The 70,409-nt window shown below is 38.6% G+C and overlaps 6 protein-coding genes across 6 annotated transcripts in view; all 6 read right to left on the reverse strand.

Annotated features, from left to right (window-relative positions):
• Positions 1 to 3,366, reverse strand: part of etnk1 (ethanolamine kinase 1) — a 17,318-nt gene extending 13,952 nt beyond the window's left edge. The window contains exons 1-2 of the mRNA XM_084710572.1: positions 3,048 to 3,366; positions 728 to 987 (exon numbers count right to left, since the gene is read on the reverse strand). Of these exons, the coding sequence (XP_084566698.1) occupies positions 728 to 987; positions 3,048 to 3,194 (407 nt within the window). The 5' untranslated portion in view covers positions 3,195 to 3,366. The remainder of the gene's footprint in view (positions 1 to 727; positions 988 to 3,047) is intronic.
• A 4,345-nt stretch (positions 3,367 to 7,711) lies between these two features.
• On the reverse strand, positions 7,712 to 17,480 carry pyroxd1 (pyridine nucleotide-disulphide oxidoreductase domain 1). Its single transcript, XM_084711284.1, has 13 exons — positions 17,156 to 17,480; positions 16,967 to 17,047; positions 16,569 to 16,688; positions 15,444 to 15,572; positions 14,931 to 15,004; positions 13,988 to 14,184; positions 13,765 to 13,862; positions 12,640 to 12,742; positions 12,414 to 12,529; positions 11,232 to 11,354; positions 9,996 to 10,133; positions 9,695 to 9,784; positions 7,712 to 8,034 (listed from the first exon to the last, which is right to left on the reverse strand). Exons 1-13 carry the CDS (start codon positions 17,231 to 17,233, stop codon positions 7,876 to 7,878), a joined length of 1,506 nt encoding a protein of 501 aa, XP_084567410.1. The 5' UTR covers positions 17,234 to 17,480; the 3' UTR covers positions 7,712 to 7,875.
• A 3,567-nt stretch (positions 17,481 to 21,047) lies between these two features.
• On the reverse strand, positions 21,048 to 24,896 carry iapp (islet amyloid polypeptide). The gene is made up of 3 exons (XM_084711508.1): positions 24,817 to 24,896; positions 23,393 to 23,533; positions 21,048 to 22,264 (listed from the first exon to the last, which is right to left on the reverse strand). Exons 1-3 carry the CDS (start codon positions 24,894 to 24,896, stop codon positions 22,090 to 22,092), a joined length of 396 nt encoding a protein of 131 aa, XP_084567634.1. The 3' UTR covers positions 21,048 to 22,089.
• Positions 24,897 to 29,968: 5,072 nt separating this feature from the next.
• slco1e1 (solute carrier organic anion transporter family, member 1E1) lies at positions 29,969 to 43,162 on the reverse strand. Its single transcript, XM_084711493.1, has 16 exons — positions 42,694 to 43,162; positions 41,171 to 41,320; positions 39,647 to 39,788; positions 39,362 to 39,494; positions 39,143 to 39,270; positions 36,259 to 36,405; positions 35,834 to 35,932; positions 34,878 to 35,099; positions 34,549 to 34,713; positions 33,456 to 33,651; positions 33,168 to 33,333; positions 32,198 to 32,382; positions 31,840 to 31,904; positions 31,466 to 31,583; positions 30,798 to 31,364; positions 29,969 to 30,694 (listed from the first exon to the last, which is right to left on the reverse strand). Exons 2-15 carry the CDS (start codon positions 41,270 to 41,272, stop codon positions 30,815 to 30,817), a joined length of 2,418 nt encoding a protein of 805 aa, XP_084567619.1. The 5' UTR covers positions 41,273 to 41,320; positions 42,694 to 43,162; the 3' UTR covers positions 29,969 to 30,694; positions 30,798 to 30,814.
• A 5,112-nt stretch (positions 43,163 to 48,274) lies between these two features.
• On the reverse strand, positions 48,275 to 60,448 carry slco1d1 (solute carrier organic anion transporter family, member 1D1). Its single transcript, XM_084711494.1, has 15 exons — positions 60,291 to 60,448; positions 59,347 to 59,467; positions 57,417 to 57,558; positions 56,392 to 56,524; positions 55,479 to 55,606; positions 55,198 to 55,344; positions 54,387 to 54,485; positions 53,728 to 53,988; positions 52,031 to 52,195; positions 50,697 to 50,892; positions 50,383 to 50,548; positions 49,959 to 50,143; positions 49,674 to 49,738; positions 49,393 to 49,510; positions 48,275 to 48,940 (listed from the first exon to the last, which is right to left on the reverse strand). The coding sequence occupies exons 2-15, from the start codon at positions 59,395 to 59,397 to the stop codon at positions 48,727 to 48,729; spliced, it is 2,070 nt and encodes a 689-aa protein (XP_084567620.1). The 5' UTR covers positions 59,398 to 59,467; positions 60,291 to 60,448; the 3' UTR covers positions 48,275 to 48,726.
• Positions 60,449 to 62,359: 1,911 nt separating this feature from the next.
• muc5e (mucin 5e) overlaps positions 62,360 to 70,409 on the reverse strand; it is a 21,313-nt gene continuing 13,263 nt past the window's right edge. The window contains exons 27-44 of the mRNA XM_084711509.1: positions 70,211 to 70,352; positions 70,038 to 70,066; positions 69,242 to 69,901; positions 68,129 to 69,052; positions 67,790 to 67,990; positions 66,680 to 66,921; positions 66,350 to 66,536; positions 65,456 to 65,672; positions 64,938 to 65,104; positions 64,722 to 64,791; positions 64,491 to 64,600; positions 64,290 to 64,321; positions 64,048 to 64,201; positions 63,889 to 63,926; positions 63,636 to 63,743; positions 63,323 to 63,362; positions 63,014 to 63,122; positions 62,360 to 62,764 (exon numbers count right to left, since the gene is read on the reverse strand). Coding sequence (XP_084567635.1) covers positions 62,596 to 62,764; positions 63,014 to 63,122; positions 63,323 to 63,362; positions 63,636 to 63,743; positions 63,889 to 63,926; positions 64,048 to 64,201; positions 64,290 to 64,321; positions 64,491 to 64,600; positions 64,722 to 64,791; positions 64,938 to 65,104; positions 65,456 to 65,672; positions 66,350 to 66,536; positions 66,680 to 66,921; positions 67,790 to 67,990; positions 68,129 to 69,052; positions 69,242 to 69,901; positions 70,038 to 70,066; positions 70,211 to 70,352 — 3,599 coding nt within the window. The 3' untranslated portion in view covers positions 62,360 to 62,595. The remainder of the gene's footprint in view (positions 62,765 to 63,013; positions 63,123 to 63,322; positions 63,363 to 63,635; positions 63,744 to 63,888; positions 63,927 to 64,047; positions 64,202 to 64,289; positions 64,322 to 64,490; positions 64,601 to 64,721; positions 64,792 to 64,937; positions 65,105 to 65,455; positions 65,673 to 66,349; positions 66,537 to 66,679; positions 66,922 to 67,789; positions 67,991 to 68,128; positions 69,053 to 69,241; positions 69,902 to 70,037; positions 70,067 to 70,210; positions 70,353 to 70,409) is intronic.

Genomic DNA, 70,409 nt, shown 5'->3' on the forward strand with positions numbered 1-70,409 from the left:
TACTAAGCCATATACCAGACAGGAAAGGCAATTCTGAATATTACCACTAGGTGTTGCACGTGACTCAGCTGCTTAAAAATGCAACAAATGAATTAGAATGGAGTTGCAAATCATTAAGTTTGTCACAACACATTTCTGTAAATGTTTTACAATAAAAGAAATAAAGAGGTGTGTCCACTGAAACACCTGAGGGCTTTTAATTTGAAATGGATAGAGGAAGAGTTTTTCAGTCCCTCGAGGTTTTCTTACATGTTTGGACAGGAAGGGGAAGGCAAGGTGCTTGTGCAATCTGTAAACTCACTGTTAGATGCCACTAATTCTTACAGATTGGTCCTTTAAGGTAATGGGTATGAGTGATTTTTAAAGAGTTGTGAGAATTTTGACAGTTGCTACTGCAACACTACTGGGACAAGCATTCCATTCTGTGTATATGAAGGTTAGACTGGGTCAGACAACTGTGCAACTATGCACATTTTGTCAAGGAGGGAAAGAAAGAAAAAGAAGATAAAGAGGGTATGGGGGAAGAAATAAAAAAAGAAAAAGCAACAGAACTGGCATTTCAAGTCTGGATACTTAATCCATGCAAATAAATACAGTCTGTCAAACAGGCACACCAGGCCTTGGGGTGGTAGGCAGCCTTTGACAGGTGACAAACTCAACTTTAAGGTCTCATGACTCTATATAAACATCCTTAAAGTCTCTATGTTGCATAACAAAATTATTTTACCTGAAAACAGGCTGGCTGCGAATGTCCTCAGGCTCCAGAGCAGTTCCTTGCAGAAATTCATAACACAGGCCATTGTTGAAGGTACAGTACAGGCGTGGGGCACAGCGGTGTGTATGCAGGACCCTGAAACTTTTCACCTCGTTTTCTCGGTCAACCAACAGTTCAGTTTTGTTGCCATAAATACGGACCAGAACCACATCCTTCATGACTGCACCCACATAGCAGCCTAACAGCTTGTTAGTTATTCCATCTGTGAAGAACTGCAGAGACAATTGGAAGAAAGAGTGGAGAACAGGTGAATCATGGAAAGAAATCATAATTTGTCCTGTGCCCCAACTATCTAGTGTGACACCTACAGTTAGAAGACAATCCCCCACATTATACTATTTAAGTTCTGTGCTAAAACCTACATTGTTCTGAGCATTACATAAGGTCTGAGGGATTTGGCAAACCACACAAAAGAGAAGAGGGATGAATGTAGCCATGAGAAATTAGGGCTTGTCTGGTTTGATTTAAGCTGAACTGCCTCTGCTGTGAAGCTGGGAACATTTCTGGGGTGAAGTGGGGGGTGCCAACATACCAGCCCTAATTGTTCACTCTATAAGGGATTGACTGAGAACGACAGGACTGTCAGGAATTTTATTTTGCCTGAGGAAGCAATGACAGGCATTTGCTGAGTTTCCACTTTGTCCTCATTGATGAATATAGGCAATGGTGGCAGAGCATGTGACCAGCTCCCATCCTCACTGTGTTTACCAAGTGGGGCCACACCCCCAGTCTGTTATTGGAAAGGAAAATAAGTCATTTTCTGGGTATTTGCCCAGACTGTAATGGTGAGCACATGTCTCACCATGCTTCTCCAGGATAAAGTAATGTAATGTTAGGGCTGAAACCATTTAAGCCAGCAACTAATGATTAATTTCATTATCAATAAAATCTGTCAGACATTTTCTGTAGTAATCAATTAGTTGTTTGATCCACAAAAAATCAGAAAATGATGAAAAATCTGTTTCCAAAGCCCAAGGTGAAGTACTTAACTGTTTTGTTTTGTCCACAATCTAAAGATACTCAGTTTACTGTCAGAGGACTGAAGAAAATCTGAGAATCTGGGTATATTTCTTTAAAAAAAAATACTCAAAGTGATTAATTACCAGAATAGTTGCCAATGAATTTAACAGATCACTAATTACTGATTTTTCAACTAATCATTGCAGCTCTAGTCGATTAAAAGAAAATTAGGTGACGACTATTTTGATAAGTGATTAAAATGTCAAACATTTGCTGGCTCCAGCTTCTTCTAATCATTTATGATGGTAAATGCTCCTCATTTTTTGTTTTGGACTGTTGGGTGGATAAAGAAGCAATCTGAAGAAGTCACTCTGGGCTCTGAGAAATTGTAAAGAACATTTTTTTAAAACCTTTTTTTTTATATATATTTTATATTCAAGAAGTGGGAAAGTGGAAAAAGGCAGTAAATTTACCCACTACTGTATGTCTGCACTCTCTTTCACACACAGAATCACACACATTTAGACTATTCTATGTGAACCCCCCTTTTCTTTCTTCCAGAAGTTTACAAAACTAGAGAATCCTACTAATCTGTAGCCTATACTTAACAGAGAGTAGGTATTATCTGCACAAATCTCATAAACCCCAGAAGCTCAATGGGTCGCAGCGTGACGATGATTTCGGGCCAGGGTGGCAGACACACCTCTCCTGCATCTGTAAACCACCTTCGGACCAAATAGCTGCTTCGATCATTCATTATCTCTCTAATCTCTCTATGCATATGGTAATTAACTTCTATATAACCTGTCTGCAGTAACGCCGACGAACAGGTTTGCCTTCTGCGTTAGCAGGCTGCGCCAAGAGCGGCGAGAAACTCCCTGTGTTTGATCGTGACCTGAGCTGGCGCAGATGCTATTTGCAAAGGCAAAACATTAACCCTAACGAGGAAAAATACCGCAGTATCTCCGGAGCCGGAATAAATGGCTAGAGAATTACCTACCATCTGTCTGTCTATGTCAACAGCCTTTTTATAGTGACATTAACGTACATTGGGCCATTTTATTTGTCTGTGATGTCAATGAAGGCGCTATTTTAGTGTTATTTGCTCTTTATTCAAAGAATAAATTATGTTCATGTTAATGCTTACCAACCAGAGCTTTTTAATAAGGAAAGGGAGTGTTACAAGCTAGCAGCTCTTGCTATTTTTTAACTTAAGCGACAAATGAAATAATATGCAAGCTACGTGTAATGTGACTACATGTCATACAGAGCAGTCTAATGGTAAAATGTGTAAAAATAAAATAAACTGCACCTTCACTTTGACCTCGGACGGCTTCCAGTTGGGTCTCAGCTCCTTGATGAGCTTCAGTGCTCCGGACCTGTAGTCGCTCTCGTCAACTGTCACATCTATTTTGGGCACAGCGGGAGCCTCGTCGGGGACGTGAATGTAGTTGGCCATGGCTCAGTTTTTATCTCTTCAAATATTTTCAACTCTGACGATTACTATGTGTTGTACGCGGCGGTGAAATGCGCAATGTATGAAAATATGTGACTTGCGACGGATATATAATCATTGAGAAGTCGGTACGCGGCAACGCCTCTCAAAAAAACCCACCCACCTGAAAAAAAAAAGCTCTCCCGGTGCATGCTGGTCCTCGTATGACTCACTAGAAGCGCGTGCTCGGGGCGTTAGCGAGCACCGTGGGCGGAGCTTTTCCGTTAAAAATATCTTAATGCGCAAATAAATTTCTGGAATAATCTTAATTTAGTGCATAACACTAAAGCAACATGAAATGCATGAATTCGTTAGATATACATTAACACAAACTAAAGTTTTGGCTCAAAATTCTCAAAGGTAAGTCAAGTCGGTGGTTCTTGGTGGATACATGCAAGCGCACGCTTATTGCAGACGTAGGTCACTGGGCTGCCGACGTCATATCCGTAATCTTCTTGAATGAAATAAGCTTTGTCAAGTCTGAGCGTTTTAAATGTCAGACATGAGAGGGTAAATCCATTTGAACTCATGTTAATCCGGCTTTCTGGTCTCATGTACACCCACCTCTGTGTTAGTTGTAAAGGAGAAACTAGAAAGTTTGTAGTTTTGTGAACACAAAATGTATTTCTGTTTCTATTAGTGGGTTTTGGCTTCGTAATAACTCAGTTAAGACGCAGTTTTTATCCGTCACTGCATTGCTGACATGAGTGCCCAGTCTTATTTTTGTAGCAGAGAGTTAGTGAAAAAGTGACTCAACAAAAACTTACACTTTCATTTTATAGATATGAACTGAATGACAGTGTAAGTACATGTATCAAGAAGAGAAATCAAGCTGTTTGTGTCTTGATTTCTGCTGTCTGTAATACAGAAATAAACATGTAATGTTCCTTAAGAAACAACAACTTACCTCTTCTAATCTCAACTGGAACTGACTGAGTCATAGATGCTTGTCAGTCACTCCTTGATTTTTGTGATAATTACAGCTTTTTTTCACAGTAGTCATATTGATATGGAACAGTAGAGTAGGCGCAGACAGGTGTTACCAATGATATTAATTAAGGTCCCATTCCATTTAGTGTTTAGTGAACCGACATGCACAATAGCAGCACCCTGACCCTGAATGGAACGGAACCTTAATTGGTATCATTGATAATACCTGTGTTTACCCTGCTGGTTCATGTCAGAATGGCCGTGAAAAAGGTCTGTTCATTATAAAGGACAGAAATCAAGCTGTTTTTATGGTCTCACCATCATGACCACTGTGTCTTTGTTTCTGCTGTCTAACATAAAAACAAACACATAATGCTCCTTAAGAAACAAACGTCAAATTGAAACTGAGACTGACTGATGAGTCATGGATGTTTGCAGTCATTCCTTCAATTCCTACAGCCTTACATAGACCTTTTTCATGGCAGCCATGTTGATATGAAATGGTAAGATAAATACAGATGTTACCAATGATACTAATTAAGGGAAGAGCCTTTCCACCTTGCCAGTGCTGGTTGTAAATATACAATATACAATCCTGCCAAAGAACTAATATGGAGATGATTTAATATATATTATTACAAAATGGAGATAGAGTTACTGTATATCATGAACAATGCAAATCAATAGCCTTTGCAACAAGGATTTAGGCCCCTTACACCTTGTAAAACTTATGAGCAACAATAATTTTATGGTGGCTTTAAAAAAGTCCACCAGCTGCCCCTATCTTTTACAGAAATATAACACATGCTAAAAACTTACAATTTATTTCTATTTTTAAATACAACTGTATGTTATTGGAAGTATTACAGCTTCTTGAGCCATCAATTTGGCAACATTTATTATTTAGTCAATTATATACAATTCCAAGCAACACAGAACCGCTTGTCCCCAGTCATGTAAAAAGGGCAAGTTTTCAAAAAAAAAAAAAAAAAAACATTTTTAAACTTTAAAATGCAATAATGTATACACAACTATCAAATATATGATGCATATGACATAAAAAACAGAATGCCAAATAATTTACTATAAATATATAATGATACTAGTAGGCATCACACTGACACATGAATTGACTTCCTTATTCCCTGAAGATCAATGAAGACAGGTCAATGGGAAGTAGCAGCATATGGCCTTAAGCCTATACTCACCTTGGAAAAAACCTACACCTTTGTATATCATGAACAATTCGAATCAATATTCTTTGTAACAAGAATTTAGGCCCATTGCAACTTGAAAAATCTATGCAAGAACCATTTCATGGTTATTTAAAAAGTCCACCTACTGAATGGAAACAGTCCTCTGACTTGTTGCTTGGTAACATACTGTATAAAGCACTACACGGGATCTGTTTGCACTAATTGTGCTGCCCTCCATTCTAGCAGCCTCTTGAATTTGATCTTGATACATGTGCCACTGTGAACAGTTTACCTTGTAAACGATGCCCTGCTCTCCACCCACACAGATATTCACGTATGCTTTGGAGAGCTGCCCATTGCAATCAGGGGACCATTTCCTGCTGGTCACTGGGCAGCTCTCAGCCTGAGCTGTGTGGACGGAGGGAGACGTTATCAGCTGCTCTTTAGGAAAAGGAGTCCTTTTTAGTCGTGTTTATTGCCCGTATTTCTTCACTATCTCCGGGAGCCTCATGACTTATTTCCACAGTTGTAAATGGAAAACAATGGTAACATGTCCCTATTATTGCCTCACTACTTTTAGGCTTACTACACAATTATTGTTGCCCTACACATGCTGCTCTTCCCTTGTTTTGCATAAGGCTTAGTGAGTGAAAACGCAAGGTTGCCATATCAACCTTTATCAGCCAATGGGAGCAGATAAATTAATGTGGGCAGGTTCGTCTTGGTGAACCACTGACCCAAAAAACACTAGCCTATAAAACACAAACCTACAGGCAAACCAGCAAGTGGAAAGTCATTTAAATTCCCCTCGTGGAGGTAACTCTTTCCACTTTACTTCTAATGTTTCTTGTCCTTTCAAACATGGGTATTCAGAGGATTTTCAAATAGCAACATCCCCAAGAGCAACATATCCACAGAACAATGGACAGCACTGTGTGAGCTTATAATGTCTATTGTTATAAGGCCTGCTGAAGCACAGGAGGGGCCGTAGTTGCTGTTTAGGAAGAAATTTGATCAAGTGTCACTAAGACAGTACAGCAATGAAGGGGATTTCTTTTTTTTTTTTTTTTTTTTTTTATCCACCATGTTTTACTGAACATGTCCCATTCTTCTGAGGAAAACGTGTCAGGGAGACACAATGGCAACTGTGTCTCATGCAGGTTTATGGAGTGATGGATTTGCATTCATGCTACGACTTCAACCCTTATTTCAAAAAAGTTGGGATGTTGTGCAAAATGTAAATAAAAAACAAATGCAATGAGTTGCAAAACATTTCCTTTTATTCAAGACAAGTTCTCTAATGTTTAAACTGATAAACTTAATTGTTTTTCTTTGTAAATATACACTAATTATGAATTTTCTGGCTGCAACATGTTTCAAAAAAGTTGTTACATTGGCAACTTTCTTTCACAACTGGGAAAGTTGTGAAAGAAAGACACCAATTTTGGGATATTCAAAAGGTAAACAGGTTAAGTGTAAGTGGTGATAATATCATGATTGGGTATTAAAGAGGCATCCTCACTGCATGAGCCAATAGTCCAGCAGTTTAAGTACAATGTTTCTCAACACAAAACTGCAGCAATTTAGGGATTTCACCATCTACAATCCATAATACCAATAAAAGATTCAGATAATCCAGATAAATCTCTGCCTGTAAGGGGCAAGACTGAAAACTTAACACTGAATGCTTGTGACCTTTGACTCCTTTGAGGTGGCACTGCATTAAAAACTGCATTACAAACACATAATTGTATAAAGGATACTACATGGGCTCTGGAACACTTCTGAAAACTGTTGTCAGTAAACACAATTTGTTGCTGCAGACTTCTCTGAGTGGAGAAGTGTGCTGTGGCCTGACGAGTCCACATTTCAAACTGTTTTTGGAAATCATGGATGTTTTGTCCTCTGGGCAAAAGAGGAAAAGGAACATCCAGATTCTTAACACAACAAACTGAAATGCCTGAAGTCATATACATCAAGCAAGAATGGAAAGAATTTTACTTTAAAACTGTCGATAGTTAGTGCTCTCAGTTCCCAAACCTGTACTGCTTGTTTTTAAAAGAAAAGGTGATTTAACACCGTGGTAAACATGCTCTGATTCCAGCTCTTTTGGAACATGTTGCTGGTATCAAATTCAAAATGAGTGTATATTTACAAAAAATATATATATATATATATCAGTTTGTACCTTAAATATCTCGTACTTGTACTGTATTTAATTGAATATCTGTCAAAAAGTTTTGGCAAATCATTGCATTCTATTTTTATTTACATTTTACACAACGTCCTAACTATTTTGGATTTAGGGTTATAAATGAAAAAGGCTTTTTACTAAACATATCACTCAAGTACTCATTTAGGTTTTGTAAATAATTCATTTTAAAGCAAAAATATACTCTTAAATATGCCCCCACCCACCTATTCGCTTGGACACAAGCTAATTCCTTCATCGATGTCATCTGTCTTGCATGATTGATGAGTTTACATGCTGGATGTACTCCTAATCACCTCCCTCATGTTCAGTCAAAGTAGTCCTCTATATCAATGTTGGGGTTGAGCAGCTCCTCTCCGTACGGAGTCAGATCCATCTGGTTGAGGATCAGGTTCTCAAAGGTCTCCTCCAGGTCTGTTTCCCCGATCAGCACCGCTCCCACCATTCTGCCTCCTCTGAGAACCACCTGGAACAGAAATAGAGAAGTAATCTGTGTGAAAATGAAGCTGGACGATGAGGAGAGACATCCTCAGCTTAGGGTTGGTCCAGTACTGATACCAGTATCAGAAATGCCTCTGATAACTGTACTGGGTATTCACAAGTATGCAAGTCTATGCACCAATCCGATATCCTGTAATTTATTAGCCCTGAAATGTGACCTTGCTACTTCTTAGCAGCATCCCGAAAGCAACATTTTTTAGCCTTAGCCAAAATTCAGGCATCAAGAAGGCAACATTTCTCTACTTCAGAATCTATCCTTTTAAATCTACAGTTTTAACAAATAGTCAGCTGCTCCTGTTTTGCTTCAGGGTCATCACCAATAATAGATTATACTGTGTGTATGATCTATTATTGGTGATGATGAAAACAGTGGCTCCCTTCACAGAGCTACATAAATTCAAATGGCATATTTTCCACATGCCACTGGTACCACAAGAATGTCTACCAGCAAACAAACAACTGGAGACTTTGATGCTGTTTCCATGAAATAAATCTGTGAGCAAAATAACAAATCCCTTTTTATTTAAGTGTACCAGTGTTAGTGAATGAGCCACACATAAAATAGACACCAGGGCAATACCCAACTTATGTCTCATGGTTTAGCATCCCTCATGTTTTAATGCCTTCCTTTGTCAGAGAAAGTAAAAGTTTGCGTCCTGCTCATAATTCAGGAATAAAATCCCAGCGCACAACGGAGTGTCTCTCCTGCTGGCCTGACAGCATGGTCAGCTGAAGAATCAACATACACTGACCCACTTGTACCACCATCTGGTTCAAAAGTGGCTCAGCCGATTTCACTGACAGTCATCACCGGAACAGAACAAAACAATCAACAGAATGGAGTCACCCCACCTCACCTCACCTCGCTCGTAGCTCCTACATTTCTCTGTGTACCCTGCTGCAACTAAAAAACCAAAAAAAGCGCAGAGATTTGACGGACAAAATGCGAATTGACTCAAGGTCTTCTCGACTGAGTTTCCAGGGCAGCCCTAAAAAGCACTGAAAACATTAAAGGGATAGTTTGGATTACTTGAAGCGGGGTTGTATGAAGTACTTATCCAAAGTCAGTATGTTAGCTACAGTAGATGGCACGGAAGCTAAGCAATGTACTGCTGTAGACAGGGTCAGCAGAAAAATTTATTTTAGCCACTTAAAGAATATCACCTAATAAATAAATGAAGATCAGTTTAAGTATATGCTATATTTTGAACATTTTCATGACTTAACCTTATCGTCACAAAGCCTTTTATAACAGCAAACCACTGTTATACAAGCCAAATAATTCTCTCACTAAACCAACCAAACTCCATGGTTGATATCTGTAATTTAACACAGGGGTTGCTAGTCGACCACTGCCTCAATCTGTTAGTTTGTTTGTGTTATTGTGCAGCTTCAGTGAATCCAAATGAACCTTTTAAAACACAGAAGTCACAAATTAACAAAAACAAACTAACAGATTGAGGCAGTGGTAGACCAGCAACTCCTGTAGTCTGTGAGGTACAATTATTGATTTCAAACATGGAGTTTGGTTGGTTTGCAGAGAGTGATATTTGGGTTATATGACAGCAGCAGCCCGCCATAAAAGGCTGAGAGCATTAACACATTGTTATTCTCTTTGGTGTCACCTTGACATACTCCTGGCCTTTAGTGCAGCGTACCAGCAGCTCATGGTCAGGCCCCAGCCCCTGGCCATTAAACTTTCCCAGCAGGACCACCTGTGGAATGACCAGCAGACAGGAAGCGGTTAAAATGCACAAGGTGAAAGAGCCTGGAGGTGCAGAGAGAGGAGGACACTGAGTAGCACTGTGAAATGACCTTCAGTATTATGGAAAGTAATGGAAAACGACAATAACTTGCACAGTGGATGATTAACATACTGGTTACTGTTTTAGTGACTTCACCCTGCTGCAGTACAACGTCACATACCTTGTAGTTGAAGAATTTGGTGATGTGGGAGAAGAGCTCGAAGCAGAAGTCCAGCTCTATGGGTTCTGACAGGACGTATGCCGCCATGCAGCGACCAGCGTACCAGCCCATCTGACGGGCCTGTGTCCACAAACGCATCTGCACACACACAACACACACACATAAAATATAACAAATTCTCAGTTTTATGTTGCTGGTTATTGGTTCATACATACATACATACATACATACATACATACATACATACATACATATATATTATATAATCACTTACTTTTTTTCACATGTCTTATGTACATAAGAATTGTGTCTTGTCTTTACCTTTCTTGTTATCTTTGTCATCCTTGTTCTCAGGTGTTATGTCTATTTTTTCCTGTGTTAAGTACACTGAGAGCAATGGAAACACCAGAGTCAAATACTTTTTAACTCTTGCCAATGCTAGAGGAACTGAAACAAGCCTGTTTTCTTGACCTGAATTTACTCATTTCGGGACAAACTGACAGGCAAATTATAAAGGTACTGATTGGACACAAAATATACTACACTTGCAGGACAAAATAATCTAGAATATCATATATTTTCATGTGTTACCACAACAATTTTAATGCCAAATTCAACTTCTGTGGTTAAATTCAAAAACAGACTCATTAACTCTTAACAAGGATATCAAGTTTATCTTTCAGCTTTAGTAAAATATTTACAGTGCACGTTTAATGATTGATGTCTTAATCTGTTTAGTTGCTTTTAATAATTTGCATTTGTAGAGCTGCTACACTTGAATTGAATTTAATAAAATCTCATTATCTCTATGGACTGTATGTGGGAAGCGATAACTCTGCTCTTTGCTCTGGTAGGTATTCAGACACAGAAGATGACATAATTTAGTTGGAAGGCAAATAATCAGCCACTATCCTACCGCTGTATGTCGTCCCATGTACTGTGGTTACTAAAGATTTTTATTTTTTAAAAATTTAATTAGTCTTTATTTAACTAAGTTTGTCCCACTGACATCAATAATTTCTTTTACAGGGGAGACCTGGACAAGAACAGAAGCCACACAGAGTTTCAAGAATAAATTACAGTCAGACACAGGGTTGATTTGAATGACATTAAAATAATCAGATAAAATATTTGCACACAGACAACCTGGACTTCACCATAGCCATAAAATCGATGCAAAGTTTGAGGGAAAAATGTTCTACGCAGGCTGATGTGATGATCGCTCAGTTTGTTTACCTGCTGCCACAGTGGGCTGTGTTCCCAACATGCAGTGCAAACATCTCCTGCAGCGTACACGTCTGGCTCTGATGTCATCATGTGGTCATCTATCTGCAGGCCACCATCATCTGCCAGCGCAAACTAAATATGTAAAACCGAAAAAAGTGATCATCATTAAGAAACTCTATACGTGTACTAAAAATGTATGTTTACAAGTGGGGGATAAGCATGAAAAAATAAATAATATGCAGCTCTTTGCTGTAAAATTTATACTCATGTCAATAAAGCTGCTCTATGTGGGGAATTCCAGTTTAACACCAGGGTGATAAAAGCTTATCTGTCCTTTAGTGACATCTAGAGGCACAAAAGGGATAATTCAGATTTTTTGAAGAGGAATTGTATGAGATACTTATTGATAGCCGGTGTATTACTGCTGTGCCCCGGGGGAAAAAAGTCAGCATCAGTTAAGTGTACGTCTTATTTAGAATATTTTCACCACTTTGCAGCCTTTTCCAACAGGAAGCCGTTGTTATGTAAGTCAAATATCTCTTTCTCCAAAGTAACAAAATTCCTTTGGCAAAACAGAACATGGCTGCCTCGATCTGTTTGCTTGCGTTAGTGTGTGACTTCTGTGAATCAGAACCAACATAAAAAAAAACAAAAAACAAACAAACAAACAAACAAAAAACCACTGAAGTCACACAATACCACAAAATGTCAGTTTCCTGTCAGATAGGGCTGTCTGATGGCAAGGTCAAATGGTGACAATATGTGATCTACTGTAGCTAATACACTAATTATCAGTAATCAATAATCTAGTACCTCTTACAACTCAACTTAAGAAAGTCTGAACTATCCCTTTAACACCTACTGAGAGTCTGCATGGTTTTCTGCATCTATTTTACTGGAAACCAGTGGTGCACAAGTGGGACAAGGGTTATGTTTTGCAGTATAAATCCACATTTATCTGGAGGATCTTTTAAAAGGTTATTAACAGACATATCTTTGGACCTAAAGGATTGTGGGAGCATGTCTATGAGGCAGTTTACAAAAAGGCAGATAGGAGAGTAGCCAGACTTCATATTCATGGCATTACATAACATCTAACTGTGTGAATAGACACGAGAAGATGCAACCTCACAGTGTTGGCCCAATTAAAAGACTTGAGAGCACAAGAGAGCTTATTTCTCCTTCACTTACCTTGTTGCCATGGAGAAATGGCTCAGTGTTTGGCACGACACCGGTGGCACTGACAACAAAATCGCAGCCAAACGTTTTGCCATTGGTCAGCTGGATGTAAAGTGGCCAGGATCCTCCTGTGAGGAGAGAAAAGCCCAAGGAATGAAAAGTTGGAAGGGAAAACACACAGGGGCGAGGAAAAGGATCGGTCAGAGTTCAAACCCGAGCAACAAAATCTAGTTCTCACCATTCTCGGGCCTGAGTGTTTGCTGTGCGGAGTTGAGCTGCTCCTCGGAGGTGAAGATCTTTTCCACCTCACACTGGTATTCCACTGAAACTCTCCGAGACACCTGAGCTCACACCAGCAGGGAGAGGAAACCCAGGAGAGGAGGAGGGAGGAGGTATAACATAACAGAAGGTTAAAGGGACAGTTTGGATTATTTGGAAGTGGGGTTGTATGAGGAACTTCAATAGTCACTGTATTATCCACAGTAGCTGGCATTGGAACACCCCCAGTTTTGAGAAACAGAGAGGACCATTATGGAAGCATTGCAATGGACTGCTGTGGACAGGGTCAGGAACACAAGGTATTTTAGCTATTTAAAGGTCCATCTACAAAAATTAATATCAGTTTAAGTGTACACTGCATTTAGAATATTTTTACTACTTAACTTTGCCATCAGACAGCCTTTTCTGACAGAAAACTGTTGTTTTATGAGCCAAATGTCAAGCTCTCCAGATGAACCAAACTCCACAGGTAAAATCAGTAATTTTACCTCACACGACATGGAAGTTGCTGGTCTACCACTGCCTTGATCAGTTAGTTTATTTGTGTTATTCTGTGACTTCCATGAATCTGAACTAATGTTTTAAAAGACTGAAGTCACACAATACCACAACCAAACTAACAGATCAGGGGAGAAGTATACCAGCAACCTTGGTGTTCTGCGAGGTAAAATGACTGATTTTGTCTGCAGAGTTTGGTTGGTTCGGAGAAAGTGGTATTTGGCTTATATAACGGTGGTTTCCCTTTAGAAAAGACCGTCTCATGGTAAAGTAGTGAAAATATTCTAAATGTAGTGTACACTTCAACATATACCGATTTTTTTTGATGGATGTTTGTTAAGTGGTTAAAATACATTTTGTTGTTGACTCTGTCCACATCAGTTCATTGTTTAGCTTCTGTGCTGCTATTCTTTTCTGCTTCTCCAAACTGGGTGCGTGCCGACCCCCACTACTTATAAGTACCTGATAGAACTGGACTTCCTACCTATCCCTTTAAGTTTTTTTAAATTTGCAGAAGGAAATATTCTTTTCAAACTGACCTCAATGCTTTAGACATCCAGTAACAAAGGTGCACACAGAATCTCACCTGCTCTGCTCCTCGTAGAACTATTCCCTCATGCCAGTCTGGACCGAGGGCACTGCCAGCCTCTGTAGGACCAGAACCATGCCCTCGTGCGCTTCTGTCTGGAAATTCGCAGAAACACATCTAAGCAATTGTTGGTATCCAAGAAAAACAACAAACCGATGATTTTGGCTCAGATTCTCCCGTAGCGCAAGAGAAGACGTGTGAATAAATCTAAGATGAAGACCTGCTGTGAAGGTCTGGGAGCCTCCAGGTGCTGGTTCCTCGGTGGTGTAGCGAGTTCTCTTACAGGGAACGGCTCTCTCTGGTCTGTCGGCCTCCAGCGATGGGATGAGGAACTGTGCCGCCCCGGCATCAAAGAAAGTGTTTCCTATGGCCTTGTCCTTCACAGCCCAGATCACCTCACAGCCCTCCACCTCATAACTACACAGGACATTTTCAAAAACAAAGGTTGATTTTGATTTGAGTCTTATTGCTGTGGCAAGGACAAATAATATGCCCAGCACAAATGACACCATTATCTAGAACATAAGCAACATAAATTACAAATAATACTAAACAAACAAACCATCATTATGTTTTTTTCCAAGCTTTCCAAGTACCACTATTCAAAAGGTGCTCATACTGCATGATAAATTATTAATATACATATTGTAATTCAGCTTCCTCAAACATGGCATGAAGACTTTTAGTCAATGGAGAATTGTGTGATTTACTCCAAAGAAGAACCTTCTTATTGACCCTGTTTTCTGACATATTAAGCAAATTATTCCACAGTCGTATGATCTCACATTTTCACATTATTGATCCAGGAATAAACTTTAAACAGCTAAAGTAGGAGCAAGATTTTGAATCTCTGAAACACAACGGGACACACATGCATCAAAAAGTTATGAGTAAGTGAAATACCTAAGATCTTTACATGTTTTAAACCCTAATGCTCTCCCAGCTGAATCTGCCAAGATTTGAATTCCTGCTTCACAAGTCATAAATTTGAATGGACAGAGTGACAAACCTGTGAACATGGTGGTAATGTTATACAAAGGGGTTTCATATAGGCTTAATGTTCGACAGTTGAAAAAACTGTTTAAATAGAAAACATGTAAAAAGAATAAGAATACAATCACAAATTGTCCTTAAAAATGTCGGCTTCAGTTCTATTTACTTACACTAATTCCAAGGCAATCCCACCATTGCCAACGACAACGATTCTCTTTGCTTTGGATAACCGCTTCTGAAACTCCTGGAACACAAACACACTGTTCATCAGCATCAACATGTTGTGTTTTATTGCACACTAAGAATTTTTTTTGACTACCAGACATGTCTTGCCAAATTCTATGTTAAAATTGGAGAACTGTATGCACTTTGTTTGTGCCTTTAGTTTTACACAAATGCAACAAAATATTCTAGCAGCTGCAGGTATTAAAATGTTACTGAATTAACTTTTGTACACAGAGCCACGGCCCAGTACTGTGGACCTGACTGGACCTTAGCAGGAACATTCACAGGACAAAAGGGAAGGAAGAAAATGCAGAACACAAAACACAAGCAAGTATATTTGGAGGCTGTTATTCTTCTGTGGACAAATTGCTATAGTAAGAAGGTTTTACTAGTTCAGTGTCTTCAGGAATTTCACACCTACATGTCAAAAGCAACCAGAATGACGGGGTGTTTGTTACCTGGGCGCTGTCTGTGTCCCGGATCCCCAGCACATAAGGGTTGTCCTGGGTTAGGAGCTTGGGTCTGCCCCCACTGCAGATACACAATTTCTCATAACCAAAAACACGACCATCTGTAGTTTCCACAGTCTGAGAACAGACAGAAGATGAGAAACAGTGATTCATTTTCACATCAAGCTTCGGGTCTGATCACAGTTCTATTAAACTGCACTTAGACCACATGAGTAACAACATGTCCACAAGGTGGCGACAGTAGACAGTAAATATTCACCAAAAAGCCTTTGTCGATGTAAGAAATCACTGTCTGAATTTTACTGCAATAGTAATATTACAATCACTAAACTACTGGGGAATTACAGTAGGACTACAACTAATGTTTTTTCATTATTGATTTATCAGTTGATGAATTAATCAATGAGTTGTTTGGTCCACAACATGTCAGAAAAATGAAGAAAAATGTTGATCACTGTTTCCAAAAACAGAAGGTGACTCAAACATCTTGTTTTGTCCAAAAGATATCCAGGTTACTGTCATGGAGGACTGAAGAAACCAAAAAATATTTGCACCTGAGAAGCTGAAATCAGAGAATTTTGACTTTTCATTTTCTTAATGACTCAAACCAATTAATTATTATCAAAATAGTTGGCAATTAATTTGATAGTCGACAACTAATCAATTTACTGACTAATTACAGCATGCATGACATATGTTAGTTACACACACATTTTACTAGCATTCACAGTTTCTTATTAAATTTGGAATACCAGACCAGAAACAACATATTATGTGAACACAGCATAACCCAAAATACAAAATTATTGTAATTATAGTTGGCTGCAATTATTGATGATGTTGTTTGGTCCCTATAATGTCAGAAGATGGTGAAAAATGTTAATCGCTGTTTCCCAAAGTCCAAGGTGACATCCACAATCAACCAATAACTGGTTTACTGTCAAAGAGTATAAAGAAATTAAAAATAGAAATTAGATAAATTGGATATTTTTTCTTTAAAAAAAGATTAATCAATTATCAAAATTGATGGCAATTACTTTAATAGTTGACAACTAATGGATTAGATGACTAACTGTTGCAGTGTTAGTTACACTCTGCAAAACAGCTACTTACATGTGATTGTGTGTTGAGTGATTTGACAGCAGAGTGGATAATAGTCAGGTTGGGAAATTTCTCCTCCAAAACACTGGATGGTCGCTCCTCCACCTCAAACTCTTCCAGTGTCCTGGACATCTTGAAACGAGAACAAATCAATAAAAACTTTTTTTTTTTTTTTTTTTTTTTTAAACACACGGTTTTAGTCTGTGATTTGCACAGGCATCCATGCATTTTTACTCTATTTTATATTGCAGATTTATTTGATAAGGGCAATGCAACTTAACATAGTTTCAATAAAGACCATGAAGCTGATGTGTTGCACAATTTCTAGTTATTGTCAGTCGTTAGTGTATACATACAACGTGTATATAATAATGCTCCCCTTGAATCATCATCATCATCACCCTGCTGACCTGTTTGTAGTTGGTCACAGCTTTAATATGGGGACCTGCTGTAATCAGAGCCACGTCAGCTGAGGGGATCTGGGATGAAAGCTGTCAATGAAGATTAAGGTTAATGCTACATGGCACACATCGCAGCCTATATAACTAGCTTTATACATTTATTCTGTGTAGACTTGAGTTGTTACAATTCATTTATACCTGCTCAACACATGTCACCCCCGCGATACCTCCTCCCACGATCACAAACTTAAATGTTTTCTCTTTTTTACCTGCCATCCCTTCCTTAGTGGATTGCTAAGCTAACTGAAACTAGCTAACACAAGCTCCCTTGCATTTTCCGACACGGTGATGTGGTTGAACGACCAGTTCCGTTGTTCTGTTCCTGTTTCTGTCACGGTGTGGCCTCGCCGATAAACATTAGACATTTGTAAGAGTATTAGAGAAGTTTTGTAGTAGCGAGTTGACCAAATGCTTCTTCAGCACATGACAACAGAAAACAGGGGCAACGTAACTTCCGTGTTTACAATTAACTACGGCAAGCAGCGAGAAAAGCGAAACGCGATTATTAAGGAGGGGCACGAGCACTTGTAAATGATTACCAGAAGTAAAGGGGAAAATGAAAATAACTAATAGAATGCTAATAGAAGGATAACCTAAATATTCTGCCTTTTTAAAATTAGCTGTGAAATATAGAAAAGTCACTGCACAAGGAGGTTTAGAGAGCCAAAAAATTATATGTTACTATCATTCATGCTAATAGAAAAACTAGATAAACAGCAAGAGTTATTATTGTAAATATAGTTTATTATTTATTAGTAGTGCTATTTTTTTTTTTTTTTTTACAACATAGTGGGCTGACATGTACTATTGCACTAACCTGACTCTGTCTGACCTGATGGAAATTTAACCTTAATTAGTCGGTTATATAATTATTTCAAAATAGCTGCTGTGAAAAACATTATTATATAATTATGAATAGGGCTGCATGATATGATAGAAAAAAAGAGTCACATTGTGATTATTCAGCTGAAATTGCAATTGGAATATGCAATGTGATTAGTGGGAATGATAATTTTAATTTTTTAATAAAAAAAAAAAAAGATTAAAATCATAGTACTTAATTATAATGCTGTTTTCTCACACATTTTCCTTTAATCAAAAAGTTATGATTCAGTTCTGCAATTTGGATATTGCACTTGGTCATATTGCAATTTCAATTCGATTGTGATTAATTGTGCAGCCCTAATTATGAATATGTACAAAACTAGAAAAAATATAGCCAGAATAATACAATAGGACTGTTTCACAGATGACATTCTGACAAGTCACAGTTGGAAAAATATAGGTGTAACTAATAAAATTAATAGTGGCTGAATTCCATTTAGCTGGTTCAATTTCATAATTCTGCTCTTGTATATTCTACTGTCACACTGTCCTGTCTTGGCACAGGTGACAGGCACATAACAGTAATTTTAAGTATCTTTTCAGTAGATGAGATTATCATTAAGCTGTTGGTGCTGTAGCTGTGGCTATGCAGCCATCATCTAGTTTAAACTGGTTGAATGACATCAACAAAGGATAGCATTATCAGTGCAATAAACAACTGAAAACACCTCAATAATACTCATACATATTGCTACAAAATTAACACGGTGTTGGACTTTAGAATTCCCTCCTGACTGTGCATGAGGTCCCTGATACTAATTATATTAAATACAAAGTTTTGTTCATGGCTATAAAACAGTATTGACTAACTGTTCCCCCAGTACTAGTTGAATCACAATCAAATATTTCCTTATTTATTCACATTGTTCATGCAGACCTGTGAGAGATTAAAAGCCAGCTTTTCTTGATCCAATAGATAAATTCATCTTGTCATATTGTTATATTGTTACCAGGATCTACATCATCTTTAATGGATAAATACTAAGAATTGTTTTATCGCCCCTCAGGTATGTCTATCAAATAACAATATACAAGAACAAAAAATAAGGGAAGAAATAAATTCATAATCTAATAAGTTGCTTTATATACAGAGGCTGCTCATGTACATCTACTGATGGGCAGAGTATGTGCAGTATATTCAGTCTGCAGGGGTGTTCTACTAATATCCAGTGGGAGGATATTATGTTAATGCTGGCATCAGAAAAAAAGAAGAACTTGAATTAATTCAATTTGTTGTTTCGTTCTAGTCCCTGTATTAAAAAAAACCTGTAAATCAATTTTGCAGTGAGAGCAGGTTACGGTCCTTTTATTTTGAATTTTGGAGGCAGGGCAACCCTCTTGTTTATATTTAGATCACAATTGCATCTTTAATGTCAGAGATTAATGTGGTCAGCAGGTCATGAATCAGATCTAAAATTCCATCAAAACATTCATCAGACGTCATTAACGCGGTGATAAACAACTCACCACCACATAATGGTTGAAGTATGCTGCCATTTGTGATTTCACATGAAGTCATCGATGGATCTTGACACGATCCCCATTCTCTGTCAGGGTGTTTGGCGGATAATGGCTACGTTGTTTTTGGATTCATCAGCAAAAGCGGGCTCTTGTTCTATTTTTGCATAACCTTTTATGCCGGTGTTAACCATGCATGGGAGTACTGATGTCAGTGTCTGAGATGATCGGGTCACTGGTAATCAAACACAGGTTAATGTTGTGCGTCATACTTCCCCTCTTGATTTTCATTACGTTACCCTGAACAACCCCTGCAGGAAGACAACACATGACTGTATGGGATACAGTCATCACAATTCTGCCATACAAACAAACTTGGGGAAATTTATATAATAAAAGCACCATTTTTCATTTATAAAAAGTCTTTTTGGATTTGCAGCCATACGTCTTCTGAAATGAATCAAGCAATTTTGACTTTAAAGCCAATCACCTGCCACAAAACACCCATTAAATTGTTCACATAATACTTATACCTGTAACTAGGAGTTAAATTGAGATTTGTAGGGAAGGGGGAATTGACAGCTGATCACATTACAGTTCATTAACCTGGCTATATTTATTGGCCTGTAAATTGTAAGGGTTATAATTAACTGGAAATACATATACATACATATTTCATATTTCAGTTAAATTAATAATTTAATAATGCATGTATAAATTGACTTTTCGCCTTTGCACAATCAACATTAACAAATAGGACATAAGAAAAAACAACATGTAAAACAACACAGATAGGCCCATAATCTAAATCATGGGTTACTCTCCACCAACAGAGAGTTATCAGCCCATGAAATAGGATCTTTGAAGACAGTTTTTTTTTTACTTTCCTTCAGCTGTCTTATCAAAATAAGTTCATAAAAGCCCCAAAATATCAATACACCAATAAATTAGCTATTGTACCACATGATTAATATGCATTTGACCATAATCAAAAGTCTGTTCCATAGGCTAACATGCATAATAGTCTGTTTTGTGGCCTGTCCAAAATTAACATGAATTCATCTTTAATTAGCCTATTTTATTTTGTCATAATCCAGGAAAACATGGTGAAAAATACAACAAAACTCACAGAGAAAATCTGAGTTACATGTTGCTTTGAATTGCATTAGTTCTGATTAATACAGTTTACTGGAAACAATGTAGGCTAAGTGATTTGGGAAATATATAACAAGAAAATGTAGTGACTTCACAAAGCTAACCTAGAGATATAGATTGACTTATTTGCTTTATTTATTAGCATTTCTTATCTTATCAGAGAGAAGAGGGAGAAAATAGTTTGTTAGCTCTGTCCACGACAAAAGGAACAAACTCCACCAACCAACAGCTTAAAAAGCTCACAAAGTTTGTTGTATGTATGGTTATGTGCTGGGTTTTGACAATTTCTCAGCTGGGACCAGTAACATTCTAGCAAACTGTTCCCGCTCATTTCCAGTCTTTATCCTTAGCTTCACTTTAGCTTCTTATTGACAGTACAGACACAACTATATAATTCTTGATTTATTTATTTACAACTGTATTTTTTTAAACCAGGAACAATACACGTTAATCAAAATTTTAGTTCATGCATTAATGTGAATGTGCTGGAGTTAGCTAATGAGCTAATTTTCATCCATATTTCCTGGTCAGGTTGTAAAAAATAGTGTTAGGAAGTTACAAGTTAATAATTACTAGTAATTAGTCATCTTTTCATCTAATTCTTTGCAAGAAAGCAAATAAGTGAATTTCACAAAATGTTGAACTGTTCCTTTAAAAGGTTGCATATGAATTGAGGTTAAGTTTGGTCCAAAACCAACAGCTTAAACAGATGGATTCGGTGTAACAGCTTACACACCAAACGTCTTTTAGGCCTCCATGTTTCCAAGCAATGACAGAGGCATGCAGTGCTCAGTAGGTCAACACACATGCTCTATAGGGCAGCATACGCTGGTTATTGGGAGTGAGGCATTTCTCTTGGGTCACCTGTGACAACTCCTAACACATGATGCTATAGCATCTCATTATTAATGCAGTTAATCTTCATCTGCGTGATTGGATGTCTCCCTTACCTACAGACAAACATGATGAAACCTCTTTTGTTTGCACATTCATTCTGGTGTTGGTGTGGGACATGGAGAAGCAAGTTTGGAGCTGGTCAGCAAAATGTAATACTGTCAGTACTTTCAATTGTTGTATGTATCATCTCATGTAGGAATCCTGGCTCATGATATGCTAACAGCTCATATTGTAGCTCCTGCATGCATTTATCATTATATGCAATAATGTGGCTTAAAACGCATGAAGATTTTAAAAAATATATATTTTCACAATTTTATTATCAAAATCAACAGATAACATTTATTTCATATGGCTATACATGTGTTTTCTTTTATTTATTGTTTTACTATTTGATATTTTTTTTATATATTTATATCATGCCATTGTGGAACAGCATTAACAGAGCTGCAACACACACAAAGCTGGAAAAAAAAAACATATATGGACATAGATGGTTTTAAATTAAAGGCACTGTTTCTTAAAGTTTAAAAAATAAAGAAGAAAACTGTTCATATTCATCATCATTACCATCAGCATCATCATTATTAACATCATTCTCACAATCATTGTTACATAAGATGTCTGGTTATATCATCGGAGCACTGGGAGTGCTGGTGGAGCTCCCTCAGTTGATACTAGAGAGGCAGGTAGTTGGGAGGCTGCAGTAGGTCCCTTTTGCCGTAGGTGGCAGATCCCACGTTGGTCGGTGCGTAGACCGTGCCGATGGTGTTACTGGAGCGGACAAGAAAGTCTGCTAGCCTCTGGGTGACGCAGGTGGCTGTGTTGCACTTCCTCTTCTCAATGTGGTGACTGAGATGAAAAGAAAGTACAGAAAATGAAGGATACACTGATGGCACAGTAACACTGTTTTCATGTAATGGCAAGAAGAGGCAAAAGTACACACATTCAGTACAGATACTCGTATAAAAAAGATTCTAGTAAAAGTAAAAGTATTGATTCAGCTTCTTTACTCAAGTGATACTCAAAGTACAAAAGTAAAAAGAAGGCCTCTGAATGATGGTTCTACCAGTTTCTGTGCAAAGGTACGTCTGGTTATGTCTTTTATTTATTTATTTATTCATTTATTTATCAGGGAGAGTGCACATTAATAAACATTACTGTAAATATGCCAGAATTAGCCAAAAGGGCTAGTTTTACATTGTTTTTGCCCTGTTGACTTTTAGATCTTTTTCGTCTTTTACGTCATTGATGTCTTATGCATCGTTTTCGTCTTGTTACGACTTCTTAACGTAGCAAGTTACTTCATTACATCTTGTTATGTCTTGTTACATCCTGTTACATCTTTTGCGTTGTTTTTGTCATATGTCTTCTACATAGTTTTTTAAATTGTTAGATCTTTTTCATTGTTTTCATCTTCTTACTTAATTTTTGTCCTGTTACATCATTTTTGTCTTTTATTTTGTTTTCATATTTGTTTTCACCTTGTTGCAGCATTTTTGTCTTGTCACATTTTTCAGGCTGATTTTGTCTTGTTATGTCTTTACAGAATTTTCATCTTGTTATGTCGTTTCTGTCTTGTAACATCATTTTAGTCTTGTTACATCTGTTGTGTGTGATATTGTGATTGGTACACCAAGGAATCATCTTTTCTCTGTGTGAGTCTATTATTTACTTATAATCTATTTAGGTTGACACTGGTCTTGATGTTGAAAAGGCAAACTTGCAATTAAGTAAAATAAGTGTTACATATAATACCATAATTCAAATGCATTAGAAATAAAGTTAAATGTGAGGAGTATAAAGTACAGATATTTGGGTTAAGAAGAAGTAAAGTAAAAAGTTGTCAGGAAAATAAATAGTGAAGTACAGATACCTGAAAACTGTACTTAAGTACTGTAATAACATATTTTTACATAGTTAGCTCCCATCTTTAATAAATGGAATTCAATAGGGGCTGATTTCTATAAATGCCATCACCTGTTCATAGCTGTGAGCCCCCTCTGAGGTCGTGCACCAATGAGGCCGAGGAAGGGGTTGGAGATCAGCCCAGGAGCTAACCAGCGGTCACTGTCGACGAGGGCACTTTCCTGCTCGCTGGATGAGCTGGGACTGAAGTACCTGAATCACAGAGGGGAAAAGGGCCAAACCGTTTTACACTGATAGCTGATGATACGCTCTTCAGAACATCCACTAGCCCCGAGAGCAAGAAGAAGAAGTGGCCACTCAGCGCGCTCGCGTTACACAATAAAGCACTTTCCCACAGACGAGCACAATCGGCCTCCACCTCCAGAGTTATCAGTGCCCTGCTGCTGCTCACACAGAACATTACAGACCCTCTTAACACACAATTTCCATGATTTTTAGCTGCTTGTGTGCTGACCTCAGGTTAAACGCCTATATTGGTTTGCTGCCTGTTAAGACAATAGTCAATTAAGATGGTATCTGATTTGATTAACATTTCAGCAAAGTGAAACCACTTGTCACTATTTAAACTCTTCATCTAATCTTAGTGCTCACTGCTCTGCTTGTAGTACATACAAGGGATGAAAAATTACATTGAATATCCTGATATCGCAATAAAAAAAAGTGTCAATATCCCACCTGATTGTGATGATATCTACTGTGATATTACATTGTTAATTATTTTATTATTTTTATTTACTGCTGTGTTGTTGTTTTTTGTTAATTTAATCATTTACTGCTGAAGACTATTGCATGTGTAAATCATGGCTGGCTACTTTAATTTGATTTCATTAAAGAAGGAAAGCAGCAGCACTTTACAGGAGAAACACAAAAGAAACTAGAGTTCAAAACTGAGATGGTTGTTTCCGACCCACCCCCTCCTCCCCAGACTCGAAGCTCAGGCAGGTTGCGTGAGGCTGGTGTGACAGAACCTGCACCACGTAATATTTGACAATGACAGCGATTGCGAGTTGATCAGTCGTTTTTGACTGTCAGTTGTCTGTCAATGCAAAGATAAGATCGTTATTCCGAAAACAAAAGCCCACTGCTCTGAAGACACACACTTTGGAGTTTGTGTTCATTGACTTCCTGTCTTACAGACTGCCAGACTCCATTAATTTCAATTTAGCCAGTACGAACATCTACTACTTATAAAATATTATTCATGATTTCTTCCAACTCATAAACAGACTCATTCAGCAGACGTTCAGTGTTAATTTTAACTCTAATTAATGTGAAACGGACAAACAAAAACAGACAGAGAGGAGAGCATGTTGGCTGTAGCATGTTTCCTGGATCTCTGTTGACATATCATGGTCATTTTATGATTTAGTCTGGTAAAGACGTTACAGATTTCTCCTTTAAGTTAAAATTTTTAATTAATTTTACACAAAATGCTTTCTGTATCGTTACATCCCGAATATATATAATACGCTTACCTGTAACTTGGCGCGGTGGTGACACAGCGCAGCAACACAAGCAGTGTGAGGACAAGCACAGGCACCCTCAGGTGATACATAATGTACAGTGATTACCTGCATTGACACAGTAGATACAACAAAATTGGATATATTGTTATAGAGAGCTGGAGCAAACAAGTGAATGGAGAATTTGTTTTATTTGAGGTAATTAACCTTTATTTAATTATAAAGACCTGGCTAAATGACAGCAACACATCAATTTACCAATTGATGTACATTATGAATATATAATGTCAGAATTGAACATGCAAACCAGTGTAAAAACAGTTAAAATATTGATACTGGTAAAATGGGTCATGGAAATTCTGAATTCAAAGATGTTAAAAGACTCATTGTCAGGAAAAAAAAGAAAAATATTATTATTTCTATACAGTCTATATGCACATACAGTAATCCACCAGCAGCTACTGAGCATTAACCAGTTCAGCTCTCTCTATGAATATTATTTTTCCTCATATTTTCACTATTGATTGATTCGCCCATTATTTTCTTGATTAATTGATCAATATCATCTATAAAATGTCCATAAAATATAAGAATTTCTCAGATGCAAAAGTGATGTCTTCAGCTTGCTTGTTTTGTCTGTCCAACAGTCTCAAACCCAAAGATATTCAATTTATTATCACACAGGACAAAGAAAAGCAGCAGATGCTCTCAGTTAAGAAACTGGAACTGGAGAATATTTTTGCTTGGAAAATCACATAAATGATTAATCAATTATCAGAGTAGCTGCTCATTAATTCTTTTGTCGAGTGATTTTTTTTTCCAGACCTAGATACATTTTTACACTTCATTTGATATAATATACTGTATAAATTAAGTCGTATTGCTTTAGTAAATTAGTTTAGTTATTCTGTTGTCTTATATATTTGATGGCTTTTCATGCATCCTTATATTAAATAGACATTTCCTCTGCATCCTTTCATGCAACAAGACATATTTGGTGTCTTTGGACACCCTTTGCATGCTGAAGTTTTGTTTATTTGACATGTATTTCTTTTAAAAATCTGAAAAGATGTAGAGATTTGGGAAATATCTCATTCAAACCTACAAGAAAACCATTATTACACAAGCCGCAAACACTGTCCATTTCCTGTAGCACCCCATGCACAAGACTCAGACACAGGTCCTTTATAAAAGACAAAGTGAGCCCTTAGGAGAGACAGAGTACCTACTTTGTGTTGTGTCAGCCAGCAGCCAGCAGATCCCAGTCTGTCACTGGAATGGTCCAAGGTTTGTCAGACTGTCACACAAACCGACTGCAACAGTTATAGGCTCATCGCTCAAACCACTTGTGACATCAGCTCTCTCCAAATATAGCCCCGCATTTTCATTTACACAGAATGGGGAGGACGAGGGGGGAGGAGGGGTGTATGGGGGTGTGGGGAAGTCCAAGAAGGTCTTATGCATGTCATACACACACTCAGCTGCACCTTAATGTACACCCTTAAACTTGATCAAATGCTGGAAAAAGCACATTTTCACAGTACATACACACGCACATAAACACCCACACACCCACACAGGTCTTTGTACGTCACCATCCTCATCATCACCTTCGTCATCCTTGTCATCAGCGTCTGTGATGGGACTGACCCGCCATAAACCCACACCAGGGAGGGGGAAAGCTGTCTTCTTATTTACCTTGAGACCCGTAAAGAAGTTTCAGGTCACCAAACTCTGGCCCCGCTGCCTCCCTCTGGGCTCCTCCAAAGATGAATAATAAATGTGAAGATGAATTACCATTAATAATTAACACGGTCTCATTATTTTGATGGGACACGTCACAAACAACTGAGAAAGTACTCATTAATGAAGTGATGGTAAAAGTTGGAAGTTACACTTTACAAGCACGTGAAATGGGAAATGAGAGAGTGAAATTCTACAAATCTCTTTGTGATAATTTCATAAAAACTTACTTTAAAATATTAAGTATTTTTCTGTAACTTTAAAGCTGCTATAGTCAATATTTTTATATTAAAAACAGATTAAATTGCTATGTGCAATGTGAAAATGGTACTGACCAGAGGTGGGAAATTGAGTCACATGACTTGGACTCAAATCGGTTTCAAGTCACAAATTTGACGACTTTACACTCGACCTGACAAAGTCAAAAAACAGACTTGCAATTGGACTTCGACTTGGACTTTAACACCAATGACTCGTGACTTCACTTGGACTTGAATCTTTTGACTTGAAAATAGGCTGTTTGACACCTTCCACCAAGTGTAAAGTGTGCCATGAATTGCTAATTGCAGCAAGTCGACACTTAATTACCTGCAATCCCCAGATTCATTTTGTGTTCACCAATTTGACAGCATCCAATCAAGTTGCGTTACTGAGCTCCATTTGGAAAAAAATGATATCAAAGATCATTTTGTTTGCACACAAATCTACAAAGTGGTCAATAAAAAAATGGATGTCATGTTGCAAAATGTGTGGATTGAAAATGTACATAGAACAGTAAGTCAAAACTAATATTAGCATAGTTAGAAGGCTATTGCTTAGCTAATGTTAGCTTAATGGCTGAGTAACTTTGTGGCTGGAAACACACTGTTACACTAAGATTTGTTTAGGACTTGATACTCAAAGTTTAGGAATGTCTTGACTTGGGACTTGAGTACAAAGACTTGAGACTCGAGATGCCCCCTTTACGCACAAAACTAGATCCGTCTTTTTCAAATGATGTAACCGTCACTGCCTGCATACTTCTATGCGTCCTGTACATTGGCATGGATGTTGAGCAATACATCCAGTAGACGGCAACATTTAGAGTCAAAAGTTGCCCCAAAGAAGAGGAAGAGTTAAAAGTTTCTCGCAACAACAAATACAGAGTTGTTGGTGGAGGCAGCATTGTAGACAAAAGTGGTCTGTGCAGAGTCGGTAGAGACCAAAACAGAGATAAAAACAGAGAGACTATTGTGCTTATAATATTCAGGTTGCCAGAAACACTCAGAATAAAACTTAATGTTGCTTGGTGTCTTCTAAACGTGCAAAGAGGTGACAACTTATCATATCACCATATCAACTTCATGATGATGATGTCATTGTTTGTGTTTACAGCTTGTTTCCGCTGCTCTTGTGTGGCCATAAGATCACAGGTTTATGACCAAACCATTCCATATACTGTCATCAGACGTACAGACTAAACTCTGACTGGCAAATGGAAATATATGACATAAACTTTTTTTTCTGTTTAACCACGCCCATCTCTGCTGCATGGGTGCTAATGTGTCTTCAGCTGAAACAGGGCTTTGTTTGATTGAATCTGCGTACTTGAGATACACTGGTGTAGCAGTGTTGGACCCACGGCTGAAAGAAAAGTGCTCATAAATATGTAATTATCAGAGAATGCAAAAACTGAACACATTCAATTTAAAAATGATTACCATGACCATGTTTCTGATGTGTGCATGAGATACCACCACAGGCTGCAGGCTGCCTCTAAGTGCTGCTGGTTTTAACCGCAGCTTTGAGCTAAGAGAGAGATGTAGTGCCGTCCTAATGGACGTGTAACACCCCCAAACCCACCAAGGTCCAACTAACACCTCTTTGCATTTCCTGTAAGCTTCCCAAGATAACCTGCAGAGACGGAGTGACAGGATATTTCTCAGATGTCTCTACTTTTACATAGATTATGTGGTTTGCACGCATTTCTTGAGTCAAAGTTATGGCTTGATTTACTCCACCCTTTCCTGACACTCATTTTTGCTATTTCCTGACTCATTTCAGCAGACGAACATGAAACAAACTATTCCAAGGTGATAGTTTAAAAACAACTGATTAATTTGGCCATGTACAACGGGGCATGTCTAAGCCTCTTAATGTAATTATATCCAATCACATTGGCAAATGGTGGTTGATAATAACATTAGAATAATTTAATTTAATATATAATTAACCTATTAAATATTTAGCTACTCTAGTTAATATGAGGGGAGTGTTTAGAAAGGTTAATAGGACAGAGTGGAAGGACAGACAAGAGACAGAAAAGGAGAGTAAGGAAGAGAAATAAGAAAGTGGGTGGTGTGTGTAGGATTTCACATCTATTATAAGCCTTATATAAGTCTTATAAGCTATTGTCTGGAGAAACGCATTCTGGTACCTTGTCCCTTGGATTACTTTGGTTATTGTGAGGATCCAGATGTTACATGGGTGGCAGCTGAATATCCTGCTCCCATCACATAAAGAAAGCCACTAATACCACAACAACAGAAAGCTAAGTGGATCTGCACAGTCTTTGAGGTGTCAGAAATGCTTCTTATTCCACTTTTATTTCATATTTTGAAGGTCTATATCGCAGTTTTGTTTGTTTTCACATTCAGTGTAGAGGTTTGGGCTTGAAAGCTCCCATTCACAAGCTCAATATTGCTTTATTAGTGGAGCAATGAACATAATTGGGACCAAAAGTCACTGGGAAATGATTAGTAGCCAGTGCCAGTAAAGGTAATGGCACTGTGGCCTTTGACAGTGACTGCTCCTCAAACTGGGGACGTGTCCACTACTGCATGGTGTAAATGACAGATACGTAATAACTACGTACAATTGGAGGAGTGCAAAATCCAACCCACGGTCACAGAGACCTTATCTGGAAAAACAGCCTAGTCAGGTCCTCGCACAGTGCGTCTGTTCTCTCTCTGGCCCATGACGCTTCTACAGACACAAATACAGTTAACGTCACCACCACCTACCTGTGCTGTCGTTTGTTTGGATGGAAATGAATGACTCCTTGATCAGGAATGCTTGTGTTTGTATCATTCCTCCAGCCTAATTCTACATTTGTTTTCTCTTCTATATGCAGTGTAAATACACAAACACCAGGCAGCTCACACATACAGTAGTTTCTATTCTTGAAGCGATAACTCAAAAGGATTTAGAACTGTAGTTCTTTGATTCAAGGTACAAGTGACTGAAAGAAAGCTTTTAGAAAGAGAGAAATCAAAGTGATTTTAAAAAAAAGTCACTTGCAGTGACAAACTCAGTTACTTTCCACTCTCCAGAGATTTTTTATTATCCTTTAATTTGTTGTTATGTTTTGTTTTGTTTTTACATCCGGCGTTTACTACAACTTTACATTGATTGTACATTACCTATCTAGCAGCAGACAAAGCTAGTGAGTTGTTGAGCATACCGGAGAATTTAAAAACTCAAGAGACAGATATTTCCCTTAGGAGTTATTGGGTGGAAAACCAGAGCTTAAAGGAGAATGTGCGGTACACTTACGTTCATCAGGTGGCCACAACACAAAAAAACACAACTCCAAATTAATGCTAATGTTGCTCTGTGTCTGCTCAAAGTTTAAATAAGCCACTGCCTTCAAATTTATAAGGTGATAATGAGTCAGTAGTGTATTTACACCTTGTTGTGCTGCACATATGGTAAAAATAAAAAAAAAATCACTGCAGGTTTAATTAATGACACTGATTTGGAGACAGTCTTCTCAATTTGCACTTGTACGCATAAGCCACATGTGTGGAGGGAACCTAACAGTGAACCTCATTTTCACATTCTTCATGTCCACAGCAGGACGTTGTTCTAGCACTGGTTCCGGGTATCTTTTTGAGACAGCAAAATCTGATATGACAAAAAATGTCACACATTCAGGATTTCATTTATTGACATAAAAAGAAAAACATTTATTTGGCCCACAAGTTTACTCTATAAGGTTTTTCAGTCTCAGCCTTGCATGGCTGGTCTGTAATCATGAGCATACATGAATTTGAATTGTTGGTCAATGTGTACATCCAGTACGGTAATGTGTTTCTAGATCTGTGGAAAAGGCACCACTGCTGGCCCATTTCTTCTTCAGGTCTAAGTGTAATACAACAGCTCTATCCTGTAATACAAGAGGGAAAATACTGTTAGCATAGAGCATGCTATACCCGAGAACAAAATGCAATTCTTTTGACAATCCATGTAAATGTGACTTTTGGCCAAACCTTAGTTTTGTGGCTCATCATTTGCTGTGTCGTTCTTCCTCTAACTGGCTCTTGTCATCTGTCTGATGATACAGCTTCTCTTTTTCCACCCGTGCATTCATCTCTGTGCAAAACTCATCTTTTTTTCCGTCTTTCACCTCTTCCTCCGACTTTTGCTCGTCCATCTCCATCTTCGCTTCCTTGCTTGGAGGCGGAGTTAACTCAACAGTGGTCTCTGTCAGGGTTTTGAGCTGTTTCCTCTCCTGGGTGTTATTTGCTGAGATGACTGTGCCATCTTGGGGGAGCTGCTCTGTTCCTTGAACCTCCCCTCCCTCTCCAAGTTTTGTTGCAATCCTTGCAGAAACGGTGGGAATGGCAGGCATCAGTTTGGGAGTTTTACGAGCGCTAGGTTGGCCCTCAGCGGGATTTGAAGGCGCCTTAAGTTCAATTTGCTTTGAGGCCTTTGTACGCTGGCTCTCAGTCTCTCCCTCTGGTTTTCGAAACTGTCGTCTAAGGAGGATGATGACGGCGATGATGAAGAAATACGAGGAACCACTGAGACAAGTGATCAGACCCAGAAAGATGATCCTGAAAACAGAGACAAAAGATGAGCAAAAGACTGTAAAGGCCAGAAATCTACATTGCAGTTGTGTCACATTCTATTTCCACATTTGTATCCCATGGTGTACCTGTACATAGCAGAGTCATAAATGCGACATGCCCCCCTGCCCCCACACTTCTTCACTGACCACTTCAGGCAAGTTGAATCAATCAGGGCTCCAAAATAAACTGGTGCAGGAATTCCACCTATGGACAAAGTATCACCCAAATATGTACTGTTAAAAGATTACAGTGGAGAGAAGCATTTCATCCTACACTTCAATCATATTCATCATATCATATTGCCTTATTTTGACTGCCACACTTCAAAAGGTGAGGCAGAGGAATGTGATTTAGCTTTTAGAGCTATCAGAAACTGAATTTGCATTTAAAAAGTAGAACAAATCCACATCAAAAAGTAAAAAAAAATATTTGAAATGCAACTGGAAGTAATGAAGCTTACCAAGAGTCCTAGTTACCAAGGTCTGCATACCCAGTGCAAGGGATTTGAGCTCTGGTGAGATGCATCTGCAATAAAAAAAAACAAAAAACAGAGTTGCTAAAACATCAATCTTAATTTTTTAACCCATCGGCTGTTGTCCGATGATGAACTAAGACTTGCTCTTTCATGCAGTGGTCATTTTTTAAAGTTCATTACGCAAACTGAGATGTGGAAACCGGGTCAAAGACTGTTAACCTATATGCAACCACAGCCCACTCAGACGTGAGTGGTCAGTGTTATACAATCTACAAACGAAAACCAGAATGCTTTCAAATTTTGGTTCAAATATTCCCAGCTGTCATTATTTCCAGACACAGACCGGATGATGACCATGTAGCCAGGTGTGGCTCCCAGAGAGTTGATGAAAGAGCTGAGGACAGATACAGCCATGTAGGAGGTGAAACTGCGGCTGCAGTCCTTGGCATGAGGACACTGTCCCAGCCTCACGGACGTGCTGCTACCCGCTGGGTAGGAGGCGGACACGCAGCTGCAGTTGTGAAACACCTGGCAAAGAGAGAGACACTGCAATGTAGCGGGAGGATCAACAAATCTTTTCTTGGAGTAAGCAATTTCCTCACAATAACATTGCAGATTAATGACTTTGGATAAATAGGTCAGAAAAAAAATGTGAAAGAATTGAGGAAAATTAAAGTTATAATGAACTGAAGGCTAATAATCGAACCTTCGAGCTAATTTGTGACACATACTGTAGTGTTGAAACACAATACATGATTTCTCTACTCCACTGTCTGGTGTCGTCAAGAAATCTAATAAACCTTCATAAAATAATAAATGTTATCATTAAATTAGGTGACAAATGTGATTAAATACATAATTCTGATATATGGGACATTAAAACAAATGGAAATTAACACAATAATGAAATATTAACTACTGCAGATAAACTGGAAGGACTTTAAATGAAATCTTGCTAGTAACTCCAGAGAAAAGAACATAAATTTCTTTTTCTATTTCTATTTTCTATTCTATTTCACAGAGCGTGTGGGAATTAATACTCTAATTCTTCTTTGGAGTTGTCATAATTTAATTCTTATCTTCAGTCAAATGTTCAGGGTTTATCAAAGCACTTCTCTAGGTGTGGCTGCTCAGGAACGAATCTTTGGAGAAAGGAATGTGGGCTGCATGGATAAACATGTCTCATTAGTTTATAGTGATGCTGATAAGATGCTTTACACGGTAGTAAAAGAACTCTGGGCTCTTCAGACTGGCTGATGAGCAGGTTTAGTGTGAACACTGCGTGTTTGTGCATTCACAGCGTGCAGCCCTACTGTGTCCTTGCCGTATCCACTGGAGGTGATGCAGCCAGCCATACATGGAGAAATGTAGGTGATGCCGCTGTCTGAGCACACAGGGTCCCACTCCTCTGCTGAACATGAGCAGTCTCTGTTACACTCTGAGAAGAGCATATCGCTGTCGTATGACACACCCGGCGTCCTGCAGGGCAAAGAAGGTTTATATTTTATATTAGCTGCAGGCTGTAAAAAGAAAGATACATTATTTTGCTTTGTTAAAGCTGTTAAAGCATCTTCATATCCCCTTCATGTCTCAGCACTGACCCATTGTATGAGATGGTGAGCCCAGCCACGGGAATGTTATCACACTTGGTGCCAAACTGCAGCAGCAGGAGGAGGTACGCCATGAAGGATGTACCAAAGGAGAGCTGAGCTCCTGAAACCAAACTCAGTTTATACCTCTTCATCAGCAGCCCACCTAGGAAGATCCCCAGTGCCACCGCTGGCAGGTTCAACACACCTAGAAGTAGGAAGATGTTTTGTTTCTCTGTGAGTGTTTGAGCTTTAAGAGGAAATGCAAGAGAGCAAAGCTGACTGTTTCACCTAATTTTCAGTCTTTATGCTAAGATACGCTAACTGTCTCCTGTCTCTATTTCGCAAGAAGACGCAACATTTGACTCACAAATGAAAGAATTCATAATTTTTAAATTGCACTTTTGCCACTTACTTACAGCCTTACTTGGTCTACATGACTAGTAGCTTATGGTTGCTAAAGATAGATAGATTTTGCTGCACAACCAAAATTACTGAGCCAGTTTGCTGACACTTTGCAGCTGTTACACTACATTTTAGCAAATACCATTATAGTATTGCTGAGAACCCAAGGAAGTGCAGTGTCAAGTGTGAGCTGCTGAGATCTACAGGCCATAATTATTAGTACTGCGTGACTGATGCCAGTAGTGCACACTGTGCAGTGTATTGAGAGGGGAGCCCTAACTGTTAGACTGCTGAATGGGATGCTGGGTACAGCTTTCACTCCATCACTCACTGAGAAAGAAAGACCAGAGATGTTACACTGTGGCATCATCATCACTCAGTAGTACTGACTCAGTCGAATCTGGGAATATCCTAAGACATTAAAAAACATAAAGGCTAGACTTTTGGAATTAATGCTTCTGTTGCAAGAGGACGCAAGTATGTCACGGCAGGTTTAGGAAAGGGAAGTGCAGTGTCAAATATGAAGTTGTTTGGATGAACAGAAATCAGCCAATTGGGCATGTTTTAAATGGGCAGTGCACTAGTCCCATAACTTTTACCGTTCTAAAGCAATAGCACTGATCTGGGAAAAGCAGAGATGTAAGTGTTTGAGGCTCTCTATGACAACTGTAATAATGCAATATTTATTTATTTTTTTTACCTATAAGGAAGTTGGCTCTGGACGCAGACTGTCCAAACTGTTGTTCCATGTATTTGGCTTTGAAGGTGAACAGGCCAATGAAAGAGTTGAACTTCAGGATGCTCCCACAAAGGAGCAGGAAGTAGGCAGGAGTTCCCAACAGGCGCTTTAGTGAGGGAAGAAACCCTGTGGAAGAACATCAAGTAAAAATACAAGCAACTACCATAAACCTTCACACATGCTGTCATCTAGGAAAACACCAAGTTGTGTTAAATGTGTAAATTTGAACTGGAAATGTGCCAAAGTGTCAGCAGTGTTCTGCTATGAAAGAAGAAGAGGATTGCCTCAACCTTTAGCGATGTCAGTCAGCTTGAGGTTGTGATTGTTGTTGAGGGCGTCCTCTATCCCATCTTGGTTCTCCTGCCTGCTCTTGTCTCCTTCCTGCTTTGGCAGCGAGCGGGGCAGGAACCAGAAGGGAACGCTGGAGATGAGCAGGAGCGCAGACGACACCAGGAAGCCCATCCACCAGGCGCCCACCCAGCGGGCGTCTTTAGGAGTGATGGTGACACTTTCTGGATGACAGAAAGGAGTTTCCGAGTGAGGGAACAGCAGGAGCAGGAAATCTGGAGTGTGTTTAATTTTTTACTTTAATTTGTAATTTTAATCTGTCATTCGCCTGAGGGACAGATTTAATTTGTGAAAAGCAGGCTAATTATCAGGGACGGGACAGACAAAACAACACTGCACACTTTGGGTGAACTGATTGAGTTTGTTTGGCAAATAAATTATTGAATTTACTTTATCCGTGAAAGTCTGGTCCCTCAACGGGATTCACCTCACTAACCTGTTCTGACAGGCGTGCAGCCTATTTTTGAGGGTGGCATGTCAGACCTTTGCACCATGAGCAGCAGCCTGAGTCAAAATCAGTCTGAACCAAAGCTCCAGCGGTGACCATGTCTCGTCTGTCAAAACATGAAATTCTACCCAAAACGCTTCGATTTAACTCTATTCGCCTATTTACACAGCGGGCATTCAGCCATGGTTTTCAGTCAACAGTCTCATGCGCCGCTGATAGAAAAAAATACATCTCTATTTCAATCCAGATGTGTGACAATGAGTCCTTTATTGGAGACAGAGGTTGACAAGAGCAGGCATCTTAAAAGTCCTTTTTTTGACCCATTCATCCACCCCACCTCCACGGACTGTCACGTTTTTTATACTACAATGAAAAACCTGCTTAGCTGCTAAAGTTATGAGCTGAAACTGATGATGTGTGCTCCTTGCAAAGCAGATGCATTACACTTACCCATGTCAACATATCCAATGTCAACATATAGTTTGGCACAATAGGAGCCCAGAAGGAACCCAAACATGGGGCCCAGGAGAGTAATGGTCTGAAGACAAGCTGCAAAAGAATCAAAGATTAACATTTTGTATGATGTGATTGAGAAGAGAAAAGGTTTGTGCAAGTTAGAATGGCCCCGACCATGGCTCTGAAATATTAGTATATTCTAACTGCACTGTCTATTAAGAAATCCATGGCGCTGTCCATGGTGCTGAAGTAGCAGATGGATTTGTAATTTTCTCTGAGTCCTGCACTTCTGCAATAACACCTCCCTGTAAAAAAATATGGTGTAACAAATCGCCTATGTGTATTGTTTCACATTATTTATGACACTGGGGCCTTTTCCAGATCCCAGTGGAAACCCCAGATATGCAGTGATGTCTTACCTATATAGAAGGGTGAGTTTTCTGCTTTAGCAAAGTCGTCGATGTAAGAGATGCCCAGAGGTGTGACCGGGGTTTCTCCAATCCCCCGCAGAGCGTTCCCGAGGAACACATAGATCCACATGTTGGAACTAGACTCTCTCACGCAGGCTACAGAAAGACACACACAATTAGAATGCATGATATTGATTGTGTCACAAAAATCTTTAAAATCACGCTCTCAAGTGTAGAAAATACATCTATTAGAACTATTTAGACTCTGTAAATAGTATTATAAATTGTACAGTCTAGATCTGCTCTATATGAAAAGACGACTTCTGTCATGATTTGGCAACATACAAATAAAATTCAACTGAAGATCTTTTTCTTTGTGATTCTTGCAAGAGTAAGCTGGTGGTTGCTGCTCCATTCAGTCATCACATATGTTTTTACATACATGCATTTAAAACCACCAGTGCAGTAAATGTAAGAAAGAGTCTAAGGGCCAGGCATAAGTAAAAATGTTGAAATTAAAGGGATAGTTCACTCAAAAATAAAAATTCAGTCATTATCTAGTTTCACAGGGCAACAGTGTTGCAGAATCTCTCAAAAAAATGGAAGTGAATGGTGACCAGTTTTCGAACCTAAAGTCTGGCATGATCCGAGTTTCCTAAAGTCCAGACATGCCGTTTGCACACCGTCATAATACACACACACAGTTCAGACAGTGTGCACATGCATGTGAACATGGCTCTGAGCTAAGGATCTACAGTGAAGATACAGACTAAAAACATAACTAATATTTTTTGTTTTAGTCAACTTGGCATATTGGGGCTTTTGGAGACTTGGATTAAACCAAAGTATGGAGACAAGTAGTATGGAGACATTTCATGTTCTTATTCTGTTATTTTATAGGTTTGAAAACTGGTCACTGTTTACTTCCACTGTTTGGGATATTCTGCGGTGCTGTTTTCCTGTGAAAACAGAAAAGGTCACAATGTGGAGAATACGGTTGCAATTTTTCAGAATACAATCAAATATTGAAGTTGAGAATAAATATGAAATAACATTTGTTTGTCCTCTGATTTATTTTTTTCTTATCCCTGGCCCTAATACTGAAAGTTTGACTTTGAAAATTTGAAAAAAAAAGAAAAAGAAAAAAAACCCTCAGTTTCTCACTGTTTTCCTCATGCGTGGCCTTAATACTCTTCTGTATTGCATGTGGGGTTTTGTGTGTGAATATATATTGACTGCATCATTCACAGACTCTCATGAAAATGTTGTGTCTAGAATAGCCTTCAGTCCACATGTATCAAAAGTTGAATAAAAAGACGAGATCAAACTTTGTATGGAACCTCCTCCCATGTGTTATTGAAAAAGAGAAAATAAAGTCTGCTGCCTGAATTGTGCGGACTCCCTCAAACCCACATGCATGAATACAATGTGGTGTTCATTCAGTATTACTTCAATAGGATGTGGTTTTAGGCTTGGTTACAACTGCATTGTAGGTGACTGCCATATTGTGTTGCTTTCTAAATACATCTAATCAGAGGAGCTGAACGGGACCAATACACTGCAGTCTGTGGCTTTGTGGCGTATTTCTTTTAGAAGAATTAATTATGGCTCGACAATAGAGAGACACACGTAACATTTCAACTTTAACCTGTCTCACAGAACTAGAGTTGATTGGAACAAGAGCTGCACCTCAAAACATTGAAGTATACACAGACAGATATGTGTCCAAGCTGAATTTATTACAGATAAATATTACACATATCTGCTTTCTCACTGATGCTGTAACACTTGAAGGTCCCAGATATTATTCTGTCTCTTTTCTCTTTTTTTTCCTGCTTTCAGCTCTTGTTGGTGTGTTCTGCAGTCTGCAGACAGACTGATCATTGGTGCTCTTGATGTTGGGTTGAAAAATAGTCCTGGTAGGGATGGGGAGAGTTGTCCTTTAAGAAGTTTTGTCAGGTCAAAATAAGAGAATTTTTAAATTATCAGCTACCCGAGAGGTGTAGCTTTGGGGCTGAAGATTTCAGCGGCTGTAAAGTTGCTGAGCACGTGAGGTGAGTGACTTTGAAGGTCAGACCAGGATCAACACATTCCTGAGATGGCTGAAAGAAAGCCAGGTTTCAACCAGGTTTCGTGTTCAACCAGACTCATTTTATATGCTACTGTTGTGGTTTTTTGTTCACTGATCAAAGCAAAGGCTTCTCCTAGTTTGGCCTGATTGCGGGCTGTTGATTTCAACTTTGAGGTTTGTCAGAAAGTGAACAGGCTGACAGCTGACTTTTCCACATGACCAGCATTATACAGTTTTATTGTTAGGTTTATCATTTTTGTGAGTGCAAAACCCACTGATTTTTGTGTGGATGTGGTTGTAAAATAACAAGAGTAAGGGTGGTTTCCCTCAGGGCAGCCATTCCCAAAGACTGGGTTGAGACCTACAGGTGGGTCACAGGAGATTTTCTTTGGGTCCTCAAAAGATTCTGCAAAATTTAAGGTTTATATCTGCAGCACATATTTTATAATGCAGTTTTGTGTTTTTAGCCAATTTAAACATAAACATAAAATGTTTTTATCAACTAAAAATATTTTGTTGAGATAACTTTTTTTTGGATTTGCATTTATTTTGCATTCATAAAGTATTTAACATGTATATGCATTGGGCAAAATAATATATGGTGATGTGGAAATGGAATAACAATGATCAGGAACAGTTATTAATGCACAAAATAACTCAGAGGATTAATAAAGCCTATTCTCAACTGGGTCACAATGGTTTGTCATTTTTAAAAAGCGGGTCCCCAGCAAAGTTTTTGAGAAGCTCTGCTCTGAACAAAACCTGATAATGTGTCTTCTAGTTTGCCTTTCCGGTATTTTTTCACTCTCAAATCATTCTTACCTGTGTTGTCTGTCACAGATGGTTCTATCCGAATTTCGGGTACGTCTTCTGTTTTCAGAGGATCTGTACAGGCGGCGATGTTCACGCTGTCATTCTGGAAAACCTGAATGACTGTGTCGTACTTGTAGCTGTCAAAACCAACACAAGATCATTTAGTGGTCTTTCCTCATAATTTTTGTTTTCAACCGTTTGTTGAAATTTTTTTTTGTCAGTGTTTACCGTCCCATGAAGAAGTGTGTCAAGCCAGTGAGAAGGGCTCCTACAGCCATGAGAAAACAGCCCACGGCAATGAGTTTGGGCCGATGAAGCTTGGCCCCAAAGTGGCTGACCACAGCAAGAAACAACAAGTTGCCTGCCTCCAAGAAAGAGAAACCAAGTAATCAGAAGTAAACATTTATACATTGGAGAATCATCAGCTACAGATTCAAAAAAGGTGCAGGAACATAAGCAAGAAGTGATCAGTTGCACAGATGATTAAGGATTAAATCAACTGATAGATGGTACCCATTTCAAAACTGCCATCTATGAGCCCAACGTGTGTGCTGGAGAGGTCAAAACGTCTCTCAATCTGTGTGATGGAGCTCTTCATGTAGGTTCCCGTCAGAGCCTTGGAGAAACAGGCGAAGGACAGTGCCACGATAAACAACTGGAAAAAACAAGGGGAAATATAGGTTATTATTATTACAGCCAAGTTCTGATGCTGTAAATGAAAGGTTTTATGTAATTTACTAATAAATATCCATTATTTCATCCTATATCTACTCTGATTTTAAATCTTTAAAGGACCGGTGTTCTGAGCGACCGGAGAAACATGGCAGAGCAACATGGCAGATCCCATCAAGGAGGACCAGCATCCAGATATAAAGATGAAATCACAATTATTCTTATTTTAAGGTTGATTAGAGAACTTGTTAGCAAACAGTTGCTTATTTACAGATCCAGCAGCTACGGGTCAACTTTTAGCTCTGTTTTTGATCTCCACCAACTCTTGAGAAAATATTTTTAAACCATACATATTCCACCTTTAATAATTATTCTCAAACTAAAAAACTAAATAGAAAATTGTCTTTTTGCCGGTTTGACTGAACAAAGCCTACCAAGCAAAGACTTGTGTTTGTGACTTGTGTTTCAATCCATTATCTTATTAACATGTCACTGAACTGATCATGCATGCACTCTTACATATGCTTTGAAACGGCTTCTGCCTCCTACATTGCAGCCTCCACAGTCTTTGGTTTCACTCTGTGTGTGGGCACCCTGCAGCCTCTTTATTACTAACTTAATTCCCACTGGGGATTACCGCAATTCTCCTGCATGTTTTGCTGTGTACAGTATTTCATGTATTATGCTATAACGCTACAGAGGCTTTCATTCTCTGTTTAAACTTGACTCAATCTGACATGCATGGACCAATTTGGCTACTAAATGTTCTTGAAAACCTCAATTAGAGCATATAAAAACATATATATGACAAAATAAGAAGAATTTAATGCACTGTACCTCCTTGTCTGATCTGGAATAAGTGTTGAGTAAAGAGTCTATATATTTGAGATACTGTGAAGCAGAAAACGGCAAAAACAAAAAAGTACCCGGCTGCTGAATACAGATATATTTTAGGGAGAAATGCCCCATTAGCTTTGTACATGATGATGTTATGCTGCAATCACTTCAGGCTGAGCTCAGGACTGACACTGAAGTGTTTGATCAAAGCTGATATGCTGGTCTAGAGGAGAAACATGGTCTGCCAAGATTATCGAAAACAACATAAGATCAGCTCTTGACTTGATTCTACCTACTTTGAGGGAAAGAACATCTCTGAAAATGACCAAAAACTGATGTGCAGCTCATATTTTACGCATTTATCTTTGTGCTTTTCGAAGTATGAACCTTCGCTGTCAGTGGACAGTGCTAACAAGTACACCACCACTGGTTGGATGGTTTTATCTGCAGCAATTTACTCTTAATGCAGCAACAGAATGGACTTCACCCCATGAAGAAAAACAGTATGATTACAGACAGCTTTAGTACTTTGAGAGTGGAGATGCCAGGGTGTTTTTTGGTCTTCTCATCCGGCTCACACAGAGCCTGCTGGCTGGTCATCTTGTTTCTGTCCTCTGTTGCTTCCTCCATTTTTCACTCAATGCTCGTCTGCTGGTCTGTCTACCTGTCCCCGAGGCACTGCAAGAAAAGTAGACATACACGACAGAAGAATGAAGGACGGCCTAAAGATTTTACGGAATTCACTCTTTTAATACAATAATGTGTTAGTTTATTCAAAATTTTTTGCAAAGAACAACAGCTTATGGTATATTGTCTCTAGTCATGAAATGAAGGTTAGACCTACAGTATGTAGAAGAATAGTTTAAGTAGGGATGGAAAGAAAACCACAATAAAATTTACAATGAATAGTATTACTGTACCATTACTCATGGGTTTGTTTTGCATCAATAAAAAGCAATGATGTCATTTTAAATCCTTGAGAGATTGTCAAAATAAAACTTGGTAAAATTATTTCAGTGTGATTAATTAATTAATTACAGTAACATGCTTCTCCACTGGTGTTAAGTTGCATTAAATAGCCTTTTCTGTATTGACAAAAATGGTAGTAAGCCAGTGCTTAAACATTAAAGTGTTGATAGTAATGCTAGCAATAGCTACTTATTTACCGACAGATAAGAGTGGTATCAATTATTTTCTTATGAAGACCTTAACAAGAATGTGAGTAGGCGTATTTCCCAAAATGTGTAACCTTTCTGTTAACCTTGTTTTACCCACTACACAACAATAAAGCTGAGAGAACTTTAAACATTTTTTTTACTTATCTCAATAGATTTTTGATTTTTGAGTTGAAGCCAAGCTCTTAAGTTTTACCAACTAATAATATTTTGTTGGGATAATTCACTTTTCTCCTTCAGATAAACTTGAATCCTCAAGTTTTAAATCCAGCAAAATATGTATTTCAAAAATTGTTGAGAAAACTCACTGAAGTGGAAGTGAATGTTTCCTATTTTAAGATTTTCAACTGCAACCAAGTTTGCTCGCTGTATAAAGTGTATTTCATCATGAATTGAATGAGCTACAGTGAATTGAGTTGTAATGTTTTGAGTCTTAGTCAGATTTCTGCCTTAATGATGGCACTTTTCTAGATTATAACAACTTGGAATTATACATAAAAAATATTTTTCCCTGAAACCATACTATTAGGTTTGGGGCAGTAATTTAAGAACATCTGACTTAAGCAATTGTTTTCATCTAACCTGAAAAAAGTCAATTTGAGTATTGAGTATTAAAAGTTGATACAAAAATCTCCTCAGTAAATTTCGTGTTTTTAGATATATTTATCACATCAAATTAAATGGTATCAAACAAACATTATTTTCTAAAAATATAATAAAATCAAATTTAGGAAAATGTGCCAGCTGTTATGCAATGATCATCTTCACAAAAACATCCTACTTTAACAAGATTATTCTTCATCAATAAGTTTTCAAGGACTTTGGATTCTCTGTAATTAGACATGAGCATTCAATTTTTTTGGAAAACTATGGTACCTGTGCAAACTCCAGCGTCTTCTCACAATCCTCTCAGCTCAGTAAACATCAGGTTGAATCCATATCAGAGATGGAAATGGTTTCCGATGAAGACTCATTTGTTCTCTGGAAAACGTGACAGGGGTAAACCTGACAAAAATTAACTCAATTAACCCAGTTTGTAGTCATAGTATAATCCCTCTTATGGTTCGTCTGGATAATACTCCCATCCAAAGTACAGCTTGCCTTTCAAGTCTTACTCCCTATTGGCCAGCGAGCCCTGATCTTATCAGAGGAATTTCTGGAAATTTAAATATTTCCAAGCAAGTTATAGTTCTAGAATTAGGAAATAACTAGAGCATCTCCAGGCCGAGGGGACTGGGGTCTCCCCTCTCTTCTTCTTCTGCTCCTCTTTAAGCAGCCATGTGTCTCTCCCCAAGGTCCTATTCTCCTGTCTGAGCGCAGAGCAGTTACTTGGAACCAGATGGACAAAAGGCCTCGCACATTTTTATTCCACACACACATGCCAGCCAGTCCAGGAGGGGGACAGCAACAAGAGAACAGGAGGGGAGGTAGAGGGGAGACAGATTAGTAACTTCAAACCAGGCCTGCTAGATTTTTTTCTCCCAGAAAGGTGAAACATTAGTTGCAAATCAAAGTCTGAATCTACTGATCCTACTCGCAAAAATACGTTACACCAACAGTTCAACATAAAACCAACTACACTCATTCTTTAGATGTGCTGGATTGCTTTGATCAAGACCTCTTACGTGAAACAGTGTTTCCCAGTATCAGTGTTGGGCGGTAATGCATTAGTCAGTAATAAATTACAGTAATATTATTACTTTACCCAGGAACAAGAAGTATAAGGGATTGCAATTTCCAAAATAATCATTTTACAGTTACTAATCCAAGTAACTTACTGAGTACCTTTTTGTCTGAGGTAGGCCATCTTTTAGCTTGCATGGCAGCTGGATTCACAAGATCATGCACGCAAGCCTTGCCAGGCTTCAAGTTATCCACATCAAAAGTGGTGCGGCCAATCAGTATCCTAGCAGGAACCACTGGCAGCTCCAGGTGTGGTTTTTGATGTGGTGACAGTGAGAAGCATCCATGGAGGTGATTCGTCTCGAACAGCTCGTGAAGAGGTTAGCGTGCATACTGATATTTCATCACTTACATCAGAACCGCAGAGTATTTATTCATCGAAAGAAGAGTGAAGAACGGCATTGAAGGCTTTTCTCGAAAAGATGTCCTCGCTCTTCTCTCTACCAGCTTCTGCAAGAGTTTGATCTTAGCCCTTGTTAGATGTGATGGGCAAATGGTTCATCCAATCACCTGCCGAGTGTCTTTTTGGAAAAAGTTCCCACCCTTTTCCAAATAGTTTCTAAAGACTTTCCACACTCAGAGAGGTCGACTTTGTTTCCACCACAGTGAACATCTGGACGGCTGACAAAAAAAGCTTTCCGAGCCTTAACACTTCACTGGATCAACAGTTCAACTTTAGTACAAACAAGGTACAAAAGTAATAGATAGATAGATAGATAGATACTTTATTTATACACATGCATAGATTCTATACATGTATAAATATACATACACACATATGTACAGTATATAATGCATAGCATACACCAATACCTAATTACTTCTGTATCAAGTAATAGGTAAAGTAATATTATTATTTTTTTTAAAAGAATAATAAGTAAAAAGTAACTTATTGCATTTCAACTTGCCCAACACTGCTCAGTATGAAGTGTGTGTCTTGGTATAAACATGCGTCAGGGAAAGCTCTATTCGTCCAGTGACCGGTGGGGGGCTCAGGCCTCCAGGCAGTAGGTCACACAATCAGCTTTGGTCCCTCACAAATTCCAAGGATTAAGATTAAGAGCCTTCACATTCCTGCACAGCAACAGTGAATGAAGTGTTTACCATTTTCCCTTTCTGAAAACTCATACTCGGCTGTTGGATTTTTGCATTTGGTGAGAGCATTTTGCATGTCTTTTGTCCCTGTATCTAGTTTCAGGTACAATCAGACAGGAATGTAGCTTGTTACTTTATCAGGGTGCCTTAGACCATCAACTACTGTACCTGCTGGAAATAAGGAGGCAGGTACTTTGCAGTACTGTATATAAATTATTTTAAAGTTCTGTATTGGACATTTTTATGTCTGACTGGCATTGGTTTGTACAAATAAAAGCAGTGACATCCCCTCAGTGGCAATGCAGTACCTTACAGTGGATATATTATTGTGTAGAGTACAGCCTGGTGGTGAAACTGGACACTGCACATTCTGACAGATTCATGAGCAACGACATATTAATTAAAAATAAGACAAAGCGAATGAACAAAATCAACCCCTTAATAGAAGAAATAGGTAAAATTATGTTCCTTGCTGCACATGTATCAACGTTTCAGGGTTTTTCTTTTTTCAGCAAGTCACTTGCCCAGTGAAAGTAATTCTAGGTATGGCCAAACAATTAGGTTTCAGTGGATTCTTTTTCAATTGTGTTGAAGTTTTTCTCACATAAAACACCACAGAATCAATTTATGAAAAAATAAATAAACATTGTCTCTTTATAACAGACATTATAAATGCACTGTAAAAAAAGGTGCAAGAGTCAGTGTACTAGAAATAAAAATAGAAATGTGATAAAATAAACAAATAACAAATCTAACTGACTGCAAATAATAATGAATCTTATCTCACAGAGCTCAACTTCAAATCCAGATGTGAAAAGGAGAATCTACACATTTTGTTTTTATTTAGCATTTATGCTATTCTACCCATTATTTCAGCATGTTGCCATAGTAATATTGAGTGTATTGGTGTAGTAATTAAAAGGGATTAATTATACAATATTGCAATCACAGGTCAGAACAGTAGCAATATATAGTATAATATGGTAAAAGGAAAAAAACACAAAGAACAAACATAAATTAAAGTCACTTTTTGACCAGTAAGAAAATCGTATTTGGCAAGGCACAAAGTAAACACTGAGGGGCCAAAGTTTGATAGAATCGGTTATGTAAACAACCTTCAACTTTAAACAAGCCAGACTGATAAATCGATGCAAATGCTCAGCGAAAAAGCTGAGGTAGTTTTGTGGATTTACTCAGAAAAATAGAGTTGATGATGGGATGTGATGCTGCAAGCTGACAGGGTGACAAATTACCAGTCAAACGCTTCAAAGACTCTAAAATTAAAGCCCTGATCCAAAAGCCTTGGACAAATCATATGGGCCAATTTTAATTAATTTTATTTAATTAAACCACTGACTGAGGGCAACAGGAACAAGACCCCAAAGCAGACAATGGAGGCAGATCAATTTACAATTTATTTGCAAAAAGGAGAACAGGCTTGATAAAGGGCAAAAACCAGAGAACCAGGCAAAAACATGCAGCTAAGAGCAGCCATGAATCCAAAATCCAGATAATCAGGCTTAAGATTAAACAGGGAGGTGAGGTAGGAAGAAACATTTTCAGATACAGAGTGAGATTTAGGTGCTGGCTTGAAAAAAAAAGGCTGTGGTACGTGGTAACTTTGATGAAATGGTAACTGAAAAGGGGTTGGTATATTTATATATGCAGGGCTGATGGTAAAGTGGGGACAGGTGTGTGGGTGGGCAGGGATCATCAGGACTGACAAGAACATCTGAGGGCATCTAGTGGATAACTTGAGGATGGCAAATTCTTGGGAGTGGGAGGCCTGGGGTAAAAAAAAGAGAAACGGACTCTCTAAAATTGGTATTTCACCTGGGGGTGGTGCCTCACGTCCTGCCTCACACAGGGTGTTGTGTGTCTGATGCGCATTCTCGCTGGCTCGCCTTGGGTCATCTCGTCACTTTCTAGATAAGCACGGCTGCAACGACCACTAACATGTCTGTAGATGAATTCTCAAATTGACCATCATAATGTTATGCTGGAAAATATAATTTCATACTGCAAAAACACATTGACAAAATGGACTTAATTATGTCCAAAATACTAAGATGTGAGTTCGGTACTCTGATATCAGTGTAGTATCTTGCCCAAACAGGCTTATAAACATCATATAAACCTGACTCATACTGTATGTTTCTATCATATGTCTAGTTTGAATAATTTTGCAAACTTTAGAAATGAAGTCAGACTTTAGTGATCCCCTGACTCTTTCTCTAACACCATGTTAATATTTGTTTTATGGTCATATAGACAACTTGACAACTAGAATATGTTAGAATTATTTTGGCAAATGTAGATTTGACTACCTTTGGAGTCAACATTACATCAGCAAAAACAGATTTTTTTTTTAACCATTTGGGTTGACTTGATAGCAAACACTTTCCTACACGTCCAGCAGATAAACTTACAGAGAAGTGTTTACTAGCTAATCGCTAATTGCTGTTTTTTTTTTTTAAATAAGACAAGTGCTCATTTGATTTCTTCTTTATATTACATATTGATTGTAGCTGCTTTAAGAGAACCCTAAGATGTTACTGTGGGACACACCAAGCATGTGGACAAGGTAAAACCTGTCACGTGTAAACTGAGGGACAAACAATAAGTGTCTTTAATACTTACAGAAATGCTTCAATGACAATCAACAAAACTGTAAAAAACAAAAGAGGCAGAAATGATGATAAAATAAAAATGTATGGACACAATGCACATATCTACCAACCTAATCTAAGTCCGTATATAAGTTCTCATTATAAACAGTAATTATAGATATTAATTAATGATACATTTCAATCAACAACTACAGTGTATAACAGAGTAACATATAATACAATCAAGTTTGAGTTACTTAGTCGTAGTCCATTGTCCAAACCATAGTGACCTTTTCCAGACAAACACTGGTGAGTCAGAGGATTGTACAAACGTTCATGACCTTTAGGGTTTGTGTAAAACAATGTGATGTAACAAGAAGTGTGTGCAATGGTCAGACGGGGCAGAGGCGCATGTCAAATGCTGGGATACGTGTAATCTGTGAAATGAAAGGGTTTTGTTGTTGTTGTTGCATGAAATAAGGCCTGTCTCTTCTCCTGCAGCTTGCTGGTGAGCTGCAAACTAAGTGACTTGCACCTGACAAAAATGGCACGTGCCTCCAACAGCTTGGCATTTGCATGAATGTGCCAAGTATTATTATTCGGGCCAGTATATTGTTATATCCAACTAATTTTATCAGAAAACGTCTGCTTCTTTAAATGACTGCCTGCAGCAATCACAGATTCTTTCACTACTAAATCTGTCAGTCCTCACACGTGAAACTCTTACACTGGGTACCATCTGTCTTATAATTTGATAACAAAATGCAACAAAAATAGTTACTCATTTAGGTCAAATCTTCAACAGTCCTAATTATACCACCTATTATCACACAGAACTACAGTGTTTACTTTCTAATAATCCCTTCAGGCATCCTAATCTGATTTAGTTCATTTACTGGGCGAGTTTAAAATGTACACTAACGTTGTTTCTGACTAAACTCAAACTTCCACCTTAACTGCCCCCAACACTGCTCAATGAAGACAATGAGTACGGCTGTATAATCTCACTAACTCTCACTGTCACTGAAAAACATGAAATAAAAAATAATCAATAACAGAAAAAAAAAAACATTGATAATACTTAATGTTACTACATGATGCTTCCACATCTTAGGCCACAAACTTAAAACTATACACTGTACATATACTGTATACATGTTTGCCAAAACACATAAATCAGTTTGAATGTAAAGCTGTAGGATGAGCTATTAATATCATTACCAGACCTAATGCTATTCAAGTATAAATGATGGACACAATGTTCTTCAAAATATCTGACCTCTAGGTTTATGTGTTTTGCTGTTTTTGTTTAGATGTGGATTTCATGTCATTTAATGTCATTTGAGTCTTGTTCAGCATCTTTGAAGTGAACAAACAGCAGTTGATGTTTTTGGCACAACATCTGCGTAAAAAAAAGACCAATGAGTGCTGACACTGTACCATTACAACTTTTGGTCCAGTAAGGATGCAGCCTGGTATTTATACAGGCAATCATACAATGGCAAGGCCTTCCTCAAACACCTCAAATGGTACTCTCCTTGTCCGTGTCGTCTTTGTTTTTGGAAATGTTGATGTTAGCGTGTCCGTTGCCCTGGCCGTTACCCTCAAGTCCATTTTCTTTGGCCTGATTCCTCAGTGCTAACTTCTTCTGTCTTTTGACAAGTTTGAGATAAAGGAATCCCCACAGCATGTTGGATAGGAAGTAGAGTCCAGTGATCAACCCCATGAATGTTATTCTGGAAGTAAAATACATTGAAACAGGTTAAGTTTAGGTTCACTGTTGTCCCATTAAAATGCTTTCATTTGGAATTTTTAGTCTGAGCTCTGAGCAAAAGATAATTCTCACATAACTTTCAGTCAAAACCACAACTTGTAGTTTTACACTTGGATTTTGTAAGGATCAAACAAACAGTATATAAGGTGTTGATTCATGAGACAAAGCCAGGCTAGCTTTTTTTTTTTTAGCCAATAACTTTTCAACTGTTTATCTATTACTTTTAGCTAATATTTTTAGTATTGTATACCTTACCTTGATTTAACTAGTGAAATGTGAAAGTAAGCATATATCTCAAAATATCTAAATATTATCTTAAACAGCCATGAAATATATACAATATTGGATGTAATTTAAACTTAAACTAAACAATTAATGTTACAGCAAGAAATAAATGGTCTGATTTCGCTGTACCTAAATGCATTAGCGTCATAGAGTCTACATGCTCCACGGCCTCCACACTGCTTGGTGCCCCACTTCAAACAGGTTCGGTCAATCAGTGCTCCGAAATATATTGGAGGAGGTATCCCACCTGAAAACGTATAAGGTCACATGTGTTAACTCTTAAAAAGAGCCAAAATGTAGGTCCAATAACAGCTCAATACAAGTATGGTCCTGTGAGCTAAATAATACCATTATTTAATCTATTTTACAACATGATTAATTGACAAAACCTACATATTTTCAGTACTCACCCAGAGTTCTTACTATCAGCGTTTGCATCCCCAAAGCCAGGGCCTTTAGGTCTTGCTGTATGGACCTGGAAGATCAGCCCATATATTACCAAACTGTCACATCAGCATTTTAGCTTTAAGAATACACAAGATGCAGCATGGTCCTCAACAGTGTTACAGAAGCACTACACACAAAAATGTGTTAATGCTTTCATGTAATGCCATAAAATCACCTCATATACCAAAAATCAATAAGATACCGCAAAGCGTCATTATCCCAGTCGTAAAAGTTTTAGTGTCTCTGACCTGAGCAAAACGATGTATCCTGGCGTGCCCCCGCAGGCTGAAATGAAGGACCCCAGTACGGACAAAGCCATGTAGATTTTGAATATGCGATCACAGTCGCTCTTCCTGGGGCACTGGCCCAGCACTGCGGACATGTTCATGCCTGGAGACATCATCTCGCCAATGCAGGTGCAGTTATGAAACACCTGAAGAACCAGAAGACAGAGTTGTGCATCATCATCTTTGACTGGCGGAGATCTGCTCTACTCTGTGCACTCTTGGCTTATGAGCATCTACTTTAAAGATATAGACATAAATATCAAGTCTGAACATGTTTGTTACATCACATTCTGGTCTTTTGCTGTTATATGCAAGAACTTTTGTTCGCCTTGTTTTGCTGCATGTCTTATCTGTTACTATGAAGAAACTTAAGTTACTGTTTTACCATTTCCCTGCCAGTTCCAGTGGAGGTCTGGCAGCCGGCGAGGCAGGGTGAGGCATATGTCATTCCATTGTAGGAACACACTGGATCCCAATGCTTCAGTGAGCAGGAGCAGCCCATGTTGCACTGTGACAGCAAAGTCTGTGGGTTGTAGGACACTTGAGGAGCCCTGGTGCACATGGACATGAACAGACACACTAAGCATTAGAATGCAGAAATACATTATTAAAACAATAAGTGATAGGAAACTTTACAATGCAAGCACTCCTTCACCAATGTAAATTTTCATGTGAAGGGATGGCGTGCATGCTACTCACCCCTGATATGAGATGGTGAGACCTCCCACCTCTGCATTGCCACAGTTGATGAAGGCCTGGATGGAAAGCAGACAAAAAGACCCAAGAGAGGCGGTGATCGACACCCTGGCTGCTCCGATGACGCCCAGCTTAAAGCGCTTCAGTATGAAACCTCCAGTGATGATGCCCAAAGCCACTGCTGGCAGGTTCAGTATACCTGGATGGATGAATGGATGGATGAAAAGGACTGTGAGACAATGTCATGGATGCATTTGAATATATGTTGATGGTATCATGTTCGTCTGATGTTCGCCCACAGCCCTGTCAGATGAACTCATTAATACCACCTGTCATGTTCCAGATGTGTTCATTTGAGATAATTTTAATTATATGCAATTTAACACTATTGATTATATAGAATGGTTGTTGTTTTTTCATACAATTGAATTGTCAGTGTCAAATTCGGTTTGTTCAAGTTTCCATTAATACTTCTTAGAGTGGCAGATGCCATTTATCCATCACTCTTAGCTAACATTTTCAACTGTTTCTCACATTTACCTGACAATGTCAACCATTTATTTATAACCAAATAGTTGCTACTTTTAGCTATTTTTTTTTTTAAACATTTTCCCACTGCCTTTAGCTAACTATTTAAATTTATTTTATTTTAAACATGTATTCATTACTTTTAGGTAAGGAGTTACTTAAGTATTTACATATGACTCTCTAACTAGTTTGAACAATTCATTCAACGCTTTTAACTATTTTATTTATTCATCTAATACTGGATAAATATTTAATAATTAATTACTCCACAGTCTTTCTTTCCATGTACCCCTTGGGATACAAATATCTCTGGTCGGCAAGGACTTGACTTAGGTAAATTATTGTTTGCAGGCTCATTTGCGATGGTGCATTTATGTGTCAGTCGACTCTGTCTGAGATATCCAACCAGTTAGTTTGTATTTGACCGCTATTTTGAGAAAGTCAAATCCATAATAAGCTTTTTGCAATAAAAATGGTTCTATTCGGCAGCCAATTGTTGTTGTTCTAATCTTACGTTTCATAATCATAAGCGTTGGTGATTTTAGAACAATGAATTTTTAAACATCTATATTCCAACAATAACACAGCTAACTGTGCTGGTAAACAGTCATAAAAAGCTAATCATAGCGCAGGGTGCTACTTTACAGGCATAGACAAAAGGAGAGCCCACAGTGGGCTACTTGGTGCTTACAAGTCAGCTTTATCTCTCGCAATCACGCTTCCCTTCAATAACATCATTGTTTCAGTTGCCTTGGGCTACAAAAGTGCAGTCAGTGCAGAGTGAGTCGGGGTCAGTTATTACTCTGTACCTATGAGGAAAATGGCCTTGGAGGCTGACTGGCCATAGACCTGCTCCAGGTACTTTGGCTTGAAGGTGATCATGCCGATGAAGCCGTTGACGGCCACCAGGTACGTGAGGATCATCATTGAGAAGATGCTGTTTCTGAAGAGTCTCTTCAGTGACGGAATGAAATCTGGTGAAGAACACAGCATGAAGAGAGATCATAGCAAAACAGATTTACTGAGATGGACAATGGTCACTCCAAACTACAGTCAACTTTCTGTCAGTTTGAATCAATGTGTCCTCTATACTCCAGCTCTAGTCTAACCAAACTACAGTCAACTTTCTGTCAATTTAAATCAGCAAAGGCGGTATATTCTGGCTATTGGCTTCCTTATTTTTGCAGGAGTGGATGTGAAAGTGTCAATCTAATTTAGTATCCTCAAGTCTTCTGATTTTCCCTTGATAATATGCATATTATCAACCTTTTGTTGGTACGCTGGTTCATTTCACATACATGAAACAACATTATTATAGAATTTTATTTTGCTTATATTCTTTTGTATGTTGTTTCTTGTTGTCTTTAGTTCTGGAGTCTTGTGTTTATATGTGTTAATTTTGAGGAAATAATACAACTTTTGAACAGTAATACAAGCGTAAACATGTTGGAGATGCTGTTATGTTTGTAATGTTATGTAATATTATAGTATGACTGGGGCTTAGTTCAAGTAACTGTTTCCATGTGTTTCTCTGTTGTGATGTGTCATTCAACTCTTGCCCACATTGCATGGTAGGTAGTTATTATTGGTCCAGGAATCTGCTCTGGTTTGTCTGGGCTATACCTGGTTAATGGTTAAACACATTAACCCTAAAAACCTTTGCACTGTGACATATTTCTTAATGTTAAAATCTTTTATCATCTTCTTGTTAAATGTTTACAACATTTAGAGTTCTGCTGCTCATAGACAGAGTTCTCTTGAAGAGATGTTCTTGGAGCTTTTTCGTTGTTGAGGATTCCTAGACTTTTTCCGTTCGAGACACAAAAGAGAAATTTGGTATCTCCCTGTGACCCAAACAAAAATTGCCACAATATCTACATTTATAAACTGATAAAGAACACAGCTACAGTTGTGTTTATTTCATTATTAAAATACATGACAGCAATAATCAAATTCAAGGGCAAATGGGACTGGATCATACTACATCATCATAGTGGCAGCCCACATTCCCAGCATGCCTGAATTCAGTAGTCTAATAAATTTCCTGATTTATGTTCCAAAACATAATTGTTACTTTTTGTTAGCGTTTGCACCATGCTCTGTGCAGAACCTTCCTAAATCATGTTCCTTTTGGAACATTGGTCAACTTTCTCCTTTCTTGTTTCCTGTATATGCCAGCTAATGTTAGCAAAATGCTAGCTAACTAGTTCCAAATCTACATCGATTGCTAGCTAGCTATTTAGCTACTTTTGTGCTCTGTAACAAAATGCTAGCTAACTAGCTGGCTAATGATTGATTTGGATTAGCTAACTAGTTAGCCAGGATTTAGCATTGTGCCAGAAATTCTGATATACTTAATTGTTTTAAATTGGGTGTAATTGTGGAACTTGAGTATCTTTTTAAGTCTTATGTAATGACTGTCCTTAAATACAGAGTCAGCAGCACCTTAGGCCTGAAAAAACAAACAAAACACAGTGCTTTATAGTGTTTTATATTTGGGTGGTACCTTTAGCAAGCTCTTGAAATGTAACTGGCTTCTCCTTCTCCCCAGGATCCTGGTTTTCCTCTGGCAAGAAATTCTCCTGCTCTGCCACCGTGGCGAGCTCTGTGCTTTTACTCTGGCTCTCCTCTTGCCCCTGCTTGGGCAAAGACTTGGGCAGGAACCAGAACGGGATACTGGACAGCAGAATCACGGTGCCAGTCACTATGAAGCCCAGCCACCAGGCCCCCACCCAGCGGGAGTCCTTATGGTTGATGGTGATGGTGTCTGGGAGAGGAAGACGAACAAAGACAGGAGATTATAAAGGGGATTGTGTTTACAGGACTTCCATAGGTAAATCTGAACCCTTTTTTGTCTTAGCAGTGGAGACATCAGAAGGAGGATGGGAGCATTCAAAAAAATCATATTAACCTGCCCTGATTTTAGGCTTTAGAAAATGTAGTCTATGATAGGAGACTTTTGCCAGTCACAGATTGGTAAAATAGTTGATTGTTGAGTCACAGGATTGGTGGCTCCCAACCCAAAGCATCTATATTTTCTGACCTGGGACTAAGACTTAATAATTAACCATCTTTATCCAGAATTGCTTAATGCATATTTAATGGGTAAGCACAAATGATGCAAGATGAGAAATATTCTAGAAAATTACCCAAAAAGTCCCATACCTAAATCCACAGATCCAACGTCCACGTAGATCTTGGCAAGGTAGGAGCCAAGCATGAACCCAAACATAGGCCCTAAGATTCCCACTGTATGGATGCAGGCTGTCGAATGGAGAAACAGACAAAGAACAGGTCAAGTTGCAATTTATATCCATGTCTGTGGCCAAACTCATATTTGTTGTGTAGAAGTAATTGAGAAAAATATATATTCTTTGGCAAAATGGACGCTATCACTACATCGATGCTAAATCCCAGAGGAAAATCGCCTATTCTTTGTCTTATAAGAAATAAATGAGATTCTTTTTATTGAAGACTGTTGCTGTTTCTCCTAAACCCCACCTTAGGAGAAAAAAAGGTCTTTCACTGTGCTCGAAGGTGTCTCAGAGGTTTCTCCTTCATGACTGTGTGGAGCAACAGGACTCAAATTTTAACACTGAGACAAATTTTCTCTCTTTTAAGACAACCAAGTTTTCTTTTAGATCTCACTGGGGGGTTTTTTTCTATTATTTAGGACAAATTTAAGATTGGTGCAGTGAGACAGGTCTTCAGTTGGGCTGAAATTAGTCTGAGATGAAGGCTTTTTCTCAGGAGCCAAATTTCAGTATGAGAAAATGGTCAAAGTCTTATAGTGGTCTTAAATTGAGCTTATTTATGTCTAAGAGACACAGGCTAGACAAAGACAATATTGTACTTTGAACTTTTCCTTTCCTCTGAGGAGGCATAAAAATGAACTAATCCAAACAAGCAAGAGTATAAACTAGGATGTAAAGTATGTAAAACTAGCTCAGACGGTGGGAAGTATACAGTAACTAACCCAAATAGAATGGTGTGTTCTCTTCTCTGGAGAAGTCATCCAGGTAGGACACACCCAGAGGCATGATGGGAGTCTCTCCGATTCCACGCAGCATGTTTCCCAAGAATACATAGATCCACATAGATGAGCCGGCAGCCTTTTCACAAGCTGAGGGAAGGGAACGTGGATTGAAACTGAACATAATAACTTACTTAATAACTTAGATTTGGTATCATAACCCAAATGGACAATGACTGAAACGTCAACCCTGACAGATATTCCATGTGTTTGCCTTGTCGTACCTGTTTTGGCCTCTAAATCGGATGTCTCATCTGTATCCGTCAGGCTGTGGTTGGAGTGACAGGGCAGGGCAGTGCCCTCGGTGTTGTTGACAGCTGTACTGTGAAACACTGTGGTCTCATATTTATACCTGCAAAATATTTAGTCTTTTTCAGAATGACACATCTATGGCTAGAATATTTTTCTGAAAATTACAGAGCATATAAATAGATTACTAAAATAATCAATTTAAATTAAAGCAATAGTGTTTATCTGTAACATATGGGGTGCATATGCTATTTAATCACATATGTTACATATAGACTACAGATTTTAACTTTTCTTGGAGGCAGTTCTGGATTGCAGATTTTTAAAGACCATACATGTGACTTCTTTAGTGTTTAATGAGGCTTAGTTGGGGCAAGCACCAAGACTGATGTCACTTGAGGCAAATGTTGCATGGCATACAAATTGCCAGTAAGATGAACATTTAAGTCTGGAATACCAAACGGGCTAAACTGGTAAAGTGCCTCAGGGGCCCCACACTACTGGGGGCCACAAAAGACACAGTGTTATTATGTGTCACTTGATTTTTTGGAATTTAATTAACTGTAAGTTTACTTAGGAATTTGCCCCACTAAAGCACAAGATCAAGTAAGGCAGGTCATGCATAGTTTCTTAATCCTCTGACCCTGTCTTGTACTCACATGGCATTTATTCCTGAATAAAATTTGGTTTAAGGCAAGACACTACATGGATAATAACAGCAGTTCTTTGACTCTTCTAAATGTGGTTCAATTAAATACTAACAGTTTCTCTGCCTCCAAAAAACATATAACCTGATTCTAATTGATGATGTGTATCATTACTGCAGGATACATTGATATTGCATGTACAAATTGAGAATATTAAGAAGATAAATGAAACTTTACTAACGGTCCCTGGAAGAAGTGAGGCATGGCTATGAGGAAAGCTCCAGCAGCCATAACCACACAGCCAATACCGATCAGCCTGGGACGATGGAGCTTTGCACCAAAGTAGCTCACAAAGGCGATCACCAACAGGTTGCCTGAGAAGAAGAAGAATTTAAAAAGTAACTTAATTATTGTTGATTTGCTCAAAGGAATAGTTTAACATTTTGGATAATACACATATACCCCACATATGCCACAAGCAGTGACTTCCTGAAGCTGGCCTGGCTAGCTGTGGCAGTAACCAGCACTTCTAAAGCTCTGTGATTAACATTAAACATCTCATATGTTTTACAGAGTGTCTATTTGCACCTGGGAAAGAACAGTCATGCAGCAGCAATACAGCTATTCACACCTAGTCTAGAGACAATGTGTCTATGAAGAGGAGATTGTGGTGGATGATTGGCAAATAGCTGCATGGGCTATTTACACCCCACTTGCAAATGGCATTGCTGGCTACGGAAACCATGAAACCATTGTTGGCTATTAATACCTGGGTGCAACTAGCATCTGCCTTTGTTTAATTTGTGCAAAAACTGAAGTGTAAAAACTTTCTGTCAACCTTGAAGTGCACCAGTGAACTGTAAAATCACAATGATATGTTTCATTTTGGTTTTTAATTTGTCAGTTTTTGGCAGATTTTGTTGTCAGCGACCCAGGTTAGCTGTCTCTGCTTGTTTCCAGTTTTTCTGTGAATTTAACTTATAACAACTAGCTAGCAACCGCTAGGAGGAAACTCACTGTTATCTTGAATAACTTATGGATTTTTCTGTGTTTGAACATTGTTGGAGACAATCTAGTCTGTCAGTCTAGGATTTTTTTTTTTAATTTTTATGAGGAAATGTTACTTATAGCTTTAAGAGTGAGTGATATTCTCATTATACCTCATTATTTCTCAACATTTAAATATTTTCATTATTTAAAATGGCATTATGTCGCTGATGAAAGTGGATCTTTACTATCCACAATCTTTGAAAAAACTGCACATACCCATTTCAAAGCTTCCATCAATAACCCCAATGAGGGAGCTGGGGATGTCGAAGCGTCTCTCAATCTGGGTGATGGAGCTCTTCATGTAGGCTCCACCAAAGGCTTTGGCAAAGAATACAAATGCCATAGAGGCCAGGAAGAGCTGCAAGCACACACAACAAGCTGTTAGTTGAACTGTTATTTCTGTAAAACAAAAGCAGTAAGTGGGCGTTTGATTTTGTTAGATTGCGTGAAAAGGGTTTCCAGTCAGACTGATTCTCAGAGTATCTTTAACGAGCCTGTTGTAAAATGATTATTTTACCCAGGTAATAATCTCTTCTTAAAGACTTGTGAGTGAGAGGATTAATCTGTTTCTTTGCAGTTCCAGTAATGTAATAAAAGGTCTTTGAATGAGGCCTATTCCCATACAAAGGGTAGAGGGATGTAATTGCACCTTACTCAGACATTATGGGAAACTGACTATTATTATCACATTCTCTCACACACACATTTAAAGACACACGGTACTTCACACCTGCTTTCAAGACTGATTAGATTTAGATTCATTTACATTAAATGAATTCAAGTCTAATCTAATGTGAAGCTGTTTAAATTGTATCTTCATTTCTTTCCATTTCTGATGGATGAAACTGGAATCACCACATTTTGTCATTTTTGTTGTGTTCAACATGGAATGACAATAAAAGCATCTACTCTAATCTAATGTCTCAGGCATGTAATTAAAAAGAACATTACAAAGGGAAAAAAGACAAAAATCATTGTAATGTTTTGGTTTTAGAAATTAAATTAAAGCCATTTTAAGTGAAACCTTCGATTTGAAACTGTACTTAAAGTCCTTTTTGAAGTTTATTTGCTTAATCCCATTTGTGTGCAACCAAATCCTTGGCACAGAGATAGTTAAAGATTAAAAGGGAATCACAGTGGGCTGTAGGTCATAGACTATTCTGTGAATATGTTCAGACAAGAGTTAAAGCTCCACAGGTAAACACAATGTTCCTCCAGAGTTCAACACATTTTTACTTTCTTTAAAAAACAGAGGTTTTCTGAGTTTTACTGGATTGTTGACGTTTTGCAAGAAATCAATATTATCAGCTAATATTAACTGCTACTCAAAGCTGATAATGTTCATTTTTGTTATATGATTGGTCTGTTGCTGCATCAGAAAGCATGTAGTCACATATTTACAAAGTGAACTAAAAAATCAGTGCAGATCACTGCAAAAATACCACAGTTTTTCTTCCTTAAAAGCACTTCGAGGGCCACTTAACTGAATATCAGCCTTATCTTAATGCACTGGTCTGTGATTAACATGCATTTTAACGCACCTTTACACTCATAAATAGTTCTGCTCCCATTCCACGAGCAAGAAAAGACACTTCTCATGGTTTGGTGTCAAAGTCTACAAGTTTATCTGGCCAAGAGAAAAATGGGGCTTTTATTTTGTTAATGCTTTGCCTTTTACTGCCTCATCAGGTGTAGAATTTGTCTGACACAGATAATACTGACATAGAAATGCCAAACCAGGAAAAGACACAGAGATAAGGTTAAAGAAAAAGTGTTTTATGATGTGGTTTTGCAACTTGAAACAACTGTGTCCTCATTTGTGTTCACAACTCTGGATTTGAAGGATTAAAGTTAGAATATGCAGGATATGTCAACTGCTGTTTGTCAGCGCATCAAGAAGAAAGTTTAATGTTGAGCTCCATTCTCAAGATGTCAAACACAGACATTAAAGGCTTGTAAAGTGTCCCGAATACAAAAAAATAATGAGAAATTAAGAAAATACTGCCAGAGGCTGGATCATAAGTGATGAATGAGAGTTATATTTTTATTTATATATGAATCTACTGGGTTTCTTTGGGGGGAAATCCTTTATGCCTTTAAGATCATACGAACATGCGATACAGGGAAAAGGTAACATTTGACCGACCTTGAGCTTGGAGCAGCAAGCCTCACGTGGTTTTTTGGACTCTACACTCATGATTCTGCTTTGTGTTCAACAGATGCAAGAAAGCAGAAAACACACCACCAAAGGACCTGCAGAAATATAACTGAAAACACAAAATACAAAATTATGAGCACAACAGAGACTGGGGCAAATTATGTTGATTTCATTTGATTTATCAAATTGTTTTTCTTAAAATTATCCACAGTTTCAAGATGAACTACTATTTTTTTATTTTGTTAAAGTGACTGAACAAACAAACAAACAACAACCAATAAATGCAAAATTAAATTGACTGCTTTCATAATGATTAAAAAAATTAACTTTTCTAGTCAAATAAACTAATAATTAAGTTGTGCTTGAGAAAATATGATCCATAAACTTGAGATATTAAGTTGAACCAACAACTCGGAAAAAATGACTATGGCTTGTCTTAAAGTATATTAGAGACATGCACCAAGTTTTGAGGTTTTCTTCAAACTATAAAAAAAAAAAAAAAAAGAAGAGTCTCGGGAGAGTTTTAACAATGCATGCTGGGAAGTCTGCTAACATGTTGGCCATGATTCTTACTTAAAAACTTAATTAAATGAGTTGATTGAACTCTGCACATTCAATCAACTCATCATTTCAAGTCAGAAGACCTTAAGTTAGAAGAACTCTTGTTTAACAGTTCTGCAGTGAGTTCTAGAAATTTTAAGTTGAAGTAACCTGAACAAATAAAAATCATATTTACATTAGTAAATGAGAAAAGATAAGTTAATTCCACTAATTTTCTGTATGATTTTTTACAGTAAAAGAAACTTTTTTTGTCATACGTTCGCTGTTAGTTTTCTGATCATAATAAAAACAATACACCAGTAAATAGTAAATTTTTTCATCAGTGTATCTTAGAGAAGAACTTTAGAAGTTGCAAACAGAAAAATTCTTACCTGAGGGGCAGCAGTGGTCCTGTGAGGGATGGGAAGGATGTGCTGCAGGCTTGCAGTACCTTGCAGGACTTTGTGCTGAAAGCGCGAGTCTTATCACAAACAAACTATAACATCACCTGTAATCAGTAACCCAGGCAGCCACTCATATTCACTTGTTGATCATGTCAATAAAAAGCCCTCCAACTCCTCCAACCACTCAGGCATGTGCATACACACAAACCCAAACGTGACCTCTGTGGTTGGGTAAGGTCCAGTAGGATGCAAGTCCGAGCACCACCGGGAGGTTCAGAGGTTCACTGAACACAAACACACACAGACATTCACAGTCTGCGCACACTCGCACATCCTCCTCTGTGAACATCACAAGCCTCCCGAGTATCCATCCTTTTGAACGCACAACAAACAGCGACAGCGTGAAACAGGCCAAAGCTTATTTTACGTGCCTGCTGTTTCTGTTAGTTTGCTGTTTTCAAAGAATGAAATGCTTTTCTCTCCTGCAGAAATTCAGCTTGTCTAAGGCTGGGTGTTTCCCAGACCTGATCAAAGTCTTCCTGTCCTATTGATCGAACTTAACAATGGCTTCACTCTGTGTCCTAATGGTTGAGTATCACACATCACAACGCCTGAGAAGACTTGTTAGACTATAACAAGAGTATAAGATATTCAATAAAAATACTTCCAACATATTTTAAAGGCATAATGTGCAACATTTAAGAAAAAGTGTGTGGTGGTCCGCAGAGACCCTGTCCACTGCCTGTACTTTCTTATTTTTTCATTATTTTGCTATGCTTGGGACACTCAGACTAACTCCAAAACGAGAATATGTGATGTCCTGGCATCTTTCTGGTGCAAACAAATCCTGCTGATTCTTGCCAACATTAAATTCTGTGCACCAAGGATTTTGACATTGGATTTGCAGCAAAATTGCTCCATGTTGTTCCTGAAAACATAGGATTCTTTCTCAGCTGTGTTTCATATTTGTGTGCAGTTAAATCTTAAAAAAACAGTGTGTAGGATTTATTGGCATCGAGCCGTGACCTTGCTGTTTGCAAACACCTCATCCGTGAAAACTGCGCAAAACACAAAATTCCGTACCCAGAGCCAGTGTTTGGTTTGTCTGCCCTGGGATACTGTAGAAATGTGACAGTGCAACAGGGTGGCCTGTGACCTCTGTAAACATAAACAGCTGATTCTAAGATGATGAAAACACAACAAATCATGTTTTCAGGTGATTATACACTAATGAGCCCCTGTTTTTTTTCTGCCATATACTCCAATAATTCCCTGTAAATCTTACCCACTGGTCCTTTAATATCTTAAAGGCCAGTTCACCCAAACTACAAAAAACAAAATTTTTGTTTTTTTTTGTTTTTTTTTTTAACATTTTTTGGAATTATCAACAGCAAATGAACATTATCCCTGTTACTATAGATAATCGATCAAGCATAGTTTTCAGAGGGATGTTTTTCTCTGTAGAAAGTAGTTTCAGAGAAAAAAAACATTTACAGTATAAATCTATATAGTGTCTCAAACCCTGTGCAAATAAAAACTACATGCATGGATAGATACCACTATAGAGAAGCTATGTTTTTAATAATTAGCATGAAATGGACCTTCAGCTTCTAGATGACTTCCTATTGGTATGGAAATGGCAGTGCAGTGATCAAAGCCAGAGCAATGTGGCTGCAAATGTGTACTAAGGGGAAAAACTGTGAATAGAAGAGATTTAAATTGGGTGTCATACTGCACTGAAAGAATACAACAAACTTTGTTGTTTAATAAGCCTCCCTTAGTGGAATGCAGCAGTCATTAATACACTGTGACATGTCAAAATGTCTGCTGTGCAACCAGTCCAATACATTACAGGAGAGACTTGATGTTGTCTGCAATTAGGTGGAAAAAAATTACGTGCATATATCGGTATCTGCAATCAGCCAAAATGAACTGAAACGATCAACATATCAGATATCAGCAAAAATAATCATTCAACCTTTATTTTAATTCAGAAATACCTGATATAGAATGAACAAATGCAAGCTTCTCAAATCTAGATGAAAACATACAGCAAATGAATCAACAAAAATAAGAACAGCTGGAAGTGAAAAAAGTTAAAATTTTAAATTTCCTTAATGATAAAAATGAGGTCAGCTTTAGATTGTTCTGCATGTAATTGTTATGTAGCAATAAATCTGCTTCTGATCAATAGTCCATTATATTTAAATACATTAAATTTTGACTTGAAAATCAAACCGAATATTATTACAAACTTGTTTATTCTTGGCTCAGTGTGTGCTGTCAGTTTGTTTCAGCGCAGTATGCCACAGACTCTGCACTCACAGCTGGTGATGTGCCTGTAGCCGTACTGTCTGGTAGTGAGGTCAGAGCACTGCAGGGTCACTGATCTCCTCTCCGAGCTCCGCTCCTGACAGCATCTGCACCTCTGCTCCACCTGCAGGTCGCTGTATAACACCACGCTGGTGCAGCGAACCGAGACGCAGAGGAGAGGAGGGAAGAAAGGGAGAATGGACAAAGGAGGGAGGAGAGAAAGGGATTGAGGCAAATAGACAGAGGGAAAGAGATGTGTTAAAATTCAGGAAAGTGTCTAAAATTCACACAAACTGAGCAGAAACATAAACACAACTTTTGTTTAGTCCACAGTATGAATACTAAAAACCTTAAAATGTGTTCATTTTCTGTGTTACAACAGGTAAATTTCTTCTCACCTGGGCTCAGACACACACTTGCCCTCACACACAGGCATCTGTATGATGGTGGTACAGTTGCCTACAGTAATGTTGATACCGGTCACCTTGGGAGCACAGTTTTGGTTACCTGCAGCCACAAGAAATTGACATGGGAGGCTTCGTGATGAGAGTGAGCAAAAGATCGAAGAGTTTCGAATGCCATAGTTCCAAATTATTCATCTTTCAATGGTTAAATTGTTGGAAGTATAATTCTACAAATCGAAACAAAGTCAATATGACAAAACCATTTGTTGATTTCAGTGTTTTGTTGATTTTGACTTAACTCACATGTAAAGCAACAGTGTTCGTCGTCCCAGAGTCGGTCCTCCTGGTGAATATATCACAACAGCTAAAGGTCAAATTTGCTCTTCTTGTTCTATTTACTTATGAGCTAACTTCAGATGTGACTAGGCCTATACCGCCAGCAACATGCTTCAACCATCCTCAAAATGTCTTTCTTTTCATTGTAGATGAGTCTAACACAGCTAGGTTCCAAAGGGGTCAGACTTCAGAAGGGTCAATTGTTTATCTGGTGGGAAATGCAATAATACAAGAGCTTTTAATGTAGAATGAGGCTTGTAAGATATTACAATTATGGTACCTCCTGACAGGTTTCTGCAGGACAGACTCTAGTCTCGGTCTGAACACCTTCTCCGCTGCAACTGAATGACATGCAGGGATGAGCGGCATCCTTCCATCTGTCTCCCACCTACACACACAATGATAAATATCATTACAAGACACTACGCAGTACAATGATTCATTTCAAACCAAAATGCACTTTTCCTCTAAGAGAGAAAAAACACCTTTCTTTGTCATATACATAAATTGTTATGAGATTTGATACAACATACCTGGTATGTTCTTCCGTTATAACTGCAATTCTTCTCAACTGAAAAATAACACATGAAGTAAAAAGTGCCTCAGTACACAAAGCCAACTTTTTATGCATGTGAGGAAAGTACTGAAACTATTATTTTACAGTAAAAATATCATGAAGGGACTGTGCTTACCACAAATCTGTTCACCACAGCAAGACATGTTTACCAACACAGCGTTGGGGCTACAGATAGGAGGCGGCTCAGGGGTTTTTGGAGAACACTCCTCCCTCTGAGTCTGGTTGTTACACGTGCAGAGGTTACAGCCGGACTGCCACACCTCACCAGGCTGGAGGACAGGAATAGAAGTGTTTTTAAAATCAAGACTTTAGTCAGAGATGTTATTATTTTGACATCAACGGGACAAAGATATTTACCCATTTGGGCTCACCAAGTGGCCCTTTGCAATCTGATGGATGAGAAAACAAACTCTACATTAGCACTTTTTATGACAACATGTTAGAAATAGATGTCTCTCATGTGTACATGTACTGTAATAAGAATGCCAGTAGATCAAAGATCATTGCACTACGTAAGACTTCAAACAATGATTGTCATGGTGACAGCCTTATACTCACAGGGACATTCAGACACACAGACGTTTGAGTGATTTCCTGCCCTGAACAGGCCATCGGGACAAAAGCAGCCTGTACTGTTGTTCTCAAGGGAGGCTCCTGTTTGAACCACTCTGTGCAGCCAAACCAGAGGAGGAATAGAAATGTTGAAAATCTTGACAAGGGAAACACTTTTGGTTTAAAACAAATGCCACAAGTGTACGTTATTTAAAAAAAAAAAAGAACTTTACAAACCCTCCATAGCAGAAATTATCCTGTTTGGTGCTACATTCTTTGTTAACCAATCCTTCTGGACATGGCACCACTGAAACATGAACAAGGACACCAAAGTCATCAATTTAAATACCAGCTGACATTTTAACCAAAAACCCATGAGAGTCAAGTCCATAAAATACAGACAAGTGTGCAAATACATACACAATAGACAGGAAAGTGATAAAATGTACATACCACAGCTTCCATTAGTCAGTTTTCTCCAGTCAATACAGAAACCAACTATCTTGCATTCCTCAGCAGTTTGCTCCAGTGAAGGGCAGGGACCATTCCTGCATGAGTCAAACTTGCAGTTCTTCTTTTTAAGGGCCATATTCACATAGTTGCTGCAATTCGAAAAGACTCTGGAAACAGAATAGATAAAATGTAAGGAATGTACAACAGACAGACAAGGTTATACATTATTGTACACCATCAAAATTAAAGAAACACAACACTTGGTATAGAGGAAACTATTTTAAGTGTTACATTTGGTTGCTTGGAGGGTGTTACAGGTGACTTCCAGGGCATTAGTAGTTAGGATATATGGGGTGATATGGGGGTTGCTACTGTGTGGCTACATTAGTCACACAGATAGTTTTTAAGTAAAGAAAAAGTATTGAATTGTGCCTTGCTTTTATGACCTATAACTGTAGTACACAATTGTCAACAAAAATCCCAATTCTACCACCACTTCCCATCTGTGTAGAGCTTACGGGTGGTCTAGCAGTTCACACAGTTGGCTTGCGGGGCAGGTGGTGGTGGGTGGTGTGCTAGTGGTTACTGTAGGGTGACAAGGCACGTCCCTTGGTGCAGAAGCACAGGCTGGCTTCAGTGGATCAGCGTACACCCAGTCATAGGCCGTCTTTTCACAGCAGCTGTCGTCCTCAATTTGCCCTCCTTTACGGACACATGATCCAACACCACAAACACCTGGCGATGTGACATTAACACTGTGTCAAAAGACTTAAATGTATCAACACCAAACTGTATGCACACCTTTTAGCCACTTTCAGCACGTTCTTATCATTCTCTGGCCCCCACTTCCAGCTTATAACCTCAAACAAGCTTTCTAACAAATATAAAGTGAAAATATAGTGCTTGTGGCAAGTTGAAGACCCAGCCTTAAATTCTCTGAGTTGGATAATTGAAAAAAAACAAAAACAAAAAACCCATAGCCATCTTTTGATCAAATGTGAACAAGCAAATTGCATCACAGACAAACTATTTCAGTGTCCCTGTTTGCTTGTCAAACTTGCTGAACCCATAATTTAAACAGCAATGTGCCAGATGCAGGCGTACCTGGCTTTTAAAGGGAAAACATTCTGATTGATTTCAATCATGTTACGCCCAAAACACCACTGATTAATTTGCAGACTAAATTCAATCCCTTTGCACCTTACTTTGCACCCAATTATGCGCCATTTAACTTGTGCACTTGTATCATGCAGTATAGAAAATGCACTATAGATCATCTAAATGGAGCCCTTAGACTTTTTTTGAACAGTGGATTTTTTAAACTGAAAATCCACTCTACACATACAAACACACATCTAAAATATGCACTTAACCACACCCGCAAAAAACATCCCCTTTGATCCATTACCTACCACATTGGCCTTGGGTGTTGTTGAAGAAGTGCTCCATGGCCAGACTGACCACCAGGGTCCAAGATGGACTGAGGGATACATAAGAGCGGATCTCTGGGAGGTAGATGGACACTATGTACCCTGTGGTCTCAAACCTCCACCCTTGCTCTTCATATGGTGGCTCAATGGTCACATTGTTCAGGGTGGCCTGGGGCAGATGAGGTCATTATCAAACCAACTGTATCATTCTTTCAAGAGAGTGTGGTAGCCTTAAATACTTTCACATAAAAGTATCCCATTTCACAGAAACTGATTGTACATGTTATAAATAACAGTTATTTTATATCCTACCTGCACTGCAAACAATTGTTGATTGATATTGAGTGTAGCTATACTATTCTGATATATCATGATGATGCCTTTAGCACAGGAGCCATCAAGGCCTGGCACACAGAAGAAGTTGTCCACAGCAATGATCAGATGATAACGTGGCGTCCGTTCCTCCACCAGTATGTAGGTGCAGTCTTCCAGGAAATCAAAGGTTACACCTTCGAAAGATATGTAGTGGGGGTCCCCATATAGCTCACAGCGACCTAGAACCAGTATTGGAAAGTATATGTGGTGACTTAGCAGATATGGACAGAAAGCAGGAAGCAGAAAAATACATGTTTTTCCTCTTGCTCTGTATCTATCTATATTTTTTTGGAGTGAGTTGCTGAATTTTCAGCCATGGAGATGCCTGCCTTCCCTCAAATATACTGGAACTAGATGGCACTCAGCTTGTGATGCTCAAAGCACTTGTGAAAAATTCAACACCAGAAATTATTATTCAAAATCAGAAATTATGTCACGGTTACGCAAGACAATGTTTTGTGAGCAGTTTCATCTAGGAACTATTTTCTTGTAGTGGAAGGAAAAAGTGCATGTACTCATGGCCTCAGCCAAGGAGGGCGCCGTAAATGTTTACATTGTGCACCCTCATGAGCATGAGCCTCTTGTCCATGAGTAGATGCGTGCTTCCTTCTGTGTGATGATAGGGTTGGCAGGCGATAGAAAAAAAAATGTTCTTACATGAAACTGCTCACGACAAGGTCTGTGGATTACCTTGAGTTACTGGCTTGTGATTTCTGGAAAAAGACATTGTATTGTAGTGCATGTATTTTTGACTTTGGAGTGAACTGTTCCTTTAAAGTTGTTATTGTTAACATTCTGATATTAGCAACTAGGTTGAAGCACCACAGAGCCACTGGTGTGGCATTATGATGACAGATATGTCAGTGTGGACTGATTGAAGAGAATTGGGAGGCAGATTACTTGATGCTGTTATATGGAGCACCACATTCTATTTTAATACAAATAAAATACCACGACTAAGCAAACAAAAAGGAGATACATATGTAGAGGCAAGAATATATAAGAACTAACAAGAGCAGTAGCAGAGACAGACATGGATTCACTTACAGTCACACTTCCATGTCTCACAGCATCCATCAGAGACTTTTGTGACCTGATTTCTGGGGCAGTCGGGAATTATAGGCTCTGGACAAGACACTGGCGTCATCTCTATTTTCCCATTTGTGCAAATCTTATCGAAGCAGTCCTCTGTCCACATCTCGCCACAATCCCAGCTTTTTTTCCTCATCAGGTCTCTACACTTACACGCTGTTGGTTTGATAAACACAACAGCAGAGGACAGTGAACACAGAGAAGGCAAAAACATTGTTTGTGTACTTTTAGAAACTGACTGCTAGAATAATCAGAAAAACAGAGTAATATGCAGAACAAATGCATAGCACTCACAGAGAGGTGTGGTGCTTGCTGATGTGGGTGGTGATTCGGTTGTCTCTCCACTGACAGGTGTGGATGAAGTCGCTGTTGGGGTGCTGGCTACTGAAGTGCGGTATGTTTTTCCTGTCATTGTTGCGCTTGATTCTTCAGGGGTAGATGTTGCATTGGTAAATACATTGGATGACCTGGAGATATGTGTTGTAGGTGGCATCATCGTAGGTCCAGTCTTCACTTCATAAGAGGTTGTTGCCTCTGAGGTGGTAGTAGGTTGAATGGTTGATTGGGCAGAGGATTTGAATGTTTCAGTGGAAGCTTCTGTGATGGTTGCTTCAGTTGAACCTGATGTTAAAGCAATAGCAGTGGTTGTCTCTGTGGGCTCTGATTCTGTTGTCCATGCTGTTGAGGCACTGGGGACTGAAGTAATCTGACTTGTGTATAATGGAGTAAGCACAGTACTAGGAGATTCAGATGTAGGTAACTCTGTTGCCGTTGTCTGTACATTGGTAGATTCAGTGCTATTTGTTATCATTGTAAGCTGTGTTGATGTAGCAGTTGTCATGGAAGGAGTGGGACTCGTTCCAGTTGTGGATGATGTGGTGGTGTCCACTTCTGTTGGGTTAATTGAGGTTTCAGTCGTAGCCAAAGTGGCTGTAGTTGTTGGCGTAGAGGTGGAAGAAGGCATGATCGACTGATTTCCAGTAGTAGTAGAGACATTGGTAATGGCCGTCATTGATGTAGAGGTGGTGGAGGGTGTTGTTGACCATGTTTCTGTGGCAGTTGAAGTAGTTGAAGTTTCAGTCCTTGGTGTAACAGTGGTGGAAAGAACAGTTGACCAATTTCCAGTAGTAGCTGAGACATTGGTAATGGTCGTCAATGGTGTAGAAGTGGTTGGGGGTGTTGATGTTTCAGTGGTAGCTGAGGTAGTTGCAGTTGTTGGTGTAGAGGTAGTGGAGAGCACAGTTGACCAATTTTCAGTGGTACCTGAGACATCAGTAATGGCTGTCACTGGGGTAGAGGTGGTGGTGGGCGTTGTTGACCCCTCTTCGGTAGTAGCTGAAGTAGTTGTAGTTTCTAGTGTAGTGGTAGTGGAAAGCACAGTTGTTTCAGTCGAAGGTGACGTTGTATTTGTTGTTGGTGGAGTGGTAGCTGAGGTGGTAGAAGGCTCAGTTGACCAAGTTCCAGTAGAGGCTGAGACATTGGTAATGGTCGTCATTGGTGTAGAAGTGGCTGGGGGTATTGTTGACCATGTTTCAGTGGTGGCTGAGGTAGTTGTAGTTGTTGGTGTAGTGGTAGTGGAAAGCACAGTTGTTTCAGTCGAAGGTGACGTTGTATTTGTTGTTGGTGGAGTGGTAGTTGAGGTGGTGGAAAGCTCAGTTGACCAAGTTGCAGTAGTAGTTGAGACATCGGTAATAGTTGTCATCAGTGTAGAGGTGGTGGGTGGCATGGTTGACCATGTTTCAGTGGTGGCTGAAGTAGTTGTTGGTGTAGTGGTTGTGGAACCCACAGTTGTTTCAGTTGTGGATGACGTAGTTGTAGTTGTTGGTGTAGAAGTGGTGGAAAGTTCAGTTGACCAAGTTTCAGTAGTAGTTGAGACATTGGTAATGGTCGTCATCAGTGTAGAGGTGGTGGGGGGCATTGTTGTCCATGCTTCAGTGGTAACTGAAGTAGATGTAGTTGTTGGTGTAGTAGTGGTGGGAAGCTCAGTTTTTTCAGTAGTAGCTGATGTAGTTGTAGGAGGAGTGCTTGATGTAGTAGTGGTGGCAGGTGTGGTTGTGGGTGGAGGTGCTGTTGAAGTGCAGTTGGAATTTATCTTTGGTGTTTTGAAAAAAGGTTCTATAAAGGCTATTATACTCTAATGTAATCTACATTTAAGAAGCAGACATGAAACAGGGAGTGGCACATGAATATAATTCATACTTACAACACTTGATGGTCCCATTTTCACAGTGACTGACAAGGACATATAAGAGAGCAAGACATATCCAATTGTCAATGTAAAAAATAAAAAATTGCACTATTTTTCATGTAATATTTACCCTGAAAATGTAAATATTTAGACATACTGGTATTTACATGATGTATGGCCCAACTTACCACTCAGTAGACTGTTTCAGCACTACTGTCCCAGGCTGAATGACTGTGTCATTATAATAACAGGTGCAGTTTCTCAATGTGGTGCATTCACCAGTATTTTCATCATAGTATGGCGCCTCCTGTGAACATCTGGGGTAGCAGCCTTTTTCAAGAATAAACATGTTAATTTTATGGACACAGATGGTTTTGTAAGCATTCA

The sequence above is a fragment of the Lutjanus erythropterus genome, chromosome 22, assembly GCF_056507025.1.
Source record: "Lutjanus erythropterus isolate fLutEry1 chromosome 22, fLutEry1.hap2, whole genome shotgun sequence".
Lineage (NCBI taxonomy): Eukaryota > Metazoa > Chordata > Actinopteri > Lutjaniformes > Lutjanidae > Lutjanus > Lutjanus erythropterus.

Coding starts and splice junctions, on each gene's coding strand:
- pyroxd1 (XM_084711284.1), bottom strand. CDS start 17,233: ATGGCAGGTAAAAAAGAGAAAACATTTAAGTTTGTGATCGTGGGAGGA. Junction 12,530..12,639: donor AACACTCAGGCCCGAGAATG/GTGAGAACTAGA, acceptor CTCTCCTCACAG/GAGGATCCTGGCCACTTTAC. Junction 10,134..11,231: donor ACAGCCCACTGTGGCAGCAG/GTAAACAAACTG, acceptor GTGTGTGTGCAG/ATGCGTTTGTGGACACAGGC.
- iapp (XM_084711508.1), bottom strand. CDS start 24,896: ATGTATCACCTGAGGGTGCCTGTGCTTGTCCTCACACTGCTTGTGTTG. Junction 23,534..24,816: donor ACCACCGCGCCAAGTTACAG/GTAAGCGTATTA, acceptor TCTGTGATTCAG/GTACTTCAGTCCCAGCTCAT. Junction 22,265..23,392: donor GGGCTCACAGCTATGAACAG/GTGATGGCATTT, acceptor TTTTCATCTCAG/TCACCACATTGAGAAGAGGA.
- slco1e1 (XM_084711493.1), bottom strand. CDS start 41,272: ATGGAGGAAGCAACAGAGGACAGAAACAAGATGACCAGCCAGCAGGCT. Junction 39,789..41,170: donor CTGGCATCTCCACTCTCAAA/GTACTAAAGCTG, acceptor TGTTTTTTCCAG/TTGTTTATCGTGGCACTGTC. Junction 35,100..35,833: donor CATTGGATATGTTGACATGG/GTAAGTGTAATG, acceptor TCTGTCATCCAG/AAAGTGTCACCATCACTCCT.
- slco1d1 (XM_084711494.1), bottom strand. CDS start 59,397: ATGAGTGTAGAGTCCAAAAAACCACGTGAGGCTTGCTGCTCCAAGCTC. Junction 49,739..49,958: donor GGATACATCGTTTTGCTCAG/GTCAGAGACACT, acceptor CTGATCTTCCAG/GTCCATACAGCAAGACCTAA. Junction 49,511..49,673: donor GCTGATAGTAAGAACTCTGG/GTGAGTACTGAA, acceptor ATACGTTTTCAG/GTGGGATACCTCCTCCAATA.